At 38.6% G+C, this 72,089-nt stretch overlaps 2 protein-coding genes across 2 annotated transcripts in view; both read left to right on the forward strand.

The window, feature by feature from the left end:
- The first annotated feature begins 37,307 nt into the window (after positions 1-37,307).
- LOC131593441 (uncharacterized) lies at positions 37,308-38,747 on the forward strand. The gene has a single exon (XM_058865937.1). It carries the CDS (start codon positions 37,308-37,310, stop codon positions 38,745-38,747), a length of 1,440 nt encoding a protein of 479 aa, XP_058721920.1.
- A 32,277-nt stretch (positions 38,748-71,024) lies between these two features.
- LOC131644820 (GDSL esterase/lipase At1g29670-like) overlaps positions 71,025-72,089 on the forward strand; it is a 1,674-nt gene continuing 609 nt past the window's right edge. The window contains exons 1-4 of the mRNA XM_058915415.1: positions 71,025-71,354; positions 71,428-71,552; positions 71,667-71,912; positions 71,997-72,089. The exon at positions 71,997-72,089 is cut by the window's right edge and continues 136 nt beyond it. Coding sequence (XP_058771398.1) covers positions 71,105-71,354; positions 71,428-71,552; positions 71,667-71,912; positions 71,997-72,089 — 714 coding nt within the window. The 5' untranslated portion in view covers positions 71,025-71,104. The remainder of the gene's footprint in view (positions 71,355-71,427; positions 71,553-71,666; positions 71,913-71,996) is intronic.

The raw sequence follows: 72,089 nt of genomic DNA on the forward strand, positions 1-72,089 counted from the left end.
CAACATATTTGTTGTGTTTAGAAGCCCAAATCCAGTTGGGTATAAGATATAAAAATTAGGATTTGTAACCTAGTTTGGTACGACTCAAGATGTAGAAGTCTAGAGTTTGTCAAGGTGAATCTCCCGGGTTGTGGGAAGATCCCCATGTTATTCTCGAAGCTATGAAGCAAGAGAAGAAGTATCCACCTTGAAGCCTATAGGCAAGAGGTGTATTATTCTTGGAGGAAGCTCTAAAGCAACTCTAAGTTATTGTTCTTAGTCAACAGTCTTGGCTATGTATTGTCATGGAAGTGAGTCTTTTGCGAATGCTTGATACTGTAGGGTATCACTGTCTGTAATTGAAAGGATTTGAGGAGGGCCTCATACCTAAGTGAGTCTTAGGTAGAAGTATTGCATTGGGTAATGTTTAAGTGACAAGTTATAAATCGGCGGTTGTTTAGCTTCGAATTGATACTGCTGATAGTGAACTTCATTCCTGGCTTGGTATGCCCCCAGAGTAGGAGAGTTACTCCAAAATGGTTTAACAATCACTTGTGTTCTTTACCTTTTAGTACTGCGTGAAATTGTATATACCTTGCTTGTGTATTTCATGACAGACCGGATGTCTCGACATCGGATAGGACATATGGGTCTGCTGCACCAGAATTTCATAAAGTACTATATCTCAGTGTCTTGAATTATTCAAAATGGTGCTTCCAACTACCTAAACAAAGTGTGGTCGTTTTGCTCTAAAACTGGACTTGGTTAGAGAGCTTTAGTGAGTGATTTGACTTGCTTTTGATTTAGTTAGCTCCAGGGAAGATCAGTGATGCTAACTGAAATGAGAAAGAAGCTTGAATAAGGCTTTTGATGTGAAAATGAAACTCACGATTTGGCAGGTTTGGAATGAGTTCTAGCAGGGTGATTTAGGATCTAAAAAGATTGATAGTGAATACAATGAGGTTTTCTATTTATAGGGATAGTGAATGGTGATCTCAAACGTATGGAATTCTTCCCAATTCGTGTGAATAAAGTTTGCTTCAGAAGTGAGAAATTTGTGAATCCATGTGCATCAAAATGAAGCTAAACTTGAAGTTTTATGAGTCATTTTACTTACTAACACATCAATAATCATGTTTAAGTTCAAAACACACAACAATTTGGCCTGTAATTGAGAATTAGTGAACATGAGAATCTGACTTTTGATCACAATGAAGTTTCATGTAGCCATGTTTGCACGTATGGGAAATCATGTTTTAGGCACCTTTATGACTCATTCTTTTTTCCAAATACTCACATCATCACAAAGTTGGGAAAATTCACTTGAATCCACAAAATGACCTATAATGTTTCTCCATCTTTGATGATATTCCATGCATGATTAGCTCTTGACTTCTGAAGAGAATTTTGTAAGGATGTCAAGGAGATTAATTTACAAAAAGAATAATTTAGAAATGTTGAACCATGAGCAAGTCGTGATATTTTGAACTTAGGCTTGAAAATATTGACTTTTTGGTCAATCTTGAATCTTTTGAGCTTTTCTTGCAACTCAAGGCATCATGATGAACATATGAGCTTTTTATGATGTATTCTTGATTGAGATTTGATTAAATGTGTCTAAATCTTTAGGTGTTTTAATGATGAAGGGATGTAGATAAACACATGACCCTTTGGCTTTCTTTAGAAACAATCAATCAAATATTTGGGGGAATCCTTGATCAATTAACATTGAATGATGTTTGAAGATGATATGACCTAAGATTATAGTTCAATCCTTGATGCATAAGCTTTGGTAATCAATGTTGACCATACTTTTGACTTTGATTAGATGAAAACCCTAGTTGAGAGGACTTGCTTGATCCACTATATTCACACTTGTCCTTGCAAAATAAACAAAAGAAAGCAATGAATATTTTTGTATTTTGGTTAGTAGTTATTAAAACATTAAGGCATATAAAGGCAAATGCACAAGAAACACAATAAGGTGCTTAGTGATCCCTACATAGGTGCACTTAAAGACGAGCTAGGAGATAACCAATCATGTGATCTTGGTGGATGCAAATGAGGTGAGATCTTTGGGGTAAAAATGGGGGATGACAATATCAATCTTACTATGAAAAAAATTATTTACAATAGATGTCAAGAAATCCAACGCTACAAACCCTATGTTTGATATTGATCCTTGCACTTCTCTTCCCTTGATTTGAGTTTGCTCATGTCACCCAACAAACACCAATTGATTCACCATCTCACATTACTCCATTGCAAGAAACCATCATTCTTCAAAGCCTTCACTTGGTCGAATCCAAATTGCGAGTTTTTGTTTCCCAAGATTACCAATTGATTCACCGCCTCACCGCCTCACCGTACTCCATTGCAAGAACCACTCGCTCTTCAAAGCTCTTCACTCGATAGAATCCAATTGCATAACCTTGTCGAAAACCCCCAAATCAATACCTTGATTTTGGATTAAAAACCATCACAGGTTTTCCAATGAAACCCCCTATTATTCTCAACCCAATTTTAGGTTACAAGCAACCTAAATTGAACGTTATCAACCAAGTCTAAAAGGCCTCCAAACAATGAATTATTATGCATACTTTGTTTGTGTGTATGCATAGAGGTTGAAGATGATGAGAAATATTAGTATATGTTTATAGTTTCATCAAATTGAAAATGATGCATATATGATGTACTTATAGGGGTGTAAGTTTGAGGCAAAAGGAATGCTTAGAAATATGTAAAATAGGCAAATTTTCAGAAAATCAGTTACATGTAACAACACATGTAAGTCATGTGTCGACTTGTGTTGATGCACGTGTCGACTTGTATCAGGTTATTAGTTAACACATGTGTTGACCTGAAATACATATGTTGAAGGATAGAAAAACACTTAGAAAGGGGGGGATTGAATAAGTGTGACTTTAAATCTTGGACGATAAAAATAAATTGCACAATTATTTTTATCCTGGTTCGCTGTTAACGAAGCTACTCCAGTCCACCCCCGCAGAGATGATTTACCTCAACCTGAGGATTTAATCCACTAATCGCACGGATTACAATGGTTTTCCACTTAGTCCGCAACTAAGTCTTCCAGAGTCTTCTGATCACACACTGATCACTCCAGGAACAACTGCTTAGATACCCTCTAAGACTTTTCTAGAGTCTACTGATCAACACGATCACTCTAGGCTTAGTTCACTCCTAAGACTTCCCTAGAGTATTCTGATCAACACGATCACTCTAGTTACAAACTGCTCAGCCAACTGCTAAGACTTCCTAGAGTATACTGATCACACTGATCACTCTAGTTCCTTACAACTTAATGTAATTCTAAGAGTATTACAAATGCTTCTTAAAAGCGATAATCACAACTGTGATATTTCTCTTAACGTTTAAGCTTAATCTCACTAAAATATTACAACAGCAATGTAGTGAGTTTTGATGAAGATTCTGAGCTTTGATTGAACAGTGTTTCAGCAAGTTTTATATTCACAGAATAGATGTAGAAATTGGTAACCTTGCTTCTCATCAGAACTTCATATTTATAGGCGTTGAGAAGATGACCGTTGAATGCATTTAATGCTTTGCGTGTTCCGTACAGCATTGCACTTAATGTTATACGCTTTTGTCAACTACCTCGAGCCTTGTTCACGCTGTGTCTACTGACGTAGCCTTTAGTAGCTTTTAACGTTCCTTTTGTCAGTCAGCGTAGTCTGCCACCTGTACATCCTTCTGATCTGATGTTTGTGAATACGACGTTTGAATATCATCAGAGTCAAAACAGCTTGGTGCATAGCATCTTCTGATCTTCTGACCTTGAAGTGCTTCTGAGCGTGATACCATCTTCTGATCTTCAGTGCTTCTGATCTCATGTTCTTCTGATGCTTCCATAGACCCATGTTCTGATTCTGCTTCGACCATCTTCTGATGTCTTGCCAGACCATGTTCTGATGTTGCATGCTGAACCATTTGAGATACAACTTCTGAGCGCTGAATTATGCGTACTCTTTATATATTTCCTGAAAGGGAAATTGCATTGGATTAGAGTACCATATTATCTTAAGCAAAATTCATATTATTGTTATCATCAAAACTAAGATAATTGATAAGAACAAATCTTGTTCTAACAATCTCCCCCTTTTTGATGATGACAAAAACATATATAAATGATATGAATTTGCGATCAGAAAGAGTAGACGGCAAAAGACAAATTACACAGCTATAGCATAAGCATATGAATATGTCTCCCCCTGAGATTAACAATCTCCCCCTGAGATAAATAATCTCCCCCTGAAATAAATACTCGAAGAACTTTGATAAAAGACTTCCCTGATTATTTCGGTAGAGACGATCATATAAGCTTCTGCCTTCAGAGAATTCATAGCTTCTGACTTCTGCTTCCATCGGACAACTTCAGAACTTGAATTTCTTTAGATCCTTAGAACACTCACAGCTTCTGATTCCTGCTTCCATCGTGGACAGCTTCAGAACTTGAATTTCTTTGATCTTCAGAACATTCACAGCTTCTGACTTCTGCTTCCATTCAGGACAGCTTCAGAACTTGAATTTTCTGGATCTTTTTAGAACATTCACATCTTCTGATTTCTGCTTCCCTCGGATAGCTTCAAAACTTTGAATGTCTACCAATCATCACTTCATGCTAGATTTGTATCAGAACATTGTTGAATGTACCAGAGCATCATCAGAGCATCTCTACATCCTGAAATGTTACAGAACAAAAACTAAACGACAAAAGTCAGCATGAACGAGTTAGAACATAAAATGTATGTTTGAACACATTATATGTATCAGAGCCATATAGGCTGAAATAATGTATCAGAGCAAATAATGTATCAGAGCCATAATATTATATGTATCAGAGCAAATAGAATTTTGTCAAAACAGGATAGACAATGATATTCAAATTCTATTATCAGTGCTTCTGATTCATTCTTCTTTCTTGCTTCTGATCTCTGAAGCTTGACAGCACTCAGCTTGCTTCAGTTTCCATGGTTTTGCTTCTAGTGTTTGCTTCTGAAGATTCACTTCACTTCTCTGTACCTGCAAAAACACTTAAACCATGTAGAACTTGCAGTTCTTGTTAGTGAATGCAACTGATTAAATCAAATCATTTATCACAGTATTTCTCCCCCTTTTTGTCATATCATCAAAAAATAGAAAAAAATTCAGATGAATAAAACAGAACACATGGAGGAAGAAGATGATTTCATTAAGGTTCAACCGTTGGGTACAGAAGTACAAAGTGATAAGATCAGATGCACAGAAACAAAACAGATGCAACGAAGAGAAAGAAACAACACAGACTCAATCTAAGATGGCCCTAGTCTTGACAAGATCTTGGCCAGCATCTCTTTAACATCGTTGTTGTGTCCTTCTTGCCTTTCAATGAAAGCATCATACTTGTCATTGAGTGAGCTTTGCTCATCCTGTCTCCTCTGAATCGCTTCTAGAGTCCTTGCAAGACGAGAAGGTTCATCAGAAGAAGCTTCACCGCTTTCAACTACAGGAATGGCATGTTGATCTGTAGCTTCCATAGAAGTATCATTTGCTGGGATTTCCTCAACAGGGTCTGATTCAGCAACATGATCTTCAGCATCTGCTTCTTGCATAGAAGCATCTCCATACTCTGCAGCAGGAATTTCAGAGTCTCCATTCTCTAGTGCCTGAAGGATGGCAGCTAAATTCCTGGGAGCAGAGGGACCTTCAACTTCTGGTGGGTCAACAACTTCTGGAATGACCAAGTTTGGATCTTTCTCAGACGGGTTTTCCCTCAGATAGTCAAAGAGAGTCTTGAAATCTCCGAGCAGAACAGGATATTGAGGTATCCAAACCACAATCTCCCTGCAAGGATTTGCTTCCAATGCAGCAGCGAGTCTTAATTGTTCCATCTCATCCAAGAAGGGCTTCTCTTCCAAAAGATATCTTCCTTTGAGACGAGCAAACCAGAAGTCTTCATAATTCCTCAGAATTCCACGAGGCCGTGGGGCAGCAGCTACACAGGCTTCCTGAAGTTCTAAAAACAGAGCATCTGATTCTCTGCGAAAGATCCTCCAGAAGTTCCGCATAGCAACATCATTCAATCCAGAACTTTCAGCGAGTCTGAGAGTATCAAAGGTACTTCTGAGATTCCTCTTTATGTTTTCAAAAACTACACCAATAGGATATACGGGGCGGGGTTTTATTTGGGTTTTTGAGAAGGCAGGTTTGGAAGTGAAGTACGGATGAGGTTCTCTATCCAACCTATAAGAAGATTCTGCTTCAGTATCAGAATCTAACACTACCACTTCAGCTTCAGGACGAGGCTTGGGAGTGTAGTTGCAATCACGGAGCAGCTGCTCATGTGATGCAGAGGTTGGAAAAGGAGAATCACAAGGATTGTTTTGAGAGGTGGAGGGAGTATGTTCAAGAGTAGCGTTGAGAGAAGGTTGAGATGGAAGGAGAGTTTGAAGGGGTGGTATATCCAGAACAGGATTTATGGTAGGTGGAGAGGAAGGAATAGTTAAAGGAGAAGATGGAGGTGTAAGAACATGGGCAAAAACAGGTGATTCTGATGTGGCTTTTTCTGGTTCAGGTGTAGGGACAATCTCTATTGGTGCAGCTTCTGAACAAACAGCAGAAACAGAATTAGGTTCAGAAATGCATATACCTTTGGAACCTCTTAGAAAAGTTTTGGCCACATCCTCCGTCTTTTTCTGCTTCTTACTCTTCGGCTCTTCAATAACCTTTGCTTTGCCACTAGCGATTTCTTTCCTTCTGACATAAGCCAGAACTTCTGGTTGATTCTCAGCCTCTTGAGCAGCATTTTCTTCATCTGAGCTTTGAATAATCATCTTCCTTTTTCTGATTTTCTTCTTCTCAACAACTTCAACAATCTCAGCATCGTTATTTGACTTCTTTTTCTTTTTCTCAGCTTCCTTCTTTTTCTTCTCAAAATCAGCAGAGACAGCCTTAGCAACCTTTGCAATGACTTCTTCTGGGGTCACTTCTTTATTGGTGGTAGCAGCAGGATGATCAAACTTTCTTTTGGTCCTTTTCTCCTTCTTACGATTCACTTTAATAGGAGCACCTTTGTCTTGATCTTTAAGACTCTTATCCTCTTTTTGTGATAACAGATACTTAGTTCTGACTTGTGGTACCTCACTATTGAAGAAGGTTTTGAATTCAGCTAGAACTGGCTCTCTTCTGATTGTTGTTCCAGCAAGAGGTTGAGGAGTCTTAATGATAGCCTTAATCACGTTCATCCTCTTTAAAGTGAATGCGTTCAGACAAGCCCCAGATGTGACAGCAAGGTCTTTCACAATACCTTCAGATTCCAGACTCTCAACAATCTTGGAATGCACCAGAAGGTTTGTAATGATTCTACCAAAAGGAATGATTGTTCCACCATTTTCTTTTCTGAAAGCGTTTCTGGAATCCTTTACTGCTTTCCACATATGGTTGAAGATAATGTAAACCACATCAACCTTCTTCTGAGTGGCAATGCAATAAAGAATATATTTTTGCTCATTGTTTATGAAGTCAGCGGCATGTGTCGCTTTCCTATGGTAGAAGCACCCAAGAATGATCTTTGTCCAGATTTTGTAGATATCTCTCAACTCCTTGACGTGTTTTGTTTTCTTGACATTTGAATAGAGAGTGGATAGAACCTCTTCCCAATCTTCCCTTTTATCGATTTCAAAAGCTCCTTCCGCGTTCTTCAAATCAAACATCATTCTAAGAATGTTTTCAGTAATAACAACAAACTTTCCATGGACGAAAGAAAGTATTGATTTTGGAGCAACCACAGCATGTGCCCAGAACTCCTTGACAAGATCTGGATAAACTGGGCCAACGAACTCAGCAAACAACGAGGTCCATCCTTGAAAGATGATATCTTCTTTAAGATTAAATCCATGTTCTTCAAGGTTGTCAAAGTCAACAATAAGTTGACATAGAACTTCTAATTTGTTCTTGGGAATAGAGCATGCAACAACAGGAGTAAGTTGCAACGTTTCTTCTTGGAGATGATGAGGAACAGATGACTCAGCATTTTGGGATGAGGATGCAGCCATTGATGCAGAATGACCAAAACAAAACGAGCAAGAGAAGCGAACTGGGTTTTTGATTAGGGTTTTTTAGAAAACGGCTAAGAACTTTTCAAACGAGAGAATGCAAGGAGAGAGAGAGAGACAAAGGAGCGAAAAAGATGTACGATATGATTTGAAAAGAATATATAGAGACAGATTTGAAAAGAAAAAAAATAGTAAGAAATATAAATTGAACAGTTCCAGAATCAAAGGAAATCAATTTTATTAAATGATGAGTGACGTGAGGAGAGAGAACGTGGTAAATGAAATGATTTGAAACAGTTACCTAGGTCGGCGTCTTTTCAACTGCACGCTTTGTACTAACCGTATAGACACGTGTTCACCATCAGATAATAGATGACAGCTGTAAATATCAGAGAGATTTTACGCCTTCAGATTTAGATCACTGCTTCTGATCTGATCAACTTTCTCTTCTGAAAACACTTCTTCTGAAGTGTGCTGATATAAATCTGAATGATCTTCTGATTCATTACTTCTGATATACACAGCTTCTGGAGGTTCACTTCTTTGTTCTGCAGCTTCTGATAAGACAAAACTGTATCTGCAGAAATTCTTAAGCTCTTTGTTTTATCAGAAACAAGTTTATCATCAAAACAGATGTTTATTGATTTGTCCACAATCAATGTTTCAACGATGTCTATTCTGTAGCATTTTACATCATTGCTATAGACACAAACAAAATAGATGGTTCCAAGACTAACAACTTTCTTTTCTGATCTCCTACAAGCATAGTTTCATCAACAGATTTAAGAACCAGAACTTGGAAGACAATCTTTCTTCCCTTCAAGTGTTGAGACCAACTTGAGTCCAGGAGACATGTCATGTTGATTTTTATCTTCTTTGTCACCAAGAGAATCTGCAAAAGAAATAGTCCTTTTCTTTGGTACCCACATTTTCTTGGGTCCTTTCTTGTTAGATTTTCTCAAGTTCTGATTGAACTTGGGTTTAACATTATAAGCAATAGGAGGAACAGCATGATAATTCTTAATGTGAGTTTCATGATATTTCCTAGGTTGTGTCACATGCTTTTTGGTGTGTGTTATGTGAAAACTTTGAGCATGTGAAGTGTGCCTAATATCATGGGAGTGGCCATACTTGAACTGATCATACAATGGCTTGTATGTGATTTTCATTTCATCAACAGGTTCAAGTTTGTATGGGGTTTCACCCTCAAAACCAATGCCTACTCTTTTGTTTCCAGACACAGCATATATCATAGAAGCTAGCTGACTTCTGCCAATACTTCTAGATAAGAACTTCCTAAAACTTAAATCATATTCTTTCAGAATATGGTTTAGACTCGGAGTGGATTTTTCTGAATCAGAAGGAGATCCAACATTATTGGATAATTTTAAAAGTTTTTCTTTTAATTCAGAATTTTCCAACTCAAGCTTCTTTGTTTCAAATTCAAATTGCTTTTTCAGCTTTTTGTATTTGAGACTAATTTGAGACTTGAGTTCCAGTAGTTCAGTTAGACCGGAAACTAACTCATCTCTAGTGAGTTCAGAAAATACCTCTTCAGAATCTGATTCTGATGTAGATTCTGATCCGTCATCTTCTGTCGCCATCAGCGCACAGTTAGCCTGCTCATCTTCTGAATCATCTTCTGACTCATCCCAGGTTGCCATAAGACCTTTCTTCTTATGAAACTTTTTCTTGGGACTTTCCTTCTGAAGATTTGGACATTCATTCTTGTAGTGTCCAGGCTCATTGCATTCATAGCACATGACCTTCTTCTTGTCAAATCTTCTTTCATCAGAAGATTCTCCACGTTCAAATTTCCTTGAACTTCTGAAGCCTCTGAACTTCCTTTGCTTGGTCTTCCAGAGTTGATTTAGCCTTCTGGAGATCAGGGACAGTTCATCTTCTTCTTCAGATTCTGATTCTTCAGGATCTTCTTCTCTGGCCTGAAAAGCGTTAGTGCATTTCTTGATATTTGATTTTAATGCAATAGACTTACCTTTCTTTTGAGGCTCATTTGCGTCCAGCTCTATTTCATGACTTCTCAAGGCGCTGATAAGCTCTTCCAGAGAAACTTCATTCAGATTCTTTGCAATCTTGAATGCAGTCACCATAGGACCCCATCTTCTGGGTAAGCTTCTGATGATCTTCTTTACGTGATCAGCCTTGGTGTATCCCTTGTCAAGAACTCTCAATCCAGCAGTAAGAGTTTGAAATCTTGAAAACATCTTTTCAATGTCTTCATCATCCTCCATCTTGAAGGCTTCATACTTCTGGATTAAGGCAAGAGCTTTTGTCTCCTTGACTTGAGCATTTCCTTCATGAGTCATTTTCAAGGACTCATATATGTCATAGGCCGTTTCCCTGTTAGATATCTTCTCATACTCAGCATGAGAGATAGCATTCAGCAAAACAGTTCTACATTTATGATGATTCCTGAAAAGCTTCTTTTGATCATCATTCATTTCTTGCCTTGACAGCTTCACGCCACTGGCATTTACTGGATGTTTGTAACCATCCATTAGAAGATCCCATAGATCACCATCTAGACCCAGAAAGTAACTTTCCAGTTTATCTTTCCAGTATTCAAAGTTTTCACCATCAAATACCGGCGGTCTAGTATAACCATTGTTACCGTTGTATTGCTCAGCAGAGCCAGATGTAGATGCAGGTGTAGATGTAGACTTTTCACTTTCATCAACCATCTTTTAAATGAAGCGTTTTTCTCTTCCTGAATCTTTTCTAAACACGGTTAAGTGCTTGCACCTTAGAACCGGCGCTCTGATGCCAATTGAAGGATAGAAAAACACTTAGAAAGGGGGGGATTGAATAAGTGTGACTTTAAATCTTGGACGATAAAAATAAATTGCACAATTATTTTTATCCTGGTTCGCTGTTAACGAAGCTACTCCAGTCCACCCCCGCAGAGATGATTTACCTCAACTTGAGGATTTAATCCACTAATCGCACGGATTACAATGGTTTTCCACTTAGTCCGCAACTAAGTCTTCCAGAGTCTTCTGATCACACACTGATCACTCCAGGAACAACTGCTTAGATACCCTCTAAGACTTTTCTAGAGTCTACTGATCAACACGATCACTCTAGGCTTAGTTCACTCCTAAGACTTCCCTAGAGTATTCTGATCAACACGATCACTCTAGTTACAAACTGCTCAGCCAACTGCTAAGACTTCCTAGAGTATACTGATCACACTGATCACTCTAGTTCCTTACAACTTAATGTAATTCTAAGAGTATTACAAATGCTTCTTAAAAGCGATAATCACAACTGTGATATTTCTCTTAACGTTTAAGCTTAATCTCACTAAAATATTACAACAGCAATGTAGTGAGTTTTGATGAAGATTCTGAGCTTTGATTGAACAGTGTTTCAGCAAGTTTTATATTCACAGAATAGATGTAGAAATTGGTAACCTTGCTTCTCATCAGAACTTCATATTTATAGGCGTTGAGAAGATGACCGTTGGATGCATTTAATGCTTTGCGTGTTCCGTACAGCATTGCACTTAATGTTATACGCTTTTGTCAACTACCTCGAGCCTTGTTCACGCTGTGTCTACTGACGTGGCCTTTAGTAGCTTTTAACGTTCCTTTTGTCAGTCAGCGTAGTCTGCCACCTGTACATCCTTCTGATCTGATGTTTGTGAATACGACGTTTGAATATCATCAGAGTCAAAACAGCTTGGTGCATAGCATCTTCTGATCTTCTGACCTTGAAGTGCTTCTGAGCGTGATACCATCTTCTGATCTTCAGTGCTTCTGATCTCATGTTCTTCTGATGCTTCCATAGACCCATGTTCTGATTCTGCTTCGACCATCTTCTGATGTCTTGCCAGACCATGTTCTGATGTTGCATGCTGAACCATTTGAGATACAACTTCTGAGCGCTGAATTATGCGTACTCTTTATATATTTCCTGAAAGGGAAATTGCATTGGATTAGAGTACCATATTATCTTAAGCAAAATTCATATTATTGTTATCATCAAAACTAAGATAATTGATAAGAACAAATCTTGTTCTAACATATGTGTCAACAAATAATGGTAATTTTGAGAGCATGTGTCAACCTGAGAGATTGTATGTGTCGACACATGAAAACATAAGCTACGTGCTTTGTTGTTTCTATGTTGGCAGCAATTTTGGTAAAACATTCTAGTAGTTTTTTAAATGATGTCAAAGCACATGTCTTAACATTATGTGTTAAATTTGAACTGGGTGTTAGTTTATATTTTAGGGTTAATTTTATATCAGGTATCTATTCCAATAACTTTGGAGTATCTAGTCTTGATTTCATGGAGATAATTGTGGGAAGCCCTAAAACATTTTTGCACTTGGCCCAAGCCCATAGTGGACGCGCTGTTGCTGCCTTATTAAGACTAGTTAATCCTACTTGTACCATGTGTGAATTTTGAGGATTATGTGTGTTTAACGTATAACAGTATTTTGTTTTTGAATCCCTTTTTAGTTTTTATTGGTAATCCACTCTTATATTGCGTTAATATTATAGTTGAAGTGTTTCTTAATTGAGTTGTAGTTTGTTAATCATCTATAAGCTTTTAAGCAAGAGATGGTTATGTGTCTTTGAAGAGTGTCTTCTACACTTGTTTATTTCCGTCGTTTATCACTGGCTGTGATTGAAAAGGATTTGAGGAGGGCCTCATACCTAGGTGAGTCTTAGGTAGAAGTATAGCACGGGTAGTGATTATGTGAGTAGATCGTAAACTAGTTATTTGCTAAGGGTCTATGAATTAATACTATCTAGTGGACTTATCCCTGTCTTGGTAGCCCCCAAAGTAGGAGAGTTGCTCCGAACTAGGTTAACACTTTCATGTGTCTCTTACTTTCTATTACTGTTTTTTTCCGCTGATTATCTTGTTCCATAGTGTTTAATTCTCAGATATTTGTGTCGTGACATTTCTTTCGACATCACATATCTGATACCAGAATTTCAATTGGTATCAGAGCTGGCATCCTGCTCTCTATTTGGGTGAGATCTAGGGAAGATAATTTCTGGTACTATGGACAAAGAAGGAGGATTTGTGAACAGACCACCTGTTTTGAATGGAAGCAATTATGATGACTGGAAACCACACATGGTGGCTGTCATACCCTAAAATTTGCCCATCACATTTCAAGATATCTTGGCTCAATCAGTCTCCTCAGGCTCATATGATATCCAATAACAAGCATGTTCACTCTCCTCCTAAACAATAAGGACCAAAACTAGGGTTTTGTTTCTTTCCAAGAAAAATCAACTTCTGATACCTCAAGTGGACTTCATGGTCTCTCATATAATTCAAAGTATCCTCATGCCAAGTATCAAGCCCCGATTCAAAAGATTGCTCACTCAATGGCCCAAACGATCAATAATCGTCTGGTTGACCTAAAAGTCAACTATGGTCAAATTACAGCCAAAACTCCTGATTTTTGGTCAACATAAATTTTTTGAAGTCACATTCATCATTTGATCAAGGGTTGATCATGATTCATCAAGGAAAGCTCCGAAATCACCAAATGTCCAAGTTACTAATTTAGGGTTTTGAACTAAAAGTCAACCCAACTTTGACTGATCATATCTCTCTCATACTTCATCGGAAATTTCCCAACCAAAGCCTATTATCATGGAAATTTCATTCTCTACAACTTTGATGTGGGTCCAAGGTCAAGAAATGCTTCCGCATAAGAGATATGACCAAATACATTACAGGTCCCTCTAGAAGCTCGCAAAAAGCTGTTTTTTGTCAAAAGCCATATCTTCAAGATAAAATCCTCAAATGCAAAATATGTTCCAAAGTGGCTTGTAGAGGACATCTTGGGTTTTTCAAAAAGCCCTATATCACCTCCATATGATAAAAATTGAATGAGTTATGGCTTGCACAAGTTGACCAAATTTCAAGAAATCTACAAAACCCTAATTGGCCAACTTTGGACTTTTAAGTTAATAGGCCTAGGTTTTGGATTTCAAACATGATTATGACCTCATACAGGACCCATAAATTTATTCTCATATTTTTATGACTACTATTTAATTTATTTGGATTTTTATTCATTTAAAAAATCAAATTAATTAAGTAAAAACACAAAAATTATGAAACAAATTATAGGGATTTATTTTTATCATACAAAGGCCCAAATAACATCCCTTAGAAGGTCAAATTTCGTTGGTACATGGTCATGGTCTTTTATTTCATTTATTTTTTATTTTTATTCAATATAAATCAAAATAAATGAGAATAAAATGCTAGAGGTTTGGATTCATGCGTGTAATTTTATTCTCCAACCAAAATCAAATCTCCAAAATTGATAGTAATCATGTGGATCTAAATTGGAGCAGGATTGGACCAAGAAAGAAAGTTTTAATATAAAATTTTCATTAAAATTTGATTCTTTTCAAGGGAAAGATTTTATTCACTTCTAGAAACCTTAATTCCTTCCGCTATTTATAGTATTCACGTTCAGATGCAAAAGTGGAGATTGGAGCAAAAAAAAACAAGGGTTTCCAAGTGACAAAATTTCAAGAAAATAAGGGCACGATCAAAAACATTCCTCCGGCAGTTTTCATCAAATTCCAAAGATCTTCTCATCCTACTGAGCCTCCCAGCAGTGGATTCGAGTCATTGGACAAGCAGATACGTGCCCAAAGATAAGCCTTTTTGAACTCACCATTGTTGGTAATATTTACGTTCGAGTTTGTTTAAATACGCATTGTTGACTAATTTTACGAGCATAAATGAATTCAGGGACCTCCTTAGAACGATCTTGACGTAGCACATGTGAGGTTTTGGGCTGGAATCACAATTCACCATGGATAAGGCTTTGAGTTCGTGAAGCTTCGTTTGGGGTGATGCGGGAAGCTTCTGGCCACGAGAATCATGCCATTGGATTCGTAATACTCTGAATAAGCGATCTGGGTGCTTTTATTTAATTAATTCTTCGATATTTGCCGGATTTGATTTTTTCCAGGAATTGCTACGAAACACACTGGCAGAAACCGTAGCAAAATTAGAGCAAATTCGTAGCTAAAGAAATAAAGGAGATGATGAACAGTGTCTCTGGCCTTGACCGCATGCGTGTTTTATCCTTATTCGCCCGTCAATCTCCCCAGTTCTCTCTCCAAACGCGTGGCATAATCTCGCTGGTCAGTCAACGAATCAGGTTTCTCTCCCTTGTTCCAATTGGTCGCTGGCATGCATCATGGGCACACGTTGACTCTCTATTTTGAATCTATCATTAATTACGTTTTTATATTCTTATTGATTTGTTTTGGGTAACTAACAGCGTGACGATCCTGGCATAGTGGCAAGCGTGTTATCCTTATAACCAGAAGGACCTGGGTTCGGTCCCAGGATCCTGCCTTTTATCGTCATTCTTTTGCTGTTTATGTTTCCTCACAGATCCTATGCACATGGTCCAAGAGAGCACACCATACAACCTTCAATCCTGGCCAACGATTTCATAACAGAGCAAGATCTAAATGACCAACAATGCTGGCATACCATAGGCCCTCATCAATGAACCTCACATGATCAGTACCAGGTTTTATTGCTCTTTTATTTATTTTATAAATTAGTTATCATCAATTTTTTACAAAACTAATTAATCTTTTTTTTAAATAAAATAGGAGACTTTGTTTTTAAATAAATTAGGACAAATTAATTAAATTAGGTTTTTATTTTAATTTAGGTTTAATAATTTTAACTAATTGTAGATTTAATAATTAATCTTAGGTTAATGATTTAATTTAGTTTTTTTACTAGATTAATAATTTTAGTAATTAGTTAATTTAGGTTTAATTCATTAATCAATTTAGGATTAGTAATTTAATCGTTAGACTTAGGCTAATTTAATCAGATTAGGATTTAGGTTTTATTAGATAAATTGGTATAATTTTAAACCTTGATCAAAACTGTAGGCTGGTTTTAGGCTTTTACCCTTAGGTTTTTTAGCCATAAGGCTTTTTAACCATGATTTTTCTAAACTGCATTTTTTTCGCGAATTCTCTTCTCATATCCCACTCTAGTGTATGTCGCAAGCCTTTAATTTTTGTTTTATTTAATTTCCGCCTTTTATTTAATTTTTGTTTTTATTTAATTTCTACCTTTATTTAATTATTTATTTTCAACCATTTAAATTCTAGAAATCAATGTATAGGTTGCCAAGGTTTTTGTAATAGTTAGGGTTTATTTTCGCGCTCCATTCCTCCTCTATTATGTAACTGCCCCAAAGCCTTATAATAGTTATAGGTTTATTTTCTGCCTTTTAATTTCCGCACAATATAACTAAAACTGCGTGGTTAGTAAAATAGGGAGTAACAACTAATAATTGAACGTAGCTCATAAATTGCAAAGATAAATATTCGAACTGAACTCACGTGATTGATGCACACACACACCTTTAAGGTTATCCCTCTTATTGCCTGTTGCCTCTAATTATACTAAAAAATAGTCAAGTCCCTCGGATGTAGGGATACCTTAGCACATGCTGCCTACAAATTCAAATCATCATGGTCCCTCAGAATAAAAGATCATAGTCCCTTCGAGTTACCTACGAATAAAATGATCTCGTCCCTCGATGTTGCCTCGATAAATGATGATAGTCCCTTCGAATGCTAAGGTATCCTCACTGTTGCCTAAATGACTATTATATCCTTCCCTAAAGACTATCTACCCTCTTTATGGTAGGGACAGTCTTGTGGTGAACGATAACTTCGATGACCCTTCCACATCCAATTGAAAGACTTCATGCCCTCTTTATGGTATGGATATCCCTTTCAAACTGAAAAGCTGAAAGAACAAAATCTTAAAATTAGGGTAGTTGCTACTAATTGCTTGCTCTGATTTAAATTTAAAATTACTTTTCACACCCCTTTTCAAATACTTTCAAAACAAGGCTAAGCAATTAAGAGCCCGTGGAAAACCATGGATACAAAGGGTGCCTTAAACCTTCCCTTTGTACAACCTACCCCCCGAACTCAAAATCTTTCCAAAGGTCTTTTTCTGTTCTTTTAGCCTTTCTATAAATTGGATAAAATAAAAGTCGGTGGCGACTCTTGCTTACCGCAACATTTCAAAAAGTCAGTTATCCCACCGTATTACAGAACTGGCGACTCTGATGGGGAGAATTTTCGAATAAAAGAAGGGTTACCTTAAAAGCTTAGGATTCAATTAAATGTTTTCTATTGTTTGCTTTGCTTGCTTTATTTTTCAGGGCTGTTTCGGGAATTAAATGAAGGACGAATCCTATACCCGGATTCATGTACACTTAAGATAGGAGTGGCATAGTCATGGCGACCTCTTTCACATATGTGGGAGATGAGTCAATATGAAGTTCACGCTTGAGTTAGGACTCCATAGCTATATGCACACCTTTCTCAAATGAGGGAGGTCTATGTGTGTGCCAGTGGGTGCGCCGGAGCTCAAGGACCTTTAGTTAACTTTAACCCATCTTGGCCTTTAGGAACGTAGTGGGGGGACTACTCTTGACAAATGTTGAGAACCTAGGCGCTACCCGATACTACAATTCGGATAGGTTCTTTCTTAAAGTATCATTGCATGATGCGAATGTATCATGTCCGAGGTTGCTTTAGAAGGGCTGACAATTCTGGATAACTCGGTAGAACCCGTTGCTAATATCATCCTTATCCATAGAAGTACCTTTGGGGAAGGGTAGTTACCTAGTCAAACTCCATGCAAGCCTTTGAACTTAAGGACTCTTGTGTGACTTGTTTGTTATCTAACCCTTTGATTTCCTTGCAGGTTTTGCTTGTAGGACTTCTTTGTCCCTACTATCTTACGCTTTGCCTGATGCACTGCATTCACATAACATCATGACATCATGACATCATAACATAACATGATTAACTAACCCTTTCAAGGATCTTAGGAATTTAGAGCGCACAATTTCAGGTGCTCTTATCAAAGACTGAATTCCTATCAAGGGGCAAGAGGATTTATCTTCCTCTGGCCACGTACCTTCCACTTCAGAGACTCAGTACCTATCAAGGGGCAAGAGGATTTATTTTCCTCTGGCCACGTGCCTTCCAATTCAGAGACTCAATGCCTACCAAGGGGCAAGAGGATTTAGTTTCCTCTAGCCATGTACCTTCAAATTCAGAAGTATCCCGAATCAGAGGCGATGACCCACTCGATATGGTGAGCTTGATTCTTAAAGAAGGACGCTTAAGAACGAAAGCTGAGGTTCTTCAGACGAAGTTGTGACTGTTTAAATTGCTAATGTTGCTAACTAAATTCCTTAAAGATCCTTGAAAACATTGCATCTGCATTCATAACATTGCATAGCAGGTTTCTTACAATAGGTCTCTCATCCTTCTTTGCTGTTTATTTCAGCATCATGAATCTTGAACAATCAGTTAAGGATCTCCAAGCTTAAAACGCTGAGTTCTAAGACTTGATCCTGAATTTGTCCAAGGGGCAAGAAGAGCTGAAAGCCATGCTGACTAAAAAGAAGAATAAGAGGGGCAAGAAGACTCTGAGAAAAAAGCTTAGACCGATCTTGCAACTCAGGGAAGCCGAAGTCTCTGAAGACAGTGACGATGATGAACAAGATGATGATGCTAGTGTCAAAACTGATGCGAAAAGTAACCATGATTCTGCCAAGCCCTCTCAAGAAGAAGAGGACTATCACCATGAGGATGAACATCCTGATGACAAATACAAGCTGTTGGAAGAACGTATGAAAGCCATGGAAATTCAAAAGGTACCCGGGCTAGACTTTGAAGAACTAGGACTTATCTCAGGGGTTGTTATTCCCCCAAAATTCAAAACTCCGACCTTTGCTAAGTATGATGGAGTCTCTTGTCCTAAACTACACTTGAGGTCTTTTGTGAGAAAGATTCAGCCTCATACTGCTGATAAGAAGCTATGGATCCATTTCTTTCAAGAAAGCCTATCAGGGGCACAACTGGAATGGTACTATCAACTCGAGGGTTCCAATATTCATACATGGGAAGACTTGGCTGTTGCTTTCTACCATCAATACCAATACAATGGTGATCTCGCGCCAACCCGCATGCAACTACAAAGCATGTATATGGGTTCTAACGAAAGGTTCAAGGAGTATGCTATAAAATGGAGAGACCTGGCTGGCAGAGTTCAACCTCCCTTAGCTGACAGAGAGTTGGTAGATATGTTTATGAGTACACTGACTGGCCCTTTCTATAGTCATTTGTTGGGAAGCTCATCATCTAGATTCACCGAACTTATACAGACTGGGGAACGTGTCGAGAATGGCATCCGAAGTGGTAAGATTCAAGCCGCTACATCCTCAGGCGTTACAAAGAAGCATCCCAATGGGAAGTCAGAGTCAAATGAGGTATACGGTCAGAAAAGGAGTAATCATGACCAATCTGTTGGGGCAGTTCTGATCTCCACACCAACACCTCAAAAAGGTCGTCAAAACAAGCAAGACATGACTAAAAGACAATTCACAAAGATCAATATGTCACTGGCTCAAGCATTACAGAACCTATTGAAATCAGAGTTGAACACTTTAAAGGATCCCCCTAAGAATCCTAGTACTTCTGCTCGTAGCTATAATCCCAATGTGAGGTGTGCATATCACTCTGATAGTCCTGGTCACGATACGAATAACTGCTGGACATTGAGGAACAATATCCAAAATATGATCGATGCTGGGGAAATTGAATGTGATCCTCTTGAGACTCCTAACGTAACTGCTAATGCTGTGGATGGCTAGAAGGAGAGACTTTCAGATCATTAGTTTTATTTTCATTTGCAAGTTTCTTTTCTGTTTGTTCAAACATTCGACTTATGATAGACATTATCTGTTTTAATAATCATCATTAGTGCATTGCATATGTTTGTCTTGAACAAATCATTTCGCTATCACTCATTTTAAATTGCGTCTTTACTTTGCATATGTTTTGTGATACTCGACTCCTGCTAAAGTTGTATGCCTTTTGAGGGAGGATGACGAAAATGATACCGCAACCTCATACAGTATGCTCTTGAACAGACTATGCTGACGATGTACAGGCATTGTTTCAATTCCTAAACAGTGGAGATATAAGGATGTTAATCCCTCATCAACCCCTTTGAGCCTAAGGAGTAGAAGTTTTCTTTATTGTACAATTTAAAACCCTTAATCGTAATTTAGGGCCGGGTAGTTACTCAGTTAACTCAATTATCTTAGATGTTGTCTACACGAATAATGATGGGTTCCCGGAACCATTAAATCAGGCAGTCAATATCCACCAAAAAGAAAAAGTTGTTAAGTCAAAACCTATGAAGGAGACTTATCAAAAATCGAAACATCCCGCTGACTGTAATCACAAAATAAGCAGTTCAGGCAAAAGTTAGGGATAACAAAAATCAAAGTCAAAAAAAGAGGTCACTACAAATCCTCGACCAAAGCAAAAAGAATTACAAAGAAGGATGACTGACTGTCCAAATAAACTTATGGTGCTTCAACCACCATCAAATATTAATGTTAATACTTCAAGATTTGCTAAAGCTGAAACGCAAAGTTAACTGAGCATAGGATCGAAGAACATCACGAAGATTGGGATGGGTATAAATAAATTTTCGAGCCATTATCCTTTGTTTCTTAAACCGTGAACCAAGCCACGTTACAACCCTTGAAAGTCCTAACTGAAGTGTGGTTAGTTCAAAAGCATACTGTCACCAAAAAGGTATCCTGACTCCTTAAGGTTTGCCATAAATGCTGAGTTGATATTTCGTTTTTACAAATATCACGCTTTTACATCTCCTGTTTTAATGTTTTTCAAAAACTCAAGACAGATGTATGCATTGCATCTCATGAATTCATTATTAAACATATTCTGCTACATAATTTCAAATGTTAGCAACAGAAATAATTTGCACAGGGTATGACTGATGACTCAAAGTTATCCCGACCGACAAAGATTACTCCTAGAAGCAATGTCTCCTACGTATACAAGGGGCATGGCACGTTTTGCCCAATCAATATGGGGAAATCAAATCAAGATTCCAAGAAACTCTTAAATGCCAAACAGTCAAAGTCACATCCCAAGTGGGTTTCAAACTATTTTCCGATCAATCCGGGGCAATCAAGTCAAGATTTCGAGAATCTCTCAAGGATGCCAAAACAATCAGGGGCATGCATCCAAGTAGATCTGAAGCTACTTCCCAATCAACATGGGGTATTGTCCTGGCCTATTATTACTAGGGGCATGTCGCCCATAGTGCACATCTCATAAAGTCCTCGCGAGGCGAATCTTTCCAAAGTCCCTACTAGCAGGGGAAAATCTATGCAAGTCCAGTTTGACATCTTGATCAATACTCAGTGGTGTGTCCTAATCAATACAAATCCAGGAATGGTAGTTACTATAATATTGGGGGTAATGTTCAAGGCATCCATGCCTTCCCACAACTCTGGCTTCACAAGATCATATCCCCATAGAGTAATCCTTAAGAAGATATCTTCGATTGTTCTCGTCCTAACAGAGCCTTAGTTCCTCCACGGAGTTTACATCTTCGACATTGCCGGTTCCCTGACACTTTTCTATTCTCCAAACAAGGTTATTCATCTCTCTTATCCCTAGTCAATCATGCAAATGGCTCTCATCCCCAAGCAGAAGTCAAAAATCCCCAGCCGAGTACCCTCGAGTATGAAGCGGGAGTTCCTACCAAAACGGAAGATTAGTGCTCTATATTCTCCACAACAGTCAGGGATTTATTTTCCCCGCCAAACTTTGCTACAATCTACTATCATCATTAACAAGGTTTTGCATTCATAACATCATACGCCTCATGGCACACACATAACATACATGCGCCTCATGGCATATGCATACACTCTCATTCATCTCAAAAAATAAACATTACAATACATGCATCACGACATTGCATAAAACTAATGTTGCTTTTTCAGTCTATTCCTACAAATCAAATAAACATTATCTTCTAGATATAGTGCAGAGATAATCAAATCAATGATTTAATTATGACACTCATTCAAGACAGAGATTTAGTTCTGACACTTAATTTTGGACATCTTCCAAAGATAGTTCAGAGATAATCAAGACCATGATTTAGTTCTGATACTTAGTTCCGGGTATTCTCCAGAGATAGTTCAGAGATAATCAAGACAAAGATTTAATTCTGATACTTAGTTCCGGGTATTCTCCAGAGATAGTTCAGAGATAATCAAGACAAAGATTTAATTCTGATACTTAGTTCCGGGTATTCTCCAGAGATAGTTCAGAGAAAATCATCTGTCCAAGATCTAATTCAGTTACTACGAACAGTGCTGACACGATCAACATTCCAAGATCTAATTCTATCATCACGAACGATGTAGACACGATCATCTTCCAAGATCTAATTCAGTTACTACAAACGGTGCTGACACGATCAAAATTCCAAGATCTAATTCTATCATCATGAACGGTGTAGACACGATCATCTTCCAAGATCTAATTCAGTTACTACGAATGGTGTTGACACGGTCAACCTTCAAAGATCTAATTCTATCATCACGAACGGTGTAGACACGATCATCTTTCCAAGATCTAATTCTATCATCACGAACGGTGTAGACACGATCATCTCTCCAAGATCTTATTTAGTTACTACGAACGGTGGTGACACGATCAATTTCCCAAGATCTAATTCTATCATCACGAACGGTGTAGACACGATCATCTTTCCAAGATCTAATTCAGTTACTACGAATGGTGCTGACACGATCAATCTCTAACAAATACTTCTCAATACAAAGGATCCAGTCTAACGTACGACTCATCCTAGGATACGACCCGACGTACGGTGTATTCTGACAACTATCAAATGCAAATTGGATCCGGTCTAACATACGACCCATCCTTCAGCCTAACGCACGGCTTTCTAGACATTTATCAAATGCAAATTGGATCCGGTCTAACGCACGACCCATCCTTCAGCCTAACGCACGACTTTCCTGACATTTATCAAATGCAAATTGGATCCGGTCTAACGCACGACCCATCCTTCAGTCTAACGTACGACTCATCCTAAGTATATCCTTCAGATACGATCTAACGTACGACGTATTCTGACTCTCAAGTCTATCAAGTCAGGTGGCATCCTTAAGCCCACTTCATACTCCCAACATCCAGATAGCATATTTTAAGCCCATCTCAATAACTGTGTGGCATCTCCAAGCCCATCCCCGATACTGCAAATTTCTGGGTATTCTAGTGTTCAATCCTCTTCTACCTTCAGATTCTGACAGGCACACATGCCAATCTACATCCTCAGGTATAAGAAGATTGAACAGGGGAAGTTGTCATACCCTAAAATTTGCCCATCACATTTCAAGATATCTTGGCTCAAGCAGTCTCCTCAGGCTCATATGATATCCAATTGCAAGCATGTTCACTTTCCTCCTAAATAATAAGGACCAAAACTAAGGTTTTGTTTCTTTCCAAGAAAAATCAACTTCTGATACCTCAAGTGGACTTCATGGTCTCTCATATAATTCAAAGTATCCTCATGCCAAGTATCAAGCCCCGATTCAAAAGATTGCTCACTCAATGGCCCAAACGATCAATAATCGTCTGGTTGACCTAAAATTCAACTATGGTCAGATTACAGCCAAAACTCCTGATTTTTGGTCAACATCAATATTCTGAAGTCACATTCATCATTTGATCAAGGGTTGATCATGATTCATCAAGGAAAGCTCTGAAATCACCAAATGTCCAAGTTACTAATTTAGGGTTTTGAACTAAAAGTCAACCCAACTTTGACTGGTCATATCTCTCTCATACTTCATTGGAAATTTCCTAACCAAAGCCTATTATCAAGGAAATTTCATTCTCTATAACTTTGATGTTGGGTCCAAGGTCAAGAAATGCTTCCGCATAAGAGATATGACCAAATACATTACAGGTCCCTCTAGAAGCTCGCAAAAAGCTGTTTCTTGTCAGAAGCCATATCTTCAAGATAAAATCCTCAAATGCAAAATATGTTCCAAAGTGGCTTGTAGAGGACATCTTGGGCTTTTCAAAAAGCCCTATATCATCTCCATATGATAAAAATTGAATGAGTTCTGGCTTGCACAAGTTGACCAAATTTCAAGAAATCTACAAAACCCTAATTGGCGAACTTTTGACTTTTAAGTTAATAGGCCTAGGTTTTGGATTTCAAACATGATTATGACCTCATACAGGACCCATAAATTTATTCTCATATTTTTGTGACTACTATTTAATTTATTTGGATTTTTATTCATTTAAAAAATCAAATTAATTAAGTAAAAACACAAAAATTATGAAACAAATTATAGGGATTTATTTTTATCATACAAAGGCCCAAATAACATCCCTTAGAGGGTCAAATTTCGTTGGTGCATGGTCATGGTCTTTTATTTCATTTATTTTTTATTTTTATTCAATATAAATCAAAATAAATGAGAATAAAATGTTAGAGGTTTGGATTCATGCGTGTGATTTTATTCTCCAACCAAAATCAAATCTCCAAAATTGATAGTAATCATGTAGATCTAAATTGGAGCAGGATTGGACCAAGAAAGAAAGTTTTAATATAAAATTTTCATCAAAATTTGATTCTTTTCAAGGGAAAGATTTTATTCACTTCTAGAAACCCTAATTCCTTCCACTATTTATAGTATTCACGTTCAGATGCAAAAGTGGAGATTGGAGCAAAAAAAAACAAGGGTTTCCAAGTGACAAAATTTCAAGAAAATAAGGGCACGATCAAAAACATTCCCAAGCAGTTTTCATCAAATTCCAAAGATCTTCTCATCCTACTGAGCCTCCCAGCAGTGGATTCGAGTCATTGGACAAGCAGAGACGTGCCCAAAGATAAGCCTTTTTGAACTCACCATTGTTGGTAATATTTACGTTCGAGTTTGTTTAAATACGCACTGTTGACTAATTTTATGAGCATAAATGAATTCAGGGACCTCCTTAGAACGATCTTGACGTAGCACATGTGAGGTTTTGGGCTGGAATCACAATTCACCATGGATAGGGCTTTGAGTTCGTGAAGCTTCGTTTGGGGTGATGCGGGAAGCTTCTGGCCACGAGAATCATGCCATTGGATTCGTAATACTCTGAATAGGCGATCTGGGCGCTTTTATTTAATTAATTCTTCGATAGCTGCAGGATTTGGTTTTTGCCAGGAATTGCTACGAAACACATTGGCAGAAACCGTAGCAAAGTTAGAGCAAGTGCGTAGCTAAAGAAATAAAGGAGATGATGAACAGTGTCTCTGGCCTTGACCGCATGCGTGTTTGATCCTTATTCGCCCGTCAATCTCCCCAGTTCTCTCTCCAAACGCGTGGCATAATCTCGCTGGTCAGTCAACGAATCAGGTTTCTCTCCCTTGTTCCAATTGGTCGCTGGCATGCATCATGGGCCCACGTTGACTCTCTATTTTGAATCTATCATTAATTACGTTTTTATATTCTTATTGATTTGTTTTGGGTAACTATCAGCGTGACGATCCTGGCATAGTGGCAAGCGTGTTATCCGTATAACCAGAAGGACCTGGGTTCGATCCCAGGATCCTGCCTTTTATTGTCATTCTTTTGCTGTTTATGTTTCCTCACAGATCCTATGCACATGGTCTAGGAGAGCACACCATACAGCCTTCAATCCTGGCCAACGATTTCACAACAGAGCAAGATCTAAAGGACCAACAATGCTGGCATACCATAGGCCCTCATTAATGAACCTCACATGATCAGTACCAGGTTTTATTGCTCTTTTATTTATTTTATAAATTAGTTATCATCAATTTTTTTACAAAACTAATTAATCCTTTTTTTAAAATAAAATAGAAGACTTTGTTTTTAAATAAGTTAGGACAAATTAATTAAATTAGGTTTTTATTTTAATTTAGGTTTAATAATTTTAACTAATTGTAGATTTAATAATTAATCTTAGGTTAATGAGTTAATTTAGTTTTTTTTCTAGATATTAATTTTAGTAATTAGTTAATTTAGGTTTAATTGATTAATAAATTTCGGATTAGTAATTTAATCGGTAGACTTAGGCTAATTTAATCAGATTAGGATTTAGGTTTTATTAGATAAATTGGTATAATTTTAAACCTTGATCAAAACTGTAGGCTAGGTTTTAGGCTTTTACCCTTAGGTTTTTTAGCCATAAGGCTTTTTAACCATGATTTTCCTAAACTGCATTTTTTTCGCGAATTATCTTCTCATCTCCCACTCTAGTGTATGTCGCATGCCTTTAATTTTTGTTTTATTTAATTTTCGCCTTTTATTTAATTTTTGTTTTTATTTAATTTCCTTGATTCAAAGAGATTTGATCAGGTTTTGTTGCCCTAAATCCATCTCATATATATATATATATATATATATATATATATATATATATATATATATATATATATATATATATATATATATATATATATATATATATATATATATATATATATATATATATATATATATTCAAGCTAATCAGACCTAAAAAGGGACGAAAATCTGCAGCAAAAAGCCATAGTGGTCTTCTTAAAAATTCAAGAAAAGTGGGAGATTGAATCATTCAAAATCATCGCTTATACCCTACGGTTTGTGTGGATTCTAAAATGTTCCTGGAGACTTTCTGAAGCTATCTCGATCAGTACCAACAATTGAATCATTCAAAATCATCGCTTATACCCTACGGTTTGTTCACTTTTTTTCAAGTCCGATTCCCATAATTCATGCATCTTTAATGTGTTTTGAGGATATATTCGTGTTCATAATCATGTGTGCAAGCCTTCTGGATATGTGAATTGAGTTTTAGATGCAGGTTTGGCATTATGCCATTGTTAGGTTTCCAAGCTTTGAATTAGGGTTTCACAATTAAAGCAAAATTAGGAGATGATTCCAAGTCAAACCGTGGCATCTTTGTTCGTTTATCATGCGTATTTTGTTTGAGTTAATCCACGCAGGTCTATGGCAACGGACTAAATCGTGGGTAAAAGTTACAGAACCTAAGGCGACGGTTCTGAGGAAGAAGATGAGGCGTGTCGCTTCCCTATTGGCCCTCATCTGCGCGCGTCAGAATTTTCAAACTTGGGGATCCAGCGTGCTCGCGTCTATGCGTATGCCATGTTCATGCATCATCACAGCCATCAAATCCTGCCACTCTTAGATCCAACGCGCGCCAGAGCGAGGATCCACCATTGACGTCTAGAGCTTCGCTGCACCAGATCACTACGCCAGGTTCTTTAATTTTTTGTTTTGTTATTTTTGTTATTTAATTTTAATTATTTTCTTATTTTCTATTCAACTAAATGCTTATAACCAATTATTTTTTAATTTAACCTTTCGTTTTTTTTTATAAAAATAATAAAACCCTTTTTTTAATTTAGTAATTAGAAAATTATTTTAATTTGGTTTAAATAATTAGAAAATTATTTTAAATTAGGTTGAATAATTAGATAATTAATTAGAAAATTAATTTAAATTAGGAAATTAATTTAAATTAGGTTAAATAATTAGGTTAAATAATTTAGGGTTAATTTAATCAGGATTAGTCAATTTAAATTAATTAGGTTTATAACCAATAATTAATTTTAGTCTCGTCTAGCCTTGATTTTAAACAAAACCCTAGAAGTCTTAGGTAGGTGTCGTCCGTTAACTTGTTTTTTACTAACCTTCTTTTATTATAAAATGATTTGATTTAAAATCAGGGTTCGCCCTTTTTCAAAAACCTTTTTCCTTTTTAATTTTAATTTGGTTTTATTTGCCATTTATTTTTTGCCTTATCTTCATGTGCTTGTTGCCTTGCCCTGCAGGTTTATTCTATTAACTGTGGTTAACTTTTTCCCCATTTGGGGTTTACCTCTTTATTGTGCTTATTATTGTTTGCCTAATTTTTTGTATTTGCCCCAAAGCCATGTAATAGTTTAGGGTTTTATTTTTCTGCCTTTAAATTTCTGCCTTTTATTTTCCGCATTCACGGGTTTTTGGCTATGTAATCCCCCACCCGAAGCCTTGTAATAGTTTAGGATTTATTTTTCCGCATTTTAATTTCTATACAATATAACTGCGTGGTTAGTAACCCTAGGGAGTGAAAAACCTTGAATAAATTTAGAATCACAAATTTTACAAGATAAAAATATCCGAATTGAATCACTTGATTGTGGCACACACACACCTTTAATGGTAACCCTTCTTATGTTGCCTGTTGCCTGTTGCCTTTCAATTTAAAAAATAGTCAAGTCCCTCGAATACGAGGATACCTTAGCAACATTGCCTCAGTTCATTGTCATCATAAAAAGATCATAAGTCCCTTCAAAGTTGCCTAAATCAAAATGATCTTGCCCCTCAATGTTGCCTACGATTAATGATGATAGTCCCTTTCGATTGTTAAGGTATCCTCACTGGTTGCCTAAAAATGACTATTATATCCTTCCCTGAGACTACCTATCCTCTTTATGGTTGGGACAGTCTTATGGCGAACGATAATCCTCGATGACCCTTTTCAAATCCAATGAAAGGACTACCTTCCTTCTTTGGTATTGATAGCCCTTTCCAATTAAAGACTTAAAGAACAGAAATTTAACTTAAGGGTAATCTCTTTTAATTGCTTGCTCTTTTCAAATTCAAAAACTTTTCCCACTCCTTTTCAAATCACTTCAAAAAGGCTACGCTTATTTTACAAACTAAAGTCCTAATTCAAATTCTTTTTCTATTCACACACTGCACTTCAAACATTTTGAAAACAGAAGTGAGCTAAGCAATTAAGAGCCCATGGATAACTATGGATACAAAGGGTGCTTATACCTTCCCTTTGTATAACTTACCCCCCGAACTCATAGTCTTTTTAAAAGGTTTATTTATGTTCTTTTAGCCTTTCTAAATTGGATAAAATAAAAATCGGTGGCGACTCTTGCTATCCGCAACATTTCTTAAAAGTCAGTTCTCCCACCGTATTACAGTAATCCACTCTTATATTATGCGTTAATATTAGAGTTGGAGTGTTTCTTAATTGACTTGTAATTTGTTAATCATCTATAAGCTTTTAAGCAAGAGATGGTTATGTGTCTTTGAAAAGTGTCATCTACATTTGTTTATTTCTATCGTTTATCACTAGTTGCGATTGAAAGGGATTTGGGGAGGGCCTCATACCTAGGTGAGTCTTTGGTAGAAGTATAGCACGGGTAGTTGTTGCACCCCAAAATTTGCCCTCTTAATTTGAGCTATAAGTTATTAACGACGTTTATTTCGTCGTTTGAAAGGTAGAAAAATAATAAAGAGTTTTCATGGGTTTAAGAAGATACGGTATGAAATGTGGTTTATATAGTGGAAATACGAGAAAATTCATAAGTCTTATCTGGAAGGTGATATGAGCTGAGTTCCCGTGTTGCCCCGACTGTTTCAACAATATCTACAACTTTCGTGTTCGGCTTGGAAGCCAGTTCTTTGAGAAAGGTTGTCAGATTTACAAATTTCTTGAGATTTCATAGTGAAAAATGGTGCTAAATGTAGGGTTTCGGGCCTCGGAAAATTCATATCTCACAATCCGGTCGTCGGATTCGTTCGAAAATTTAATTGGAGCTCCGTGTCATCCTTACCAAGATTTCATATGTTCGGACCGTCAGCTGATTATGCACCAAAAACTCTCAGCATTTTAAGGATCGTCGCGTTGTTTCGGTAAACAGTGTGTTTTCGGGTATGTCGCGCCGAGTTTGAAAATTCATAACTCCTTCGATTTTTATCGTATGAAGTCCATTCCGGCGGCATTTTCTCGGAAATTTCGTTAGCTTCGATTCTTTGTCACACATGCTTGTTCAGATTTTGAGCCGAAGATGGAGTTTTATCGAGTTCTTTGAGCGGTACGCACAAAATTCTGCACAGTCGCACCAGATGAACCGACGTTTCTCGTCATTCAAACGCACGTAATTTCTTCATCGCTTATCGGGTTAAGACGATTCTCGCGGCTACGAGTCAGGAATTTGGTCATCTTCACAATGACATTGGTTTCGTTCCGGAATTCAGAGCCGAACCGAGTTTCCTTAAAAAACTAGCCAAAATAAGACGCACCGAGGGCAATTTGGACATTGCGCGTTGACAATATATAAACTTTTTTCTCTTCACAAATCAAAAGAAAAACTCTCATAACTTTCACTTCACCCAAAATTTTCACAAACACTTTCTCTCATTTCTCTCTCAATTTTCAAAGATCAAAACCACAAATTCTATAAAACTTTCATCAACATTCATCAATTTTCTTCAAGAATCAAGAGCAACATGGATTGAAGATCAAGATCTCGAGTTCGGATTCGCTCTCCCCTCCTCTAGTCTTGCGCGCCGTTCTCTCACTCTTCTCCGGATTTGCTTTTCGATCTCGTTCGTGTTCGCGTTCGCGTTTGTGTCGTGTTCTTGTTCGTGTTCGCGCGTCAGTTTAGATCTTCATTCGGTAAGCCTTGAACCTTGAATTAAGTGCTTAATTGTTGATGTTAACATGATTCGAATGCTAGATCTAGTGGTTGATGATGCTTAATTGATGTTGATGATGATTAAATGTTAGATTCATTGACACTTTGCTTGCAATTGCATGTGGATACAAGTTTGGTGCACTATGTGTTTGATACAATGCTTGTATGAATTTGTTGCTTGATAATCAATGATGTTGACTTGAAATCTATGTGGATTGATGCCTAATTGTGGTTGTTTGAAGCTCATAACACTGTGCAAATCGAGTTTAATTCGTACATGATGAAATTGGTTGATCAATGCATGTATAGGTGGCTTGAAATGCTGTAGAAAATGTTTTTTTTTCAATTCTGTTATAGCGTAACCGGTTACGTGCTGGACCGTAACCGGTTACGAGATGTGTTTTCACTGTTTTTTGCACAGCGTAACCCGTTACGTGCCAAACTGTAACCCGTTACGGGTTGTTATGCTGGCCACTGTTTACAGCGTAACCCGTTACGTGCCAAACCGTAACCGATTACGAAAGTGCTCTCCTTCTCTCATTTTGCTACTGTCTTGACCGTAACCCGTTACGGGTCAGGGCGTAACCGGTTACGGTCCTGCATGTTTGTTTTTTTCCAACTTTGAATGTTCATATCTTTTTGCTCGTAACTCCGATTTGCATGTTCTTTATATCGTTGGAAAGCTTGTGAGATGTACTATTTTATGGAATGATTTGTATTGCTGAATTTTGTCTTTTCCATGATGGTACTTTTGTCGGCTTCCGGTGTAATTTTTGCATGCTTATTCGCGTATTACCACACATTTTCCATGTTTGCTTAGTCCGGTTTATCTTAGAATAGCAATAACGTAATTCCGATTACGGTGTCTTGTTATCTCTAACGTGTGTGCTAGTGTGCGAGGCTTTTGGACGGTCATCGATCGATGCTCATTTTATGAGTGTTCCGCTTTACTTGCGGGACACGAGTTCATTCGCTTGCTTTGTGTTCTCATCCTGGAGACACATCTCTATTACTTTGTATCTGCTTGTTTGGTTTGGTTGTTCCCCTTGCAGGTTGTCATACCCCAAATTTGTCCTACCCAATTCACCTGGCTTATGATTCATGTACATACATCATTTAGGCCATAACTCACATGCATGCATTCATACCATTGGTACTATTCAAAGATTAACAAGGAGGAGCTTTATTGCAAAGAATTGTTGATCAGAAAATAAGAAGACTGAGGTATAATCATGTGGTTCTATGTTCATGGAAGCTCCTGAATTGGGGTGTCTCTCTGCTTCAAATCAGGGCATTGATTAGAGGGTACAAGCTTGCAAATCATCTGGTTCTTTAAATCAGGGTTTCTTTGACCAAAGTCAACCAGTTGACTTTCTGGTCAACATTTAATCAGAAGTGGCTTCTATGTGTGGAAAACTTCTCATACTGACTGTGTGGATGTGTTTGTTTGACTGGATGTGAGTGGAAGAGATTTAATCGGGAGTTTCATCAATAGTCGGAAAAATCGGAACAGTTGACTTTTGGGTCAAAATCGGGAAAATTATGCAAATATTGACTTTTGGTGGAAAATTAATCAAGAAAAGTCGAAGAATGGATAAAATCGGGAGTTCGGCAAAAAGTTGAAAAAAAATAGAAAAAAGACATTCCAACACTTAGAAAATTTTTTGATGTCTTAAATCTTGTTGAGCAGTCCACTTCAGCACCAGATTACACGTGGCAAACGACATTTTCCGGAAAAGTTTCCAACATCAAAGTTGTTCCTCTCATGGAGGAGAACAACTTTGTAGTTGGACACTTTTTCATTTGAAGCTTGTATGAAGAGTTAAAGTGGTGTGAAGTTGCTGGAAACTCATTTGAATCAAGTCACATTCCAGGTCACCAGTCAAGTCATGACCTGGCATTTTCACAAACACATGGCATGCCAAATCTCCAGCCATTTTTAGAGCTCTACAGAAGTGCTATGAATGCAAGCTTGGTGTCATTCTCTTCCTTGCCATCTCCTCTATCCATTGAAACAAGAATGGGTACAATTGGACATATATTGAGTGAGATACAAGCCTTCAAAGTGGTGCCCCAACCCTGACCAAACTCTGCAGGCAGCCGTGACACAGAATTCTGGGCACGCAACGCATTTCAGCAAACACATGGTGGGCCATATGTCAAGGCCTATTTCTCCCTCCACAAGTCTCTATCTTAAACAAGCCCAGTTCTAAGCTATTCCTTGCCATGTCCTCTATCCAATAAGACCAGTATCACTGATTTTGGACATGTATTGATCGAGATAGAGACGCTCAAAGTACCACCCTCGCAGAGTCACAATCTGACCATACGCACGTGACAGCATGCTGCTGGGCGTGTGCAGTGGTAATTGCATGAGTTCAAGGCTGTTTTTCTCATACTTCTAAGCCTTATCTAGAGATATCTCCAACACCAATCTTGTTCTATCCCATGCCCTCTTTGCTATGACAGTAATGTGGCATCATTTGGTCCCCCATGGCATGAGATATGAAGGCATAAAGTGGCTACTGTGGGTATGTCAAAGAAAGTGCATTTGCTGCAGCATTATGCATGAATTGTTTAACATATTGTCTCCATAGGCCATTAATTACCATGCAAGCATTATCCCATTGAAGTGTGCATGAAGTCATGTTGCAAAATTATCCACAAAGCCACACATCCATTGCAATACTACAACACAAGCTAAAGTCCCACATTGGAGAAATGGAAAAAGTGGTGTTGCAAGTCCCACATTGGAGAAGTGGAAAAAGTTGTATTGCAAGCTACACAAATCAAGTCCCACACTCAAGAATTGTGAATCACAAACCAATGGTTGGCAATATAAATAGAAATTCATACACTTCATTCTCACTCACTTCCACTCTTCACTATATCACTATAACTCTCCCTCTCTCTCTCTCTCTCCCTCTCTCTCTCTCTCTCTCTCTCCCTCTCTCTCTCTCTCCCTCTCTCTCCCTCTCTTTCTCTCTCTAATCTCTCTCTCCTCTCTCTCCCTCTCTCACACTCATCTCCAAGCTCCACACTTCACCACCACAATTTTGGATTCAAGAAGCACCATTGGTTTCATCTCATCCGCATATTGAAGGAACTTTGAGGCTCTCTCTACAGCTTAGTCCAAGACTCTTCCACAAGTAATGTTCATAGACCTCTTTGCATATCATGTAGCAAGCTTATGCATATTGTATCTAAACATTAGGAGCCTTGAATTATCATTTCTGTTCTCTGGATGTTTGAAATGTGTACTTGAACTATGCATAGAGTAGGAATTAATCTGATGCCATTAGTGATTGTTTTGATGAAATTTTCATTAGTTAAGGTTTAAGAATCTCCTCGGTTTGCTTGATAGAGCGGGTATTACTAAAAACCGATTGCATTTTTGAAATCAGCACGAAAAATCGAGTGGGAGAGTGGTTCTTTTTGTTAATTCTGGGCGGTCTGAAAATCTCCGGCGTGGTGAGGCCGCCGGAGAAGACGGCGGCGTGGTGGCCGACCGGCGCGCATGAGATTCCGTCCCCATGCAGAGCGAACACGTGGCGGCATTCTGTTCGCTGCTTTTCCAAAGTTCTGGGCGCAGCATTTAATGGTGTAGGGGGGAGGGACGCGTGTCCAAGCGGTACTGGCTGGGCTATTTTTTGTCATTTAGTTCATTTAAAAGCTGTATGACCAATTGATGCAGTCTGTATGCCATGCATGTCACGTTTCAGTAAAAGAAATAAATGAAACACAGAAATGAGAATGCCATAACTATGCAACGTTGGGCCTCGCGTTTTCGGGCCTGGAATTGTTTCCGGACTACACCCCTCATGTACTAGTACGCCACCAGCTCGAGGACCATTGGGCCTGATGCGCCTTGCTTTTTCCACCCCTTTGCCGGCCCAGTTTTAATTGTTCTTTTTTAAGTTCAGCTCTGGATTACTTGTGCACCCCCTTGCTGTTAACAAAAAAACAAATAATAAAAATTGATTTTTCTTTTTATGCTTTTAAAACTTTTGCAATTAATAATTCTTTTTCTCAAATAAAAATTGACAAAAACATTTTTCTACCCAATTAGAATTTTTAGAATTTTATTTTCTTTAATTGTTTTTTATTGTTGTTTCCTTGAATCTTGATTAGTTGATAAACCATAATAATAAATAGTTTCTTCTGTTAACTCAAACTAGTTTCTTTCATAAATAAAAATAGAATTGCTTATGAATATCTTTGTGAATAATGTGAATTTCAATCCTTTCCTTTTTGTGAGTATTTTTCAATGCTTAATTGTTTTTCTCTTCCTCCCTTATTTTCTTGTAGAATTAGAACAACATAGAATGTAGAAATTAGGCTAGTTTACTTAGGCTAGTTTCTTTTTCTTTTACAACATTAAAACACTTAATAAATACTTGAATAAAAATCCCCATAAAAAATACAAAGAAAACACTTAAAACATTAATAAAAAAGTGAAAATCATTAAAAAGGGAATGGAAGCTTGAACATCCCTTGCTTTAGGGAACGTTCGAGTGCTTGGATCTCCCTTACTTTAGGGTCCCATTCAGGCGTAAGTTCCCAACTTCTAAAAAACACAAACCAAAGAGTAACTCGAGTTTCCCTTGCTTTAGGGATTTCCTCGAAACACTCAAACTCTCTCTCTTACTCTCCTTTCTTAAGGGCATTGTTATCTCCGCTCCATTGCATCCTAGGCTGTCCCCTTATGCAAGAGCGCGAGCGTTAACTCCGCCCAACTAAAAAACACAAAAATAAACAGAAAATCTTTAGCCAAACTACGGCGCTCTGATTCCTGAAAAGGATACGTAGGCATCAAGTCGCGGGGCTTGAACGAGCACATTTGTAAATAATTCCTTCTTTTCCCCGTATTTCTTTTGCATTCATTCACATGTAGACATAGACATAGATTACACCCTTTAGATAGAAATAAACATAGGTGGATACCATCGAGTACGATGGGCGCGAGGGGTGCTAATACCTTCCCCTTGCGTAACCGACTCCCGTACCTTGATTCTCTGGTCGCAAGACCTCGTTCTTATTCTTTGTTAGGTTTTCTGATATTCCTTTCCCTTATGGGATAAATATATTGGTGGCGACTCTGTTCATTTTTCGCGAGCGTGCGACACAGGTGTATTGTGATTATGCTCGACGCGCATGTCGACCTTTGTGTGCTTTCATGGCTAATCGGTGTGCTGACTATTTGCTTTTGCTATGCTAGCTCGCTCGCGGGATCCTAGTTTCCTTGCTCTCTTCGCTTTAGTTTACGGATCATCATCCGTTTGGTATTGATTCCATTTCATTTTATTTCTCTCGCACTTTATCACTTTCTAGCATCATCCTTTAACATGAGAAGTAGGACCTAGACATACATCTGGCCAAGTCCTCGAAAGAGGCTCTGTTTTTGTTGGTGTGTTTACATTTGTACTTTGCGGCAGGGAGTCACGGTGTAATAAGTCCTATATGGCACTCCGTTAAGTCCTCATGGAAGGCACGCGGGAAGGGTTAGCAATCAACCCCCGCCCAGTCTCATCGAGTCCGTTTGGTATGCGCACGCTACATGTTGCTCGCTTCCGAACATGCACAAGATCTTGTTATCGAGTATGTCAGGAGAAGGGTTCATGTAGCCGGACCCCCGCACTTCCTATAGCTCGCGTCGCTCGACGTTGATGCTCGGTGTACGCACGCACCGTTTTCCTTTACGATCCGTGACGGCTTGGTTGCTGAGAGGGAACCGCTCCTCTTGTCTATGGCCCGATCATTTTTGCGAGGTCTAATGCTTGGTTGACTCGGGTGAATCGCTCCCCTTGGCTATGGCGGGACCGCTTTTCTACCATTCGACCAATGTCGTTGGTTTGTTTGCTTTACGAGCGGAGCTCGTTTGTATGATATTCTTGTTTGCTTCCCCTTTTTCCCGTAGGTTGTTAGCTTAGACTTGTACCCTTTGTATGATAACATTAGGTAGCAAGCTTTCCCCCTTAGCTTAGGTCTTCCTTATGCATTCTTTAAAACACAAACCACACTCTTTGATTTTCTTTTCTTAAGAGCTTGTTATTTCCGCTCCATTCCCAAGCCTCCAAAGGTCGAGCAGCGGAGTGTGAATGTAACTCGTTCACCTAAAAAACAGAAAACAAACAGAAACTAGTTAGCCGAGCTACGGTAGCTCTGATTCTGCAAAACAGATACGTAGGCAGCGGGGTAGGGCCCGTGCGAGCACAATCCTTTCTTTTCCCTACATTCTGCATTCGTTTTAGTCCAGATTAGCGCAGTTTGCTTACACACCCATAGTTTTAGACACAAGCGTCGATACCATCGAGTACGATGGGCGCGAGGGATGCTAACACCTTCTCCTCGCGTAACCGACTCCCTTACCCTTTTTCTCTGGTCGTGAGACCGTTGTTTTGTTTTGTGGTTTGCTGGCATTCCCTTCCTTTTCAGGATAAATATGTTAGTGGCGACTCTATTAATTTTCACGGTAGCGACAGCTGGCGACTCCACTGGGGACGTCTCGACCTATTGCGGGTACGGACTCGGCGAGTCGATCCTAGCGCTTGTGTGTTTATCTTTGGGTGTTTTATTGTTTTGCATATTTACCTGTTTACATTGCATCCTATTTGCGCTTTACTTTTCTGTATTATGTGTGTTGCCGGCAGTCCAGAATGCCTGGTGGGCGGCAACAAGTCCCACCACTTTGCATCATAGCATATTTATTTCCTAAAAGAAATGCAAAAAAAAAATGTATATAATAATAAGCATTTGCATGTCATATTTTCAGGGACATTCCGGAGTTCACTCAGGTTGAAGATGGACATTCTCACTGATACTGTCAAAGAACGTACGAGGCATACAAGCGCTTATAAGATTCCGGATATTGATGTTTCGGGGTTGATAGGTTTGAGTTCTCGGTTGAAAGGGGAGGTTCTCCGTGACTTCAATCATGTTTATGGCAATTTGCTCTCCATCCTCAATACATCTTTTGATCCGATGGCTTTGATCACTCTGTTTCAGTTCTATGATCCACAGTTGAGATGTTTTACATTCCAGGACTATCAATTGGTCCCAACGCTCGAGGAATTTTCTTACATACTCAACATCCGAATCACTGATGATGTACCTTTTGTTCGAGTTCCCAAGGTCGTGAGGTTTGAAAGGATGGCTGAAGCTCTTCACATGGGTATAAAGGAGGTGGAAAGAAATTGGAAGTCATCGGGCGGTGTTCCTGGTTTCTATCTTTGCTTTTTGATTAGCAGGGCTGAGGATGCGGCTAAGAAAGAGCATTGGGTTGATTTTAGTCGTTTGCTTGCTATCATGATCTACGACATTGTCTTATTCCCATCAAGAGAGAACTTTGTGAGTTTGGCGGCGATTTGTGTCTTCATGAACAAAAACCCCGTGCCAATGTTGCTTGCGGGTGCTTATTTTTCGATCTATTCGAGACATAAGAGGGGAGGATATGTTGTTGGTTCTTGTCTTCCGTTGTTGTATCAGTGGTTCATGTTGCATTTGCCGGTAAGAGGACCTTTTGTGCTCAAGAAGAGTTCTCTTAAGTTGTCAGATAGGATTGTTAACCTCACATCTTATGACATCAGGTTGAACTATTGTGTGGGGAAGGTTTGGAACATCATCACTAGTTGCGGTCAATATCCTAATGTTCCTCTCATGGGAACCAGAGGTTGTATTAGTTACAATCCCACGCTCGCTTACCGTCAATTGGGATACGCAATGGAAGTGTCTCAGAAGCATGTAGAAGAGTTTGAATCAGTGTACTTTGCCGATGGTAAAGATCCTTTGGAACTAGAAAAGATAGCATATGCTTGGACTAAAGTCCACAAGAGAGATCAGACTACTTTGAGCAAGAAGGTTCCTATTGCTATGGGTCCTTACAGGAAGTGGGTTGAGGCAAGAGCGGCAGTTTTGTTGTTGCCATTTGCGAGATCATGTCCATTGTACAAACAACCTCCCGTGGTTTTATCTGATACAGTTGCGGCTGAAATTTATATTCAAGCCAAAGCGGACAACATCAAGCTAAAAGCAAAGGACGAAGAGGTTGGCTTGGAGAGGTATTTTCAAGATCACGAAAAGGCAGAATTGGCTCGTAAGCTCAAGCATGCGCAAGGTGAAGGTTCAAACATGACATGTGCTCAAAGGCGATCTCAGGACTTGATGGAGGAAAGCTTGTATCGAAAACAGCAAGAATGTGCGAAGTTACGAAGGTCCGAAAGTAATAGCAAGAGAAAGGTGTAGGATTCGAAAAAGCAATTGATGGAAGAAAAAGCCAAGTCAGCTCGACTTGAAAAAGATCTCGCAAGCCTCCGAGCCCAACGGAGAGGAGATGGAGGAGCTCAATCTGTTATCAGACGGTCCTAGTGCTGCTATGGAGTGGATTTGTTTGGCTCATGGTCGATTCACGGTTTATTCTTGATGTTTGTAGCTCATATCCAGGATTGTTGGATAGGGTCGCATTTTGATATTCTGGATTTCTTTTGTATGCCTTATGAGCACATTGCAACACGATTATGTGTTTTGTTTGTATGAACTCCAATACTCAGTTATGTTGAATGAAATATGCTCAGTTTGATGAATTATTCTCGTGTGTGGATTGCTGTTCAGATATATTCGGTATCAGGGCTTCTATGTCCTATCTGAAAGTGGGATGAACTCTTGGATACCTGAAAATTGACAAACATTTCATGCATATCATTCATATATCATACATGTCATATATTTGCAGGTTTTGCAGGGCTTATATCTTATGTCTCGCTGTTTTGTTATCAGAAGGAGTTCTAAGACGGCTAATCACCCGTATCCGACCAGAGAAGGCAGATGGAACAGATTCAGGAACAAATGGCAGAGATGAGAGCTCAATTGACGGAGTAGATGAATGCGCAGATGGCGCAGTTTATGGAAGCATTGACTACTGTGACCAAGGGGCAGGATGACTTGTGGGTTCTCGTCGAGAACTCCAGAAGGAATGAGAATGGAGGACATCAAGGGCTGTTTGACGATGTGTCTGGAAGGATTGATGATCATCATGATCCGAATGAGTTTGATCACGTGGAAGGGCACTATAATCCTTTCAATCAGCATCACGAGTTTCCGCCTCCACCTCCGTCTTGTCTATTGGGAAGGAGAGATAATCAGAACCGTGGTAATTTGGATTTCAATGTTGAGAACTTTGATCAGGTATCAAGGCATAGTGCTGAGGGTGCACATGATGAAGTTGAAAGATATCATCTGATTGAGGAATGTCTCAGAGCTGTTGAAGGCAAAGGGGTGTTAGGCATGGATATCAACGACTTGGGGTTGGTTCCAGGTGTGAGGATTCCACCGAAATTCAAAGTTCCATCTTTTGACAAATACAATGGAGCGACTTGCCCTATGACTCATGTCAAGGCATATTATCGGAAGATGTTCGTATACTCTAAGGATGAGGGCTTTCTAATGCACTTCTTCCAAGATAGTCTTGCTGGGGCTTTGATCAGTGGTTTTTACACATATATTTATCGTTTATTTTAGTTATCTTTGATTAATATTATTAAGAGTTTTATAGCATTCTTCTTTATTTTATGCGTTGGTTGTGTGTTTTAGTGTTTTCAGACTCAAAGGAATAAAATAGGGCAAATCAGGACGAAAAAAATGCAAAATTCGGAGTTCCGGAAAAGTTTTTAGCATGCTTCAGCAGGTGCAACACGGCCACCCGTGTCAGGCAACACGGGCCGTGTCAGCCAATACGCTGATTGATCAGTTTTCACTAAATAGTTCATAACTTGAGCTACGGGAATCGGATCGACGCGTTCTAATATTCGTTGGAAAGCTAAGAGAAAGAGCTACATTTCTATGATGATTTTTAAAGCTGATAAAGAAGTTAGAAGCCTCGAAAAATTCATGAGAATTGTGTTATTTTGCCAAATAGCTGACCTATAAGGGTGTTTTAGGTATTTCCGACCGACTTAAATGACTGTCACCTATTTAACCAAGTTTTGAAGAAGAATTAGGGGACTTTTTGGCTAGGAGAAGACACGATTGAAGATTGGAGAAAACAAGGGTTTGGGAGAGAAGAAGGTCTTCATGAACGGAAGCGATTGAAGATCAACTTTCATCTCAATTCTTGTAATGTATCTATTTCATAATTTGTTTTCTTTGAACAATATGAGTAACTAAACCCTAATGCTAGGGGGTGTCCCTGATTTGATTCTGTAATGATTTTGAATTCCTGAGTTCATCAATAGATTTGTTTTCTTATTTAATTTAATTGTACAAGGTTTTTATGCTTTCTTTGTCGGACCAACAAGATTGATTTACGGTTAACAACCAGCTGGACAGCGGTTGTTAAGGTTTTTGTACGATTAGACTATAGTAGGTATCACCTAGGACTAGGGATACCCTATAGTTACCAGCTAACTCTTGATAACATAAAGGCTTGATTTCATCATAATTCTCTAAGGACTTAGGACTTAGGATGAATGTTCAAAGGTTTTCCCACTAAGGACTTAGGGGAAAATAATCTAAAGGGCGGTAATTAAAGGTTATGAACTTGTTGAAGAGATCTAAATCCAAGGTTATTACAGGAACAATCACACACTTTACCCTAGCATAATACTCGTATTTGTCAAAAAGCCAATTTACTTTTCTGCTTAATTTAATTATTTTTAGTCACAATTTGCAAACAAAACTCCAAATATAGTTTTTTGTTTAATTGAACCATTATTTAAACTCGGTATTAACGTGCTGTCCTTGAGATCGACATTCGGGGAATTTCCCTATTATTACTACAGAGGCAAAATAGTACACTTGCTATTTTACCGATCAAGTTTTTGGCGCCGTTGCCGGGGACTGCCAAAATATAGAGTTTTAATTTTAGTTCAATTGAAATTTTGTTACTCGTTAACTAAAAATTTGTTTTTGTGTTTGTTTATTTGAATTTGATTTTATTATAAAAAAAAGAAAAAAAAAGTCTGATTATTTTTGCTTCATGAATTCTTCTCTACTTTGCTACTAACAAATTGTTTGAGTTTTGTAGCTATGTATTGTTTTGATACATTGCCACCTGTATCTCCTGCATGTTGGTCGCCTGATTCAGGAGTAACCTTGGAAGAGGCGACTAAAATTTTTAAAGCATATAAGAGAGAGGTAAGAATCCTTATGAATGAATGTAAGGAAGCTAACTTTTATCTAGATAGGTTTATTTGGAGAAAGTTAGAGTTGGAAGAAGAATATGTGGAACCAGAAGAAAAATACATAACATCAGATGAAGAGGATGCAGTAAGAATAGAAGAATTTGAGGTAAAAAAGAAATGTGGGGAAGAAGAAATAAGGAAACTTGAAGATGATCGAGTTTTGGATAAAACCACAAATTTAACAATTTGTGAAGATGTGGACATCCAACAAGAAAATTTTCAACAACAGAGTATCCCCAAGAAATATTTTTATAACAAGGCAGATAAAAGACAAGAAATTGACAAAGTATTGGAAGAAACTTATGCCTTGTTCAATAAAATCAAGCTAAAGAGGATTTGGCAGCAACATCATCAATACTTTAAGTTCATGGGATTGCTACCAAACAAAAGAAAGAAAAAAGATGATGTGTTCTTTGTGTCATATATGCCACCCTAACAAGAGGAATGGACCGTCGAGCCATGCGACGTTAAACGAAGCGCTTAGTGGGAGGCAACCCATGCTTTTAATAACTTAGTTTTCTTTTTGTGTTTGTTTTTTTTTCAGGAAATAAAAAGGGGGCCTTTCTGGTGAATGCTAAAAAGGTGCAGTTAGAGTTGCACTACCCTTTGTGAGTCACCCCTCTCAGGCTTGTTCTTAAACATTGGGGCCAATGTTTAGTTCAAGTTTGGGGGAGGATTTACTCTTGCATTTTTCTTTTTATGTTGTTGTTATGATGTGTAAAACTATACATCGAGTTCTTCCTAAATTTGACCGAAATTTTTAATTTTTGAAGAGTTTTGATCTTACAGAGCGATCGGGAATAGTATATAGAGATGAAGGGAGGATTGTTTGAGGACAGGAAGTTCGGAATAATGTGACATGAAGAGGTTTGTTTAAACACCCTTGGTTCCCTAAAAGAAATACCAGTCTAACGTGTAGATTTGCACCATAGTACTTGTCTCCTGAGAAGTACTCCTCGAGTAGTTTATTGATACAGTCTGGCATAATTCAGATTCACGTGCATGATGACTGGTTGAGAAAAAAAAAGATATAAAGCTGGCACCAAATGATGGTGTCATACCCCAAAATTTGCCCTGTTATAATTGTCTATGTCATTTTATTTCGAATAATTGATATGGTGCAGTCGGTAAGAATTTAAGGATAAGAGTGTGCGATCGAGAGGTCCGGGGTTCGAATCCCATTTCTAACTTTTCCTCTTTTATTTTTATAAATGTTTGTTTCTAACCTCCTTTTATTTATTTATTTATTCATAAAAAAAAATCACAAAAATATAGTTCTTTATATTTTCATTTTTTAATTTATTAGTTTTAGTTTATAGTTTTATTTATTTGTAGAATTATTATTATTATTTTTTTAAATGTAATAGAATTTGGGCTTTTTTCTTCTTGTAGGTTTTAACCTAATTCTTCATTATAAATATAGATTTTTCTAACAATTAGGGGAGGCCAACTCCATTCACAAAAACCCTTATACCTACCACCCACATAACTTCCCGTTTGAAGACCTTGTAAATATCAAACAACTATTTTTTTTCTTTTCTTTGACATCAACTTTCACCAATTTACCAACAACCTTTTGATCTTTTTATGTTATTAACCACTAGCCCTTGCGATTGCCATTCCCACATACAAAGTTTTACCAAGTTTCGTTCACCAACAATTTAACAAACAAATTAAAACACCATGGCCAATTAACCAAAAAAAAACTCTTGTTTATATATGCCATGCGATATCATCACATTATACACCTAAATCTCTTTCATTCAAATTTCTCCATAAAACATAGGCTCATAAACACAATTTTCATAACAATACAGTGGAAAGAAGCCAAGACAAAAGCACATCCTTTTCAATTTTGTCACTAACCGAAATCTTCACCATGTTAACAGTCAATCTGTAAAGATCACAAAACTTTATGATGTATCAAACTAACAATCTGTAGGAATTATTGTTTGTTATTTGCAGAAAAATAAGAGGAGGAATTGGAGACCAACACCGATTCATCTTTCTTCGTTCGCAGGATGGAGGCTCTCAATTCCAATGCCGCCCCCACGAACGGGATTCCGGCTACATCTCGTTCAAGATCCGCAGCCCACAACCGACGACACCGACTGCGCAAAACATCATCACCATCGGAGGTTGTTTTCGGTCCTTCAACAAGCTCCATAACGAACAACACAAATCCACCTCCATATCTCGCAACACCGGCGCATATCCTTCAACACAACTCGCAACACCGAAATCGCAGCAACCTCACCACAAATCGGAACACACCTCCGATGAATCACAAACCCAAACCGAAACACCTTCAAATCCGACTAACACCGATCTTTCATCACCCCACCGGATCTTACCGCACAGCCACCGCGCCGCAAACGGCGTCAATCCACACCAACAACGGCCGCGATACCGCCGGCAGTCACCCCTCACCCGCTTCCCGTCGCCGGTTCTCCTCCCTGTGCAGCCATTATATGTCGGATCTGGGATGGGAGAAAAGATGGAGATTTCATGATTAAGTTTATGCGTGTGTTGGTTTTCACGAGAAGATAGGGGTGGAACGACAATGGGCCCACGCTGGTTTGTTTGACTTCTTCCATTTTGCGTCATCGTTTTACAGTTATTATTATTCAAGATATTGTACTAACAGCAAATGATACTTGGCTGAGTGGTGTGGCATGCGCCTGGTAACTCAGGGGTCCATGGTTCAAGCCCTGGCCCCTGCAACTTTTTTCCAACAAATTTCTATATACAGATTCCATGCACGCACGCGCATCAAGGGTATGATACACCCTCGCGGCAAGACCGTTAGATCGCCACTGATCCAGATCCAGCGCATCAAGGCTGAAGACACACCATGGGCATCAAGAAGCGCACCACACACAATCAGGGCCCAGGTTCTTTTGTTTTATTTGTTTTTTTTCATTGTTTGTTTTTTTGTTAGATTAAAAATTTAATTTATTTAAATTAGGATTAGGAAAATAGGATTAGACTTAGGTATTTAGTCAAACAATTTAATTTATTATTCACTTCGATTAAATCAATTGATCGCGGTGGGTAATAATCAAATAATTATTTAATTCTTAAATATAAATTAAAACAAACCTATTTGGCTAAAGGGTTTCAACCATCTTATTGGTTGCGATGATTAGCCTATTTTTCTCCGAAAATTCGTTATTATTTATAATCGAATCTATCGATTATGAGGGATAACGATGAAATTTAAATAATTAATTCTATAAAACATATTTATTTGTTATTAGTGATAATCGAACCCATCGGTTAGAATTGGTAACAATTCCTTACTAATCTATTAATTATGGTGATCAAACATATTGATCATTGCGATTAGTAGTGCAAATTCAAACCAGGGTTGTACGCCCAAATCCTAAAACACTCAAAATACACTAAACCACGATACTACAGTGTTTCAACACTGCGATGTTCACAACTACGATAAGGTAACTCAAAATACCTTCGAACATTCGCATTTCAAAACAACTTCAAAACAAATTCAAATACATTCAATTCAACTCTAAGGCGTACAATCCTGTGCCCCGAACTACGTTGACTCTGATTCTCCATAAGGAGATACGTAGGCACTTGGCAACAAGGCGAGTCCCCTTCCTTCAAATTCTAATCATGTCAATATAATTAAATTCTGTCTGTTACCCTTCTTTATAAACCTTGCCATGAAACCCTTATCTTTGAAATATTAGCTTTTAGGAAAGGGTTGAGGGTGCCTAACACCTTCCCTCGACCTGAATATAGTATCTTACCCTGATCTCTATACTGCATAGGGTTTCCTATTCGCCCTTCAGAATAGGTGGCGACTCTAAGTTATAAATTTTAGGGCAGGTTGCTACAGCTGGCGACTCTGCTGGGGATAACTCTAATGGTGAATACTATGCTCCTATAGGTTTTGGCAGGGTTTAGGTTTGACAACTTTTTAGGGTTAGGCTAAATTTGCCATTTTTATGGTTTGTGTTTTGTTTTATTTTTATTTATTTTTGCCTAAAATTATTTAATTATTTATGTTTATATATTTGCATTTAATTGCGTAAATGTTATGATATATGCACTGTTGCGTTATTATGTTGTGTTAAACCCTAAGTGTGGGAGTTAACTTTGAGATCAATAGGGGAGTATGAATCGCCTACGAGTCTCATTGATAACTCCACTCGGAGTGGGTTGGGTATTCGGAAATGTCCAAAACGAGGCTTGACTTTGTTGAGGGCAGGACTGGATACTTGGCTGATCTCTCCGGGAACCTACCCCAAAAATTCGAACCTCATGGATAAAATGAGTTGTTCTAAAATCCGAAGAGACAAAAAGTCTCGGAGGCTACGAACGACCCCATGAGACCTTCTAGAACCCCCTATAAAAAGGTTGGCTCCCAAGAGCCGCTACGTCGAACCTATGAACTTATGTGATTATGTGCTATATGTATATATTTGTGTTGATCATTTTTTTTATTATTTCTTTTTCCATTCATCATACATCAAGGGCATTCTTGCATCATATTTTATTCAAAAAAAAAAAGAAAGAAAAAAGGATATCATACATATCATGCATGGCATACACATCATTTTCATGACATTAAGAGAAGATTCCTCTTCTATCTCCAGAACAAGGGACCATTGGGAAGGATAACCTAACATCCCGACCATATTATCCAACAAGATTTCAGCAGAAGAGATCAATGGATCAGCAAAAGCAACAGGGTGGCCAACGCACCTGGAGGTCCAAGCCAAAACGATCATTCACTCCGTTGTACATGCCATTGTCTCAAGCTTTGCAACGTCTGCTCAACCAAAACTTGGTAACTCTGCTACCTCCATACTCAGCTCCGGCTAACCCCGCTCCCGGGTACAAGCATCATGCTAGGTGCGCTTATCATTCAGATAGTCTTGGTCATGATACAGAGGATTGTGGGCCATTGAAGCACAAGATACAAGATTTAATTGAAGAAGAGCTCATTGAGTTCGAAGATCCTAGCAAGTCTAAAGCCATAAGTGGCTAGAAGGAGGATTTCTTAGATCATTAGTTTTGTTTTCATTCGCAATTTCTTTCCGTTTGTTTAAACATTAGTCTTATGACATATGCTGTGTACTTTACAATAATCATTAATGCATTGCTCACGTTTGTCTTGATTTACTCCTAGTGTTCTCACTATATTTAAAACTGTGTTTTTACTCGGTTTTCTTCTTTGTGATATTCAACTCTCGATTAAAGTCGTACGCCTTTTGAGGGAGAATGACGAAAATGATACCACAATTTCATACACTATGCTTTCGAACAGACCGTGTTGACGATGTACAGGCATTTGTTCAATTCCCAAATAATGGAGATATAAGGATGTTAATCCCTTGTCAGCCCCTTTGAGCCTAAAGAAGTAGGAGTTTTCCTTCATATAAAATAAAACCCTTCATATATAACCTAGGGTAGGGTAGCTGCTCAGTTAACTTAATCATTCCAAATTGTTCCTTTGAACATAATCGCTGACGGTTCTCCGTCATCAATTAAGTCCGGCAGTCAATGTCCGCAAAGAAAAAGAAAGCAATACAAAAGCCTGCTGAGTCAAAACCTATTAAGGAGACTTAGGCAACATTGGGGCATCCCGCTGACTGCAGTTTTAAAACAAACAGTTCAGGCAAAAATTAGGGATAACAAAGTCGAAAAAAGGTTACTATGTACCTTCGACAAAAGGAAAAAATTACAAAAAAGGAGAATGACTGCCTTTGCAGATAAACCTTTGGTTTTTGAACCATCATAAATGCCAATGTCACAATTCCCAAATTCTTTTGGAGACTAAACGCATAGCTAACTGAGCATAGGACTGGAGAACATCACGAAGATTGGGATGGGTACAAATAAACTTTGAGCCTCTATCTTTTGTTTCTTTAAACCGTGAACCAGGCCACGTTACAACCCTTAAAAGTCCTAACTGAAGCATGGTTAGTTCGAAAGCATACCGTTACCAAAGGTATCCCGACTCCTTAAGGTCTACTATAACTCTTGAGTTGATATCACTTTCTTAAAAAAAAAAAAACTTCGTTTTATTCAAAAAAATGTTTTTAAACTTTCAAGACAAACATATGCATTCGCGTCTTATGAATTTCATTACAAAGTACACATGTCTATGTGGATTCAGATGTTTAAACATCAGGGAGAAGTTGCATGGGGCATGGCTAATGGCTAAAAATCCTACTGACTGACGAAGTAGCTTTAAAAACTCGTCAAAAGAAGAAACATCCCTTACGCATGACTAGGATGGCTGATGTGTACACGGGGCATAACCCGTCATTATCCCATTTACATGGGGCAATCTAATCAAGATCCATGGAATCTCTCAAGGACGCTGAATAGCCCATGGGGAAAGTCCATCACCTGGGGGCATGTTGCAGAGGTCACTCAGTATCAGATGGTGTCAATGCCACTCTCACATCCTTTCCAGGAACCTTTATAGGATACTTCTCAATCTGTCCATATAGTCTTCTTTAAGACATGTTCAAATACTTTTTACCCTTTCTAGGAGCCTTTTTCAGACAGTCTTATAAAGACCCGCCTTCTTATCCTTTCTATTTTCAAACCCTTTCAAACAGTCTTCTCTAAGACATATTCCTTTCCAAGAACCTTTTCTAGGTAGTCTTCTGTAAGACATCTCTTAACTTTTTTTTCAGTTAGTCTTTTAAGACATATTCAAACTTCTCTTATGCTTTCAAGAACCTTGTCAAACTTTGTTTAGAGTACAGAGTCTTCTCTAAGACAGTTCACCATCCTTTCTAGGGTAATCTTCTTCAAGATGCTTTTCCTAAGTTTTGTTTAAAACGCCACAAAAAAAAAACAGTCTCTATCCTCTATAGGAATATTTTGACCCTCTGCACAAACACATCCCTTTGAGCTTTGTTTAAAGCGCGATCTTATTTAAGACAATCTCCCATTTCTTTCCAAGGACCTCTTCAGGTAGTCTTATAGAAGGCATCATCTCATCCTAAGTACTCAGCAAATCATTGTCCGTCAGGATGCAACCTAAACGCATGACTCATTCTGAAAAGCATCTGCTTCACATTCAAATCAACACTTAGCATCAAGGAGACCTCAAAATCGGTCTAATCAAAGACGATCATTCCGGATAAAGACTCTTGAATGGGGAAACCACATCCAGAGGGTTTTCCTAAAACAGGGGCATACAACCAAGGATCCTATTGACTAGGGGCATATCTTTCAAAAAAAAAAATCAAACACTGGGGCAATGCATATCAGGCAAGACATGGTGAAACTCGAGTTCCCTCTAAAGGTCCCTCCTTCATATTAAGGGTCACGTCTCTCAAAATTTCTGATAATCGGGGAGTCACACTAGTATCATACAAGGAGCATTGTTGCATAATTGATCTTCCCACGCCTGTACTATCTACATCCCGCAGTGCGGGATAAGCATACATGCATAATTCTCATTTATTTTGAGAATCTCATTACATGACACATGCATCATGACATTGCGTAAAACTAACGCTGCCTTTTCAGGTCACTTCATAATCAAGAGGATGTTATCATCCAATTACAGTGCAAATACGGTCGTATCAATGATTCAATCTTAACAGATACAATTCCAATACCTCATTCCAAGTCTTTCTTCAAAGGCAATCCAGAAGCAATCTAAGAATTTCTTACCTCTCCAGGTAGTCTTGTCCAAGACAATTATCCTAATCTTTCCAAGCAGTCTTGTTTAAGACATATCCTAACCTTTCTAGGTAGTTTTGTTTAAAATATTTCATAGCCTTTATAGGAACCTTTCTAGGCAGTTTTGTTTAAAACATTCCACGACCTTTATAGGAACCTTTCTAGGTAGTTTTGTTTAAAATGCTTCGTATCCTTTATAGGAACCTTTCTAGGTAGTTTTGTTTAAAACATTTTATGTCCTTTATAGGAACCTTTCTAGGTAGTTTTGTTTAAAACATCTTATGTCCTTTATAGGAACCTTTCTAGGTAGTTTTGTTTAAAACGTCTTATGTCCTCTATAGGAACCTTTCTAGGTAGTTTTGTTTAAAACGTTTTATGTCCTTTATATGAACCTTTCTAGGTAGTTTTGTTTAAAACATCTTATGTCCTTTATAGGAACCTTTCTAGGTAGTTTTGTTTAAAACGTCTTATGTCCTCTATAGGAACCTTTCTAGGTAGTTTTGTTTAAATCGTTTTATGTCCTTTATAGGAACCTTTCTAGGTAGTTTTATGTCCTTTATAGGAACCTTTCTAGGTAATGTTGTTTAAAACATCTTATGTCCTTTATAGGAACCTTTCTAGGTAGTTTTGTTTAAAACGTATTGTGCCCTTTATAGGAACCTTTATAGGTAGTGTTGTTTAAAACATATCGTTCCCTTTATAGGAATCTTTCTAGATAGTTTTGTTTAAAACGTATCGTTCCCTTTATAGGAACCTCTCTAGGTAAGTCTTGTTTAAGATATCCCGTATCCTATCTAAGAGCCTTTCCAGGTGAATCTTGTGTAAGACGTATCACACCATTTCCAAAAAACTGTTCTAGGTTAGTCTTGTTTAGGACATATCATTCCTTTCTAGGTAATCTTCTTAAAGACATGTATCCAATTCCTCCTTATCCTCTTCAGGAGCCTCTATAGGTCAGTCTTGTTTGAGACATATCCAAGTTAACCTTATAGTCTTATTTAAGGCACATCGTATCATTCCCGAGAACCTTTCTAGGTTAGTCCTGTTTAAGACGTACCATAACCTGTCTAGGTAGTCCTGTTCAAGACGTTTCATATCCTTTTAGGAGCCTTTCTAGGTGAGTCTTATTTAAGACATATCATGCCTTTCTAGGTAGCTTTATTAAAAATGTTTATCCATTCTTTTCTAAGACACACTTAGTTCTTTTAAAGAACTCCTCAGTTAGTCTTCTCCAAGACATTCTTCCTAAGCATTGTTCAAAGCCTAAGCTTATTCGCATCAACTTTCGACATACCTTATTCAGGAACCTCTTCAGGTAGTCTTATGCAAGACATTATTCCCTCTCTCCTCAGATACAATCAAATGATCCAGGTCTGAAAAGCATATGCTTTAGACAAGTATCCTGCCAGGCAAAGGGGTGGCATCTATAAGCCCATCTCCCACATAACTCTTTCCCTACGCAAGTAAATTTCAGGTCATTTCAGTGTCCAATCATCTTCTACCTCTTCAGGTTCAAGAAGATTGGACAGGGGCAGCTGTCATACCCCAAAATTTGCCCTGTTATAATTGTCTATGTCATTTTATTTCGAATAATTGATATGGTGCAGTCGGTAAGAATTTAAGGATAAGAGTGTGCGATCGAGAGGTCCGGGGTTCGAATCCCATTTCTAACTTTTCCTCTTTTATTTTTATAAATGTTTGTTTCTAGCCTCCTTTTATTTATTTATTTATTTATTTATTCATAAAAAAAAATCACAAAAATATAGTTCTTTATATTTTCATTTTTTAATTTATTAGTTTTAGTTTATAGTTTTATTTATTTGTAGAATTATTATTATTATTTTTTTAAATGTAATAGAATTTGGGCTTTTTTCTTCTTGTAGGTTTTAACCTAATTCTTCATTATAAATATAGATTTTTCTAACAATTAGGGGAGGCCAACTCCATTCACAAAAACCCTTATACCTACCACCCACATAACTTCCCGTTTGAAGACCTTGTAAATATCAAACAACTATTTTTTTTCTTTTCTTTGACATCAACTTTCACCAATTTACCAACAACCTTTTGATCTTTTTATGTTATTAACCACTAACCCTTGCGATTGCCATTCCCACATACAAAGTTTTACCAAGTTTCGTTCACCAACAATTTCACAAACAAATTAAAACACCATGGCCAATTAATCAAAAAAAAACTCTTGTTTATATATGCCATGCGATATCATCACATTATACACCTAAATCTCTTTCATTCAAATTTCTCCATAAAACATAGGCTCATAAACACAATTTTCATAACAATACAGTGGAAAGAAGCCAAGACAAAAGCACATCCTTTTCAATTTTGTCACTAACCGAAATCTTCACCATGTTAACAGTCAATCTGTAAAGATCACAAAACTTTATGATGTATCAAACTAACAATCTGTAGGAATTATTGTTTGTTATTTGCAGAAAAATAAGAGGAGGAATTGGAGACCAACACCGATTCATCTTTCTTCGTTCGCAGGATGGAGGCTCTCAATTCCAACGCCGCCCCCACGAACGGGATTCCGGCTACATCTCGTTCAAGATCCGCAGCCCAAAACCGACGACACCGACTGCGCAAAACATCATCACCATCGGAGGTGGTTTTCGGTCCTTCAACAAGCTCCATAACGAACAACACAAATCCACCTCCATATCTCGCAACACCGGCGCATCTCCTTCAACACAACTCGCAACACCGAAATCGCAGCAACCTCACCATAAATTGGAACACACCTCCGATGAATCACAAACCCAAACCGAAACACCTTCAAATCCGACTAACACCGATCTTTCATCACTCCACCAGATCTTACCGCACAGCCACCGCACCGCAAACGGCGTCAATCCACACCAACAACGGCCGCGATACCGCCGGCGGTCACCCCTCACCCGCTTCCCGTCGCCGGTTCTCCTCCCTGTGCAGCCATTATATGTCGGATCTGGGATGGGAGAAAAGATGGAGATTTCATGATTAAGTTTATGCGTGTGTTGGTTTTCACGAGAAGATAGGGGTGGAACGAAAATGGGCCCACGCTGGTTTGTTTGACTTCTTCCATTTTGCGTCATCGTTTTACAGTTATTATTATTCAAGATATTGTACTAACAACAAATGATACTTGGCTGAGTGGTGTGGCATGCGCCTGGTAACTCAGGGGTCCATGGTTCAAGCCCTGGCCCCTGCAACTTTTTTCCAACAAATTTCTATATACAGATTCCATGCACGCACGCGCATCAAGGGTATGATACACCCTCGCGGCAAGACCGTTAGATCGCCACTGATCCAGATCCAGCGCATCAAGGCTGAAGACACACCATGGGCATCAAGAAGCGCACCACACACAATCAGGGCCCAGGTTCTTTTGTTTTATTTGTTTTTTTTTCATTGTTTGTTTTTTTGTTAGATTAAAAATTTAATTTATTTAAATTAAGATTAGGAAAATAGGATTAGACTTAGGTATTTAGTCAAACAATTTAATTTATTATTCGCTTCGATTAAATCAATTGATCGCGGTGGGTAATAATCAAATAATTATTTAATTCTTAAATATAAATTAAAACAAACCTATTTGGCTAAAGGGTTTCAACCATCTTATTGGTTGCGATGATTAGCCTATTTTTCTCCGAAAATTCGTTATTATTTATAATCGAATCTATCGATTATGAGGGATAACGATGAAATTTAAATAATTAATTCTATAAAACATATTTATTTGTTATTAGTGATAATCGAACCCATCGGTTAGAATTGGTAACAATTCCTTACTAATCTATTAATTATGGTGATCAAACATATTGATCATTGCGATTAGTAGTGCAAATTCAAACCAGGGTTGTACGCCCAAATCCTAAAACACTCAAAATACACTAAACCACGATACTACAGTGTTTCAACACTGCGATGTTAACAACTACGATAAGGTAACTCAAAATACCTTCGAACATTCGCATTTCAAAACAACTTCAAAACAAATTCAAATACATTCAATTCAACTCTAAGGCGTACAATCCTGTGCCCCGAACTACGTTGACTCTGATTCTCCATAAGGAGATACGTAGGCACTTGGCAACAAGGCGAGTCCCCTTCCTTCAAATTCTAATCATGTCAATATAATTAAATTCTGTCTGTTACCCTTCTTTATAAACCTTGCCATGAAACCCTTATCTTTGAAATATTAGCCTTTAGGAAAGGGTTGAGGGTGCCTAACACCTTCCCTCGACCTGAATATAGTATCTTACCCTGATCTCTATACTGCGTAGGGTTTCCTATTCGCCCTTCAGAATAGGTGGCGACTCTAAGTTATAAATTTTAGGGCAGGTTGCTACAGATGGAAAGGCGGTAAAAGGCAATCGGCTCGCTAAGTTGGATGACCCTCACCCGGTCATTCAGCCCAAAGGAGATTGATCCCCAAACGTCGTCCGAAAGGACAATATATAACTGCAAAGTTTGAAAATTTCATCGGTTATTAAAAGTAGCAAATGCTGCTAGTTTGGCGCCAGATGAAGAAAATAAAATGCCTTGATTCGTCTCATGCAGGTGATGATTATTCTAAGAAATGCAGTGCCTTAATATGATTGTCTGAATGAAAAAGGAGGAAAATCGGAAAGAGACTTAAGTGCAAAGCATAGTTGGAGAGGTATCCGAAAGGGGAGCTTGAGGTTTAATGTTGTAACAGAAACTCGTTACGTCATGTGAATGCCGAACCAACTGTCTTTTGAGTAATACAAACGGATATCTCACGTATGAACACCAGTGTGCTTTGAAGGTCATTAACTTTTATAATTGTCGCTTGAGGTCAAGCAACAGTTTAAGTTTGGGGGAGTTTGATCAGTGGTTTTTACACATATATTTATCGTTTATTTTAGTTATCTTTGATTAATATTATTAAGAGTTTTATAGCATTCTTCTTTATTTTATGCGTTGGTTGTGTGTTTTAGTGTTTTCAGACTCAAAGGAATAAAATAGGGCAAATCAGGACGAAAAAAATGCAAAATTCGGAGTTTCGGAAAAGTTTTTAGCATGCTTCAGCAGGTGCAACACGGCCACCCGTGTCAGGCAACACGGGCCGTGTCAGCCAATACGCTGATTGATCAGTTTTCACTAAATAGTTCATAACTTGAGCTACGGGAATCGGATCGACGCGTTCTAATATTCGTTGGAAAGCTAAGAGAAAGAGCTACATTTCTATGATGATTTTAAAAGCTGATAAAGAAGTTAGAAGCCTCGAAAAATTCATGAGAGTTGTGTTATTTTGCCAAATAGCTGACCTGTAAGGGTGTTTTAGGTATTTCCAACCGACTTAAATGACTGTCACCTATTTAACCAAGTTTTGAAGAAGAATTAGGGGACTTTTTGGCTAGGAGAAGACACGATTGAAGATTGGAGAAAACAAGGGTTTGGGAGAGAAGAAGGTCTTCATGAACGTAAGCGATTGAAGATCAACTTTCATCTCAATTCTTGTAATGTATCTATTTTATAATTTGTTTTCTTTGAACAATATGAGTAACTAAACCCTAATGCTAGGGGTGTCCCTGATTTGACTCTGTAATGATTTTGAATTCCTGAGTTCATCAATAGATTTGTTTTCTTATTTAATTTAATTGTACAAGGTTTTTATGCTTTCTTTGTCGGACCAACAAGATTGATTTACGGTTAACAACCAGCTGGACAGCGGTTGTTAAGGTTTTTGTACGATTAGACTATAGTAGATATCACCTAGGACTAGGGATACCCTATAGTTACCGGTTAACTCTTGATAACATAAAGGCTTGATTTCATCATAATTCTCTAAGGACTTAGGATTTAGGATGAATGTTCAAAGGTTTTCCCACTAAGGACTTAGGGGAAAATAATCTAAAGGGCGGTAATTAAAGGTTATGAACTTGTTGAAGAGATCTAAATCCAAGGTTATTACAGGAACAATCACACACTTTACCCTAGCATAATACTCGTATTTGTCAAAAAGCCAATTTACTTTTCTGCTTAATTTAATTATTTTTAGTCACAATTTGCAAACAAAACTCCAAATATAGTTTTTTGTTTAATTGAACCATTATTTAAACTCGGTATTAACGTGCTGTGCTTGAGATCGACATTCGGGGAATTTCCCTATTATTACTACAGAGGCAAAATAGTACACTTGCTATTTTACCGATCAGGCTTCTTTGGAGTGGTATGTGCAACTCGAGCGCACTCATATCCATTCTTGGAGAGATCTTGTGGAGGCTTTCATTAAGCACTATCAGTACAATGTTGATATGGCGCCCAATAGGACTCAGTTTCAGAGTTTGGTTCATGGGTCTAAAGAATCTTTCAAGGAGTACGCTCAGAAATGGCGCGAGTTAGCTGCAAGAGTTCAACCACCTATGACTGAGCGTGAGATGATTGACATGTTCACCAGTACTTTGTCTAGACACTATTACTTGGCTTGCAGTGCTTCAGCCAACTTTTTTGAAATGGTGAGATATGGCGAACGTGTTGAAATGGGTCTAAAGATGGGGAAAATTCAGTTAGGAGCTTCTTCTAATACTTCTAGTGGTAAGAAACAAACTGAGGGTTATGCTAGAAGGAAAGAAGGAAATGCGGATGCCATATATGGAAGAAGGGGTTCATGAAGAAACAATTCACAGGTTAATGCTGTCATTATTCCGGTGCCACAACAACAACAACAGCATCAGCAGGGACAGCGTTCCAATAATGATCGCTATCCTCCCAGGACTAGGCCTCACAGAAAGATTGATCTGATTCCTATGACCTATGCTCAGGTGTCGCAACATTTGCTCAAGATTGAGAAGATTACTTTGAGAGATGCTACGAATGCTCCGGACACACAATCTCCGAATTACAATGCGAATGCACGATGTGCTTTCCACTCAGGTGCCGCTGGACATGATACAGAGAGGTGCGTTGCATTGAAGAACAAAGTCCAGGACTTGTTGGATCAAAAGATTATTCAATTCACTCCTACACCCAATATTGTCAATAATCCGATGCCTACTCACGGAGGTTCGGGTGTGAATGCCATTGAGAGTGAAGAGATAAGTGTTGTATCCGAGGTGAGCTGTTGGAATTTTCCCCTTGTGTCTGTGAAGCAACATCTGGTTAACAACGACATCTTCCCGGGCTGTGGCATTGATTGTAAGAATTGCAAGAGTCAACCCAAAGGTTGTGCTGATTTGAAAAGTATGGTACAAAAGCTGATCGACGAGGGTCCTCTTCAATTCTATCGAAGGTTGAGAGGCGCGAAGAGTAAGGATGGTGAAGTTTCTGTGATTTCAATCCCTTATGAGCCTGTTGTTCCAATTTGTATCCAAGTGCCTATTCAGATACCTGTCAGTATCCCGTATGAGGAACAACCAGCGGCGTTAATGATCACTGTGCCAGGGCCTATTCCATATGAAAGTGAGAAGGCCGTCCCTTGGTGTTATGGTTCAGACGTATATTATATGGCACGAAGGAGGAGGGTGAGCCATCTTAAGAGAAGTTTATGGAAGTCGCAGTTGCAAACACTGATAATTTTGCCGGTACTGGTAGAATCACTCGCAGTGGTAGGGTGTTCTCCCCTCAGCTTGTTCAAAACAATGCAGATGCTTTGGCTAAGGTCAAAGGCAAACAAGTGGTGACTGATGTCTAGAATTCTCCGACTCAGAATGGGGAACCTGATAAGGATGTATCTTCCAAGGATGTAGAAGAATTGTTGAGAATTATCAGGAAATCTGATTACAAAGTTGTTGAGCAGTTGGGTCAGACCCAGTCAAAGATTTCCATCTTGCAACTGCTGGTGTGTTCAGAAGGTCATATAGATGCTCTTTTGAGAATTCTGAATGGTGCTTACGTCCCGCATGAAATATCTGTGAATCAGCTAGAGGCGGTGGCCAATAATATCCGCTGGGAACGGTTTGGGATTTACGGATCGTGATTTTCCTCCAGAAGGGAGAAACCATAAAAGGTTTTGCATATCTCGATTGAGTGTAAGGGAACGAATTTGTCCCGTGTTTTGGTTGATACTGGGACTTTTTTGAATGTACTTCCCAAGTCGGCCCTCATGTGAATTGACTATGCTGGTGTCGAGTTGAGGCCTAGTGATTTGGTGGTGCGCGCTTTTGACGGTTCAAGGAGGTCTGTGTTCGGAGAGGTAGATTTACCAATCCAGGTTGGTCCCCAGGTCTTCACCACAACCTTTTATGTAATGGATATTCAACCTTCTTACTGCTGTCTATTGGGACGACCGTGGATTCACAAGGCTGGTGCGGTGACATCCACTCTTCATCAGAAGTTGAAGTATCCGGTTGACGGTAAAGTGGTGACGGTTTGTGGTGAAGAAGATTATATCGTGAGTCACTTGTCTTCTTTTCGATATGTGGAGATCGAAGGTGAAATACATGAGACGCCGTTCCAAGCGTTCGAGGCTGTGAATGCTGTGAGAACTCCTCTTTATGAGGTAACAAAGCTAGAAGCGGTTATGTCCTCTTTGAAAGATGCTCAGGTTGTCGTTGAGACTGGAAGAATGGAAGGCTAGGGGCAGGTAATTGATGTTCGTCCCAAGTTTGACAAGAATGGTCTTGGTTTCAGCCCAAGGAAGTAGAATGCATCGCCCAAGTATGATATCCTTAGCCCGATCAAGTTCGTGAGTGGTGGTATCATTCAAGATGGTCAGGTTAATGCCATTGTCAATGGTGAAGAAGTGGATAGTGACTGTGATTTTGATAACTGGGTTCGTCCAAGTATTCCTGGGGAGATGCCTTGCAACTGGACGATCGAAGATGTCATTCAAGTTACACAAACTCAGGAGTAAATTCCTTGTTTTTACTTTTCTTATCATGACATAATTCCTACGCTCTGCCCAAGGCGTAGTGAATCATTTGTAGGGCCATGCAGTTCGCATTTTCAAAGTTAATCATGAAATAAAAGGACGTTTTTGCATTCAAATGTTTTTCTCTTTGTCTTTCTTTTTAACTTTTTCCTTTAAATGGCAACGTTTTCGCACACACTTGCACATAGCTTAAAAATAAAACTAAAATAAAAACATCAATCATGCAGATGTTCCACTACCACGGATTCCATTGGTAAAATTTCCGCTATTGCTTATTATGATTTTGACAATCCGATCTACCAAGCCGAGGAGGAAGCTTATGAAGATTGTGATCTCCCCGACGAGTTGGCCAGATTGTTGAAACAGGAAGAAAAGAAAGCGATTCAGCCGCATCAGGAGGCAATTGAGATGGTAAATGTTGGCACTAAAGAGCAAGTCCGAGAAGTCAAGATAGGGGCTGCGCTTGAGAATAGTGTGAAGCAGAGGCTTATTGCTATGTTGAAAGAGTATGCAGATATCTTTGCTTGGTCCTATGAGGATATGCCTGGTCTCGATACAGATATTGTGGTACATCGTCTACCTCTCAAGGAAGCTAGTCCTCTTGTCAAGCAGAAGCTTCGAAGGACTCGCCCAGATATGTCTGAGAAGATTAAGAAAGAGGTTGAGAAACAATTTGATGTTGGCTTTCTGCAAGTTGTGAATTACCCGCCGTGGGTCGCTAATATTGTTCCTGTACCTAAGAAGGACGGAAAGGTCAGGATGTGTGTGGACTACAGAGATCTGAATAGGGCGAGTCCGAAAGATGATTTTCCTCTTCCCCACATTGATGTGCTGGTTGATAATACTGCTCCTTTCAAAGTGTTTTCCTTCATGGATGGCTTCGCTGGGTACAATCAGATCAAAATGGCACCCAAAGACATGGAGAAAACAACGTTTATCACACCGTGGGGAACTTTCTACTATAAAGTCATGCCTTTTGGGTTGAAAAACGTCGGGGCAACGTATCAGCGCGCCATGGTGACTCTTTTTTACGACATGATTCACAAAGAGATTGAAGTGTATGTCGACGATATGATTGCAAAATCTCATACTGAAGAAGAGCACTTGATTCACTTGCAGAAGTTGTTTGAAAGGCTTCGGGAATTCAGATTGAGGTTGAATCCAAACAAATGCACTTTCGGAGTGAGATCCGGAAAGCTGTTGGGCTTTGTTGTCAGCGGAAAAGGTATTGAGGTCGATCCCGCGAAAATAAAAGCTATACAAGAGATGCCTGAGCCGAGAACAGAAAAAGAGGTTCGTGGTTTCTAGGGAGGTTGAACTACATTGCTAGATTCATCTCTCATCTTACGGCCATTTGTGAACCAATATTCAAATTGCTAAGAAAAGATCAGACGGTCAGGTGGAATAATGCATGTCAAAAAGCGTTCGAAAAAGTGAAAGAGTATTTGCAGGAACCTCCGATACTAATGCCTCCGGTGCCAGGAAGGCCTTTGATTATGTATCTCACAGTTCTTGAAAATTCAATGGGATGTGTGCTGGGTCAGCATGACGAGTCTGGCCGAAAAGAGCATGCAATATACTACCTTAGCAAAACGTTTACCGACTGTGAATCCCGATACTCACTGCTCGAGAAAACTTGCTGTGCTTTGGTGTGGGCGGCTCGCCGGCTGAGGCAGTATATGTTGGTTCACACCACCTTATTGATTTCCAAGACGGATCCTATCAAGTATGTCTTTGAGAATCCCGCTCTTTCCGGAAGAGTAGCCAGGTGGCAAATGATTTTGACTGAATATGATATCCAATATACTACCCAGAAAGCCATCAAAGGTAGTGTGTTGGCGGATTATCTTGCGCATCAGCCTGTCGAAGATTATGAACCGATGAAGTTTGAATTCCCCGATGAGGATGTTTTGTACATCAGAGATTGTAACATTCCCGAACCAGAGGAAGGACCCGAACCAGGATCGCGATGGACGCTCGTGTTCGATGGTGCCTCTAATGCACTCGGGAATGGTGTTGGAGCTGTAATTACTTCTCCATCAGGTTTTCATATTTCGTTTACAGCCAGAATCTGTTTTGATTGCACTAATAATATGGCTGAGTATGAAGCTTGCATCTATGATACCGAAGCTGCGATCGATTTGCGAATCAAGTACTTGAAAGTTTATGGGGATTCCAATCTTGTCATTAGCCAGATCAATGGAGATTGGGAAACTCGCCATCAGAATCTGATTCCATACAGGGAGCATGTGATGAGACTTATTCCATACTTTGATGAGATCACATTCGAGCATATTTCTAGAGAAGAGAACAATCTTGCTGATGCTCTCGCTACTTTGGCTTCCATGTTTAAAGTGAAATGGGCCAATAAAGCGCCTAATATCACCATCAATAGGTTGGATGAACCAGCATTCTGCTTTGAGGCTGATGTTGAATTGGACGGTAATCCCTGGTATCACGATATCAAAAAGTTCCTCGAAACTCAAGAGTATCCTCCCGAAGCGTCGGTGACTGATAAGAAGTTTTTGAGAAGGTTTGCAGCTAAGTTTTACCTTAACGGTGGGGTACTGTACAAGAGGCATCATGACGGTGTGTTGCTCCGATGTGTCGTGAAAGAAGAAGCTTCGAAAATCATAGAGGAAATGCACGAAGGCGAGTTTGGTACCCATTCTAGTGGGCATACGATGGCTAAGAAAATCTTGAGGGCTGGTTACTATTGGTCCACTATGGAAACTGATTGTCATAACCATGTCAGAATTTGTCACAAGTGCCAGATCTATGCTGATAAAGTGCACGTGCCGCCTGTGCTTTTGAATGTTCTGACTTCTCCGTGGCCTTTTGCAATGTGGGGCATTGATATGATTAGAGAGATTAAGCCTACTGCTTCTAATGGGCATCGCTTAATTTTGGTTGCCATCGATTACTTCACCAAGTGGGTTGAAGCCGCATCATATGCGAATGTCACCAAGCAAGTGATTACTCGTTTTATCAAGCACAACATAATCTGTCGTTATGGAATTCCCGAGAAGATCATTACTGATAATGGATCGAATCTCAATAACAAGATGATGAAGGAGCTTTGTGAGTCCTTCAAGATCAAGCATCACAATTCTTCTCCGTATCGTCCGAAGATGAATGGCCCTGTTGAAGCGGCCAACAAGAACATTAAGAAGATTGTGCAGAAGATGGTAGTGACTTACCGAGATTGGCACGAGATGCTACCTTTTTCCTTACATGGTTATCACACCTCTGTGCGTACATCGACTGGGGCAACTCCTTTCTCACTTGTTTACGGCATGGAAGCGGTATTGCCTGTTGAAGTTGAGATTCCTTCCCTAAGGATCATGAGAGACGTCGACCTTGACGAGTCAGAATGGGTACAAAATCGGATGGATCAGTTGAACCTCATTGATGAGAAGCACTTAGCGGCTATTGGTCATGGCCAGGTGTACCAAAAGAAGATGAGAAAAGCTTTTGACAAGCGGGTGCGGCCCCAAAGCTACAAACCAGGTGATCTGGTACTCAAAAGATTTATCCTTCCTCTTGGTGATCCTCAAGGCAAGTGAACTCCGAAGTATGAAGGCCCTTTTATTGTGCAGAAAGTATTCTCTGGCGGTGCCATGATGCTTGCAACGATGGAAGGCGAGAACTTTCCGCACCCTGTGAACGCAGATGTAGTCAAAAAATACTTCGCATAGACCTGATAAAAAAAAGAAAAAAAAAGGAAAGAAAAAAAAAGAAAAGAAGAAAAGAAGGAAAATTGAATCAGGCAAAAGAATGAAAAAGAAACAAATATACCTGCTAAGTTGAAAACCCGAAAGGGCGGCTTAGGAAAAAAAGGGACAAAAGCGAACGACTACATCTCGCATGCCACCTTGGCAATCACTCTTCATACATGTTCGAAATGCTTAGGGCTCCCGACTGAGGGATAAGCAAGACTCCGTGTTCTTGAGTTCGCACCTGGCGGCTCAAATCCCTAATGCGTTCACAAATTCCAATCACTTTGTTTAGGGCTCCCGACCGAGGGATAAGCAAGACTCCGTGTTCTTGAGTTTGCATCGTTGACAACTAAAATCCTTAAAGGCACTCCCAAACCCCGTCGGGTCCACAAGTTCAGTGGTGTCACATCAATCAGTTGTTAAATCGGGCAATGATCAGTCCTAATGAGTACGATCTTCTAAAGCAAGGAGATGAGAACGTCGAGGTTATAAAGGTGATAGCGGGATCGAAACCAATGGATATCCGTTTCACATTGCCATTTCTCTTGTATTCAATAAATGTGTGGTTACCTCTTACTAGGAACTACTTCTGAAATGTGTTCGCTCTTTTACGAGCATTCTGTTTTCAATTAATAAAGATCTTTCTATCTTAAAAAGTTGTTTTCTTTTACTGTTTTGTTTGCATAAAACGTCCTGAGTTTGTGTTAAACTTTGCATATAAAAACTGCATTCGCTTTTAAAATACATGATTAGAAATGATAAAACCTTTGAATGTACTTCGAAGTCTTGTGTAACCAGGATGGCAGGCCAAGATGCCGTGCCGTATCCTGGAGCATTTTCATGTGTTTGCCTCGCAGGTACCTCCTTTCGAGTATGCCATGTTTGCGCGTTGGTGTGTATATCCTAATGAGAGATTCTCATTCCCTAGATGAGTACACCAGATGAGATTTTCTTCGTTCCAAGATTCTCATATCCTCAGCAAGGCACATCTTAATGCAATCTCCGTGCTTCAGAAGCCTTATTCCCCAGCGGAATGCCTTCTCCCCAGTAGAGTCATGATTGGATGGTATTTGATTCCCCAGCAAGCTCTTAATGAGATTCGTTGCCCGAATGCCTCTCTTTCCCCTGTAGAGCGTCTCTCTCTTCATCAGATGGACATGTTTCCCCAAGAGAGTCATCTTATTCCCTAGTGGAGTGATCTTAACAAGAGGTTCTTATGCCGAGTTCCTTATCCCCAGCGGATTTCTTATCTTCTCAGTGGACCACTATGCAGAAATATTCATCTTCCCCACTGAGTTTCTTTCCTCAGCAAAGATTCACATGCATCCTCAGCAGAATCTGTTTCCTTCAAGGATTTCCCCAGCGGAATGCGTTCTACGCAAGCAAGTTGGTTACTCCTCATCAGAGTTATCTTCATGACTTGCCCTTATCTTCACATCCCCAATGTGTCGAGAATTTTCTTCTCTAATGAAGTTACCAGGGTATTCCCCAAGCAGTTAAGTGGGATGTTCTTATCTTCAAGTAAGATTTATTCCCCCAACCAGAGCTCGCGTCCAGATTTGATCGTCTGCAGCAGATTTATGATCCATTTTGCCAGCTCGCAGTTTGTGGCTTCTGGTCACTCGTCTTGTCCTCCCCGCAGAGTTCCATAATCTCTCCAGGACTTCTTCAGCAATTCAGTGCTCATCTGTTGTTTCCCTAAGCAACGGTCGAATCATGCATCATTCGCATTGCATTCTCTAAGCGTGTAGCGTCTTCCTTCTCGGAAACGTTATTCCGTACACATTCATACATGCATCATGCATAAATCATATCATGTCTGTTTCTTTCTGCAGGAAAGTTATCCAGATTCAAATGCTCCCTAGAGAGCAATATTCGCCTAGTCATTACAGGCGCTTATCCTGATGTTTTGAATCAGAAGAGGATTGTTCTACTTATTTTCTGGCATAGCTCAGATCAGTTCAAAGACATTCCTATTCTCGATGCCCCCAGATCGGTGGAAGATATTTGTTCCTATCCTGATATCCAGCTCAGTTGAAGGAACCGCCTCCGGATCTCTATCGATCTTCCGAAGGAGCAAGCCCTCTGATACATCAGATCAGTTGGAAATAACTACTCCCTGACGATTTAGTTCGTTCAGAAGAAGAAACTCGTTTGCCCAGTCCTGATGCCTAACCATCAGTTGAAGACGCTTTCTTTACCCGGCGTACATAGTTCGGAAGAGATATATGTTCCTATCCTAATATTCAGATTCAGATTAGTTGAAGGAACCGCCTGCGGATCTCCCAAGATCTTCCGAAGGAGCAGGCCACTGATATCATTAGATCAGATGGAGATGTCTACCTGATCGACTTTATCTTTTAGATGAAGATTGTCCTACTTATTTTCTGGCATCATGTCCAGATCAGTTTAAAGGCATTCTTTCCCCGGCGTACACAGATCGGAAGAGATATTGTTCCTATCCTGATTTCCAGTTCAGTTGAAGGAACCGCCTCCGGATCCCCGTGGTCTTACAAAGGAGCTAGCCGCTAATTCCCAGATTAGTAGGAATATCTACCTGATGATTTAATTGCATCAGAAGAGATGTCTGCCCAGATTCCCAGATCATGATTCCCAGATCAGAGATACCTATTACCCGTTGATGCCCGAATCAACTAATGTATCTCCCTCGATTCCGAGATCGACTTAAGACATCTATCCCGATGCAAGTTTGGAGACATCTTCTACGTCTGATACCCAGATCATTCGAGATGTTCCTTCTCTTGATAACCAGATCATTTGAAGTGTTTCCCCTGCCTGTGGGTGCCCGTTCCTTCTTATCACAAGTTGGAGCTTATTTAATTATCCAGGTCAATTGAAGTTTTTTCTCCTCGCCTGCGGGGTGGCACATTTCTTCTTATTACAAGATGGAATCTTCTATTGATCAAGAGCGCAAATTTTCGAGTTCATTCTGGCATTCAATCTCCTTCCACCTCAACGGTTCGAAACTTTCGTTTCTCACTCTCCAGGTTCAAGAGGTTTGAATAGGGGCAGCTGTTGCACCCCAAAATTTGCCCTCTTAATTTGAGCTATAAGTTATTAACGACGTTTATTTCGTCGTTCGAAAGGTAGAAAAATAATAAAGAGTTTTCATGGGTTTAAGAAGATACGGTGTGAAATGTGGTTTATACAGTGGAAATACGAGAAAATTCATAAGTCCTATCTGGAAGGTGATATGAGCTGAGTTCCTGCGCTGTCCTGACTGTTTCGACGATATCTACAACTTTCATATTTGGCTCGGAAGCCAGTTCTTTGAGAAAGGTTGTCAGATTTACAAATTTCTTGAGATTTTATAGTGAAAAATGGTGCTGAATGTAGGGTTTCAGGCCTCGGAAAATTCATATCTCACAATCCGCTCGTCGGATTCGTTCGAAAATTTAACTGGAGCTCCGTGTCATCCTTACTGAGATTTCATATGTTCGGACCGTCGGCTGATTATGAACCGAAAACTCTCAGCATTTTAAGGATCGTCGCGTTGTTTCGGTAAAAAGTGTGTTTTCGAGTATGTCGCGCCGAGTTTGAAAATTCATAACTCCTTCGGTTTTTATCGTATGAAGTCCATTCCAGCGGCATTTTCTCGGAAATGGAGTTTTATCGAGTTCTTTAAGCGGTACGCACAAAATTCTGCACAGTCGCACCAGATGAACCGACGTTTCTCGTCATTCAAACGCGCGTAATTTCTTCATCGCTTATCGGGTTAAGACGATTCTCGCGGCTACGAGTCATGAATTTGGTCATCTTCACAATGGCATTGGTTTCGTTCTGGAATTCAGAGTTGAACCGAGTTTCCTTAAAAAACGAGCCAAAATAAGACGCACCGAGGGCAATTTGGACATTGCGCGTTGACAATATATAAACTTTTTGCTCTTCACAAATAAAAAAAATAACTCTCATAACTTTTAATTCACCCAAAATTTTCACAAACACTTTCTCTCATTTCTCTCTCAATTTTCAAAGATCAAAACCACAAATTCTATAAAACTTTCATCAACACTCATCAATTTTCTTCAAGAATCAAGAGCAACATGGATTGAAGATCAAGATCTCGAGTTCGGATTCGCTCTCCCCTCCTCTAGTCTTGCGCGCCGCCTTCTCACTCTTCTCTGGATTCGCTTTTCGATCTCGTTCGTGTTCGCGTTCGCGTTCGTGTCGTGTTCGTGTTCGCGCGTCGGTTTAGATCTTCATTCGGTAAGCCTTGAACTCTGAATTAAGTGCTTAATTGTTGATGTTAACATGATTCGAATGCTAGATCTAGTGGTTGATGATGCTTAATTGATGTTGATGATGATTAAATGTTAGATTCATTGACACTTTGCTTGCAATTGCATGTGGATACAAGTTTGGTGCACTTTGTGTTTGATACAATGCTTGTATGAATTTGTTGCTTGATAATCAATGATGTTGACTTGAAATCTATGTGGATTGATGCCTAATTGTGGTTGTTTGAAGCTCATAACGCTGTGCAAATCGAGTTTAATTCGTACATGATGAAATTGGTTGATCAATGCATGTATAGGTGGCTTGAAATGCTGTAGAAAATGTTTTTTTTCAATTCTGTTATCGCGTAACCGGTTATGTGCTGGACCATAACCGGTTACGAGATGTGTTTTCACTGTTTTTTGCACAGCGTAACCCGTTACGTGCCAAACTGTAACCCGTTACGGGTTGTTATGCTGGCCACTGTTTACAGCGTAACCCGTTACGTGCCAAACCGTAACCGGTTACGAAAGTGCTCTCCTTCTCTCATTTTGCTACTGTCTTGACCGTAACCCGTTACGGGTCAGGGCGTAACCGGTTACGGTCCTGCATGTTTGTTTTTTTCCAACTTTGAATGTTCATATCTTTTTGCTCGTAACTCCGATTTGCATGTTCTTTATATCGTTGGAAAGCTTGTGAGATGTACTATTTTATGGAATGACTTGTATTGCTGAATTTTGTATTTTCCATGATGGTACTTTTGTCGGCTTCTGGTGTAATTTTTGCATGCTTATTCGCGTATTACCATACATTTTCCATGTTTGCTTTGTCCGGTTTATTTTAGAATAGCAATAACGCAATTCCGATTGCGGTGTCTTGTTATCTCTAACGTGTGTGTTAGTGTGCGAGGCTTTTGGACGGTCACCGATCGATGCTCATTTTATGAGTGTTCCGCTTTACTTGCGGGACACGAGTTCATTTGCTTGCTTTGTGTTCTCATCCTGGAGACACATCTCTAATACTTTGTATCTTCTTGTTTGGTTTGCTTGTTCCCCTTGCAGGTGTATTGTGATTATGCTCGACGCGCATGTCGTCCTTTGTGTGCTCTCATGGCTAATCGGTGTGCTGACTATTTGCTTTTGCTATGCTAGCTCGCTCGCGGGAACCTAGTTTCCTTGCTCTCTTCGCTTTAGTTTACGGATCATCATCTGTTTCATATTGACGTTTCATTTTATTTCTCTCGCACTTTATCGCTTTCTAGCATCATCCTTTAACATGAGAAGTAGGACCTAGACATGCATCTGGCCAAGTCCTCGAAAGAGGCTCTGTTTTTGTTGGTGTGTTTACATTTGTGCTTTGCGGTAGGGAGTCACGGTGTAATAAGTCCTATATGGCACTCCGTTAAGTCCTCATGGAAGGCATGCGGAAAGGGTTAGCAATCAACCCCCGCCTAGTCTCATCGAGTCCATTTGGTATGCGCACGCTACGCGTTGCTCGCTTCCGAACATGCACAAGATCTTGTTATCGAGTATGTCAGGAAAAGGGTTCATGTAGCCGGACCCCCGCACTTCCTATAGCCCGCGTCGCTCGATGTTGATGCTCGGTGTACGCACGCACCGTTTTCCTTTACGATCCGTGACGACTTGGTTGCTGAGAGGGAACCGCTCCTCTTTTCTATGGCCCGATCATTTTCGCGAGGTCTAATGCTTGGTTGACTCGGGTGATTCGCTCCCCATGGCTATGGCGGGACCGCTTTTCTACCATTCGACCAGTTTCGTTGGTTTGTTTGCTTTACGAGCGGAGCTCGTTTGTGTGATATTCTTGTTTGCTTCCCCTTTTTCTCGTAGGTTGTTAGTTTAGACTTGTACCCTTTGTATGATAACATTAGGTAGCAAGCTTTCCCCCTTAGCTTAGGTCTTCCTCATGCATTCTTTAAAATACAAACCACACTCTTTGATTTTCTTTTCTTAAGAGATTATTATTTCCGCTCCATTCCCAAGCCTAAGCCTCCAAAGGTCGAGCAGCGGAGTGTGAATGTAACTCGTTCACCTAAAAAACAGAAAACAAACAGAAACTAGTTAGCCGAGCTACGGTAGCTCTGATTCTGTAAAACAGATGCGTAGGCAGCGGGGTAGAGCCCGTGCGAGCACAATCCTTTCTTTTCCCTACATTCTGCATTCATTTTAGTCCAGATTAGCGCAGTTTGCTTACACACCCATAGTTTTAGACACAAGCGTGGATACCATCGAGTACGATGGGCGCGAGGGGTGCTAACACCTTCCCCTCGCGTAACCGACTCCCTTACCCTTTTTCTCTGGTCGTGAGACCGTTGTTTTGTTTTGTGGTATGCTGGCATTCCCTTCCTTTTCAAGATAAATATGTTAGTGGCGACTCTATTAATTTTCGCGGTAGCGACAGTAGTGATAAGTGAGTAAATCGTAAATAGGTTGTTGTTAACGGTCTATGAATTGATACTATCTAGCAGACTTATCCCTGTCTTGGTAGCCCCCAGAGTAGGAGAGTTCCTCTGAACTGGGTTAACACTTTCATGTGTCTCTTACTTTCTGTAACTGTTTATTTCTGCTGATTATCTTGTTCCATAGTGTTTAGTTCTTAGATATTTGTGTTGTGACATCTCCTTCGATATCACATATCTGATACCAGAATTTCATGCTTCATTCTTGTAGTACACGTGTCGACCTGAAGAGTGTATGTGTCGATACATGCACTTGTGTTTTGAGTAAAAATTGATTTTTGAAGTCTGTAACTAGTTTTTAAAGCCTTATAGCTAGTTTTTGATGCATGATATTTATTTCAAACATGTTCTAAATGTATTCTAAGATTCCTAAAGCAAAGGTGAGCATACCGACTCAAAACTACCGATCAATGTACACAATTGCTAGAGTTATTCTTAAGTTTTAATATCATGCAAAAAATAATCTGGTCAAGTGCACTCACAAGATGACATATGTTACCTCGGTTATTCATATATCTGAGGGAACAAGTGGGGCGCGCTATCCTGTTATAAAATTAATCAAAATGCAGTGGCAGGGGATCGAACCCATGATCAATAACTCTTACCCCTCGGTATTATATCATCTGAGGTATAAAGTGACGCATTTTTCATGATGCCCTTTACCGCCTTGCATGAGAATCCGGGGTTAACCCTCATTTTTAACAGAAGTAAAAAGTATTTTTTTTTTGAAGTCCTTAACATTGAAAGAGCTCTTACAGAAACGTCAAGTGGGATCCGATAACCACAACCAAATGTCCATCCAACCTTTCTCGACCACCCCGACAATGGGACTCAATACCTTCGTCAGAAGCTCTTCTTCACAAACATGCAAAAGACGCATTAATCTAAAGTCCCAAACCCACTCAACCCCTTCCCACGACCCCGTGGAATCCACCAAACAGTAACTTTTTCTTAGAGACACGAAACAACCTCTTAAATCAAACATCATGCAAAAACCTAGTCCTCAAACCATCCTCTACCACCTTGGAACAAGAAACCGCAAACCAATCTGACAAATGAATGAAATCAACTCTCCATCTATTACATTCCTCCAGAAAGAAAAATAAATGTTTAATGCCAGTCCATATATATAAAAAAAACATGAGATGTTTATTTAGGAACACTATTTAATAAAAATAGCAATTGACTTATAAGTTAGTTGATAGTTTATAACTTATGACTAATGGCAGATGGTCGACGACTTATAGCAGATAAGTTAATTGAAGTACTTGATAAAGTTATAGGTTTAATTAGTTGATAAATTAAAATAACACAAAAGACATTTAATATATCATTATTTTATTATAAATTAAAATAAATTAAAAAGGATATTAGTGAATTTTATTTAAAATAATAAAGGAAAAAAGGTAAAAAATAAGTTATAAGCTATAAACTAAAATACTATTTAAAATAGCATCTAGAATAAGCTGTAAACTAATAAATTAAATTATAAACTCATGATAAAAAAACTTTTACTAAATAGACCTTTTATTATCATATAAACTTATAAACTATAAACTTAAAAAATATCTTCTCACGGGGGCTTTAGTGATTATTTTAGTTAATCGACAGGGCAGTAAGTTTTTATTGCATTGACGGTTAGTTAAGACCAACAGATGAAAATAATGTAACTATTGCAAGGAAATGTTAAGAAATAAGTTATAACTTCTGTATTTATACATTGACATTAATAACTTAAAATTAAACTTTATTAAAAAAAGTAATTTGTTAACTAAAAATAAACGACTTTGCTTGAAAAGATAAAAATTGATTACGTAAAAATCAATCAATACAAAACAACTTGCTATAAATTTATAAGATGTTATATTTAAAATTATAAATACTACGGCAAACATATTTGACGAATTTATGTATATCTTTTAAGAATACATTTATGATAAGAGGTGTTACACAAAATTAATTTGTAGTTACATAAAAAAGGTGTTACACAAAATTAATTTGTAGTTACATAAAAAAGATGTTACACAAATAATTAATTTATAGTAAACAGTAAAGAAAGAGCCACTAAGGTATGAGAGATTATTATCATGGGTGCTAAAAAAATAATAAAATAAAATAAAAAAGTAAGAGACTTTCTTACATCTACATGTCATTAAAAATGAACTTTAAAATACAATTATATAAATTCATAAAATAATTTTTTTGACAAAGCAGTATATAGATATAAATATAAATGTTCTATTTCTGAAAAGAGAATTTTATAAAATGCTATCATTTATTGTTATTTCAGATAACATATTTCACACACATTTACGTATGCTTTATTGATATTTATTGTTGAAATTTGATCCAAAAAACCTATATATAACCTTCCTTCCATCTTATGCTAGATTTATACTCATCTCATATTCCTATATTATTTTAGTTATTACTATAGATTACATATAGCTTTTCTACTCATAGATAATTAGATGGATTTTGAAACAAAAACATTGTTGATTTTTCCTCTTTTTCTCTTGGCTGCATGCTACATGCAAGAATTTGCCTATGGAAAATCCCAAGTGCCTTGTCTTTTTATTTTTGGTGACTCTCTATCTGATAGTGGAAACAACAATAATCTTGTTACACTTTCAAAGGTTAATTACAAACCATATGGCATAGACTTTCCAACAGGACCAACTGGAAGATTTTCTAATGGACTAACATCAATTGACATACTTGGTAACATTCTCAAATTTTCTTTTTATTTACCTTAAGAGATACACTTATATGAGCAATTTTTTTTTATTTGTAGCTCAACTTTTGGGATTTGAGGAGTTCATTCCCCCCTTTGCAAATACTATGGGCTCAAATATATTAAAAGGTGTTAACTATGCATCTGGTTCGGCTGGAATTCGCAATGAGACGGGCAAACATTTGGTATAAATTAAATTTAATAAACTAATCTTTTTTTCTACATTTAATATGTAGAGATGATATATATTTCAATGATAATTATTGAATTCCCCCAAATATTTGTTCTACGCAATGCAGGGTGCTGATATCGATTTGGGATTACAATTACAAAATCACAAAACCATAATTGCTCGAATATCAAATATGCTTGGTGGTCTTCAACAAGCTTCACAATATCTAAATCGGTGCTTGTATTATGTGAATATAGGAAGCAACGATTATATAAACAATTATTTTCTTCCTCAATTCTATTCATCAAGTCGCGTCTATAACCCTACTCAATACGCTCAAGATCTTATCGACCGATTATCTCAATCTATAAAGGTATTTAATTATGTTACATATTTAAAAAAATCAAATACAGACAAATGCTAATGATTATAAATTAAACCCTTGGTTGAATTGCAGACTCTGCATATTGCTGGTGCAAGAAAAATGATGCTAGTTGGTGTAGGACCTATAGGTTGCACTCCAAATGCCATTGCTACTCATGGATCATGT

This window comes from Vicia villosa, linkage group LG1 (genome assembly GCF_029867415.1).
Source record: "Vicia villosa cultivar HV-30 ecotype Madison, WI linkage group LG1, Vvil1.0, whole genome shotgun sequence".
Classification (NCBI taxonomy): domain Eukaryota; kingdom Viridiplantae; phylum Streptophyta; class Magnoliopsida; order Fabales; family Fabaceae; genus Vicia; species Vicia villosa.

Coding starts and splice junctions, on each gene's coding strand:
- LOC131593441 (XM_058865937.1), top strand. CDS start 37,308: ATGGACATTCTCACTGATACTGTCAAAGAACGTACGAGGCATACAAGC.